General features: G+C 37.9%; 5 protein-coding genes across 11 annotated transcripts in view; 1 reads left to right on the top strand and 4 right to left on the bottom strand.

Moving 5' to 3' along the window:
* Positions 1-7205, bottom strand: part of apip (APAF1 interacting protein) — a 12159-nt gene extending 4954 nt beyond the window's left edge. The window contains exons 1-4 of the mRNA XM_051378946.1: positions 7118-7205; positions 3874-3942; positions 2778-2878; positions 110-158 (exon numbers count right to left, since the gene is read on the bottom strand). Of these exons, the coding sequence (XP_051234906.1) occupies positions 110-158; positions 2778-2878; positions 3874-3939 (216 nt within the window). The 5' untranslated portion in view covers positions 3940-3942; positions 7118-7205. The remainder of the gene's footprint in view (positions 1-109; positions 159-2777; positions 2879-3873; positions 3943-7117) is intronic.
* Positions 7206-15158: 7953 nt separating this feature from the next.
* LOC127351410 (uncharacterized) lies at positions 15159-19599 on the top strand. Of its 2 annotated transcripts, XM_051378930.1 has the most exons (6): positions 15159-15331; positions 17122-17731; positions 17897-18312; positions 18408-18467; positions 18576-18654; positions 18746-19599. In XM_051378930.1, exons 1-6 carry the CDS (start codon positions 15235-15237, stop codon positions 18921-18923), a joined length of 1440 nt encoding a protein of 479 aa, XP_051234890.1. In that variant the 5' UTR covers positions 15159-15234; the 3' UTR covers positions 18924-19599. The 2 variants fall into 2 exon arrangements, with proteins under 2 accessions (XP_051234890.1, XP_051234889.1); XM_051378929.1 differs by having other exon boundaries at positions 15160-15331; positions 17122-18312.
* A 1755-nt stretch (positions 19600-21354) lies between these two features.
* slc1a2a (solute carrier family 1 member 2a) lies at positions 21355-41198 on the bottom strand. 3 transcript variants are annotated; one of them, XM_051378921.1, is made up of 11 exons: positions 41005-41197; positions 30723-30862; positions 29697-29849; positions 27739-27989; positions 27534-27642; positions 26784-26910; positions 26338-26571; positions 25416-25610; positions 24860-24994; positions 23319-23529; positions 21355-22215 (listed from the first exon to the last, which is right to left on the bottom strand). In XM_051378921.1, the coding sequence occupies exons 1-11, from the start codon at positions 41019-41021 to the stop codon at positions 22144-22146; spliced, it is 1644 nt and encodes a 547-aa protein (XP_051234881.1). In that variant the 5' UTR covers positions 41022-41197; the 3' UTR covers positions 21355-22143. The 3 variants fall into 3 exon arrangements, with proteins under 3 accessions (XP_051234881.1, XP_051234879.1, XP_051234880.1); XM_051378919.1 differs by having other exon boundaries at positions 27534-27989; positions 41005-41198; XM_051378920.1 differs by lacking the exon at positions 41005-41197 and adding an exon at positions 33047-33300 and having other exon boundaries at positions 27534-27989.
* Positions 41199-42521: 1323 nt separating this feature from the next.
* Positions 42522-52737, bottom strand: pamr1a (peptidase domain containing associated with muscle regeneration 1a). 2 transcript variants are annotated; one of them, XM_051378912.1, is made up of 11 exons: positions 52322-52737; positions 51414-51575; positions 50916-51041; positions 49526-49640; positions 48570-48787; positions 46955-47152; positions 46658-46852; positions 46236-46302; positions 45831-46093; positions 44427-44767; positions 42522-43448 (listed from the first exon to the last, which is right to left on the bottom strand). In XM_051378912.1, the coding sequence occupies exons 1-11, from the start codon at positions 52425-52427 to the stop codon at positions 42876-42878; spliced, it is 2364 nt and encodes a 787-aa protein (XP_051234872.1). In that variant the 5' UTR covers positions 52428-52737; the 3' UTR covers positions 42522-42875. The 2 variants fall into 2 exon arrangements, with proteins under 2 accessions (XP_051234872.1, XP_051234873.1); XM_051378913.1 differs by having other exon boundaries at positions 42522-43445; positions 52322-52735.
* Positions 52738-56125: 3388 nt separating this feature from the next.
* slc35c1 (solute carrier family 35 member C1) lies at positions 56126-64117 on the bottom strand. Of its 3 annotated transcripts, none has more exons than XM_051378939.1 (3): positions 64049-64117; positions 59018-59529; positions 56126-57749 (listed from the first exon to the last, which is right to left on the bottom strand). In XM_051378939.1, exons 2-3 carry the CDS (start codon positions 59496-59498, stop codon positions 57169-57171), a joined length of 1062 nt encoding a protein of 353 aa, XP_051234899.1. In that variant the 5' UTR covers positions 59499-59529; positions 64049-64117; the 3' UTR covers positions 56126-57168. The 3 variants fall into 3 exon arrangements, with proteins under 3 accessions (XP_051234899.1, XP_051234900.1, XP_051234898.1); XM_051378940.1 differs by lacking the exon at positions 64049-64117 and adding an exon at positions 61034-61102; XM_051378938.1 differs by lacking the exon at positions 64049-64117 and having other exon boundaries at positions 59018-59912.
* Between the last annotated feature and the right edge of the window lie 7406 nt (positions 64118-71523).

Below are 71523 nucleotides of genomic sequence, written 5' to 3'. Positions count from 1 at the left end.
TGTTCTCAAACTTAACACACTAATCCTTAACTGAATACAACTCAATCACAACTCTGATTATTTGTTCTGAGGAGAACAATATTTCACACTATGGTTGGAACCTGCTCACCTGTATTCTCTCTTTCTGGACGCCCGATGGCGCAATGTAGATCTGCTCTCTATGAATTATAAAACAAACCACACATTAATATAATATCAAGGAGGAGGACAAAGACAGTAAAGTAGTTCTAGATCCCAGGAGTTAGTCTGTCATACCATAATGGAGCACCATGGCCTTGCCCGGCATATAAATAGCTGAACTCTTCTTCTTTATTGTCTTATCTCAAAGGAAATGTTATGAAAATGTACTGAAGTTAAACTTTATGGCTACAACAAAATATTAGACAAACACTAAAGCTGTTCTAGCCCTCCATAAAGAACACAATTTCCACAGCAGTTACTGTATGTCACCCTTATTCTTTTGCAAACGGTTTTCCACAGACTTATTGTAGTTATCGCTAAAGTCATCATTTTCTTAATCTAAAAATCTTTTTGTCTTAGTCTTCATTGTTCCAATGCACTTTGAACTGCAAACATGCAATATAAATAACGATTCAATGATTACCTGATGTGTCAACACATCACATTTTCCTGAATGAGAAATGACCATTGTCATCACTGCCATTGTTGGAAACGGAAAATTCTACAGCCTTGACTAAAAGACCCAATGGGGAAAAAGAAGGCTGAGATCAAAAGTAAAGACATCGCACAGCCTCAGTTGATTCCCTCAAAATCTTTGCAATGATCATATTTTTGTTTAAATGTTGAGAGCCTTAACGTTTCCCCATAGAATGTGGAGGCTAAAGCCATTGTACGCTTCTTTATCTTAAAACAAACACAGCAGATAAAGGAGTGGCCTATTGATTTTTTTCGTGCAAGGTTTGGCGAGACCGCCTCAGGCTCTGAGTCATTTCTGAGTCAAACCAAAGCAACTGTGAAAAAAAAAAAAAGGCTAAAAAACTTAAAATTCAGACCTGCACTTACAGAAAATAGAAATTCACTCATTAGAATCTTTGTGTAGAACTGTGCAGTAGTCTAACAACACTACTGTCTATTCCGAATGCTTCCGGTATTACCATAGGTGGCGCTAGGGTATCAGACATGGGGAAGCAAAATTATTATGATGATATTATTATGTCTACCGTGGGTGGGGGGAACGGGGCTGTCTACCCAGACCATAACAGCTTTAAGAGTCAGAGCACAACAGCAGAGGGTAACACAAAACGCGACAAAGTCAGCAAACTGTCCAAATCAACCAGATTATTCAAAATAGATTTAAACTCATACCGGACGTTGTCAAAGCAGCACAACCTGCTGGTTGTCGTTCAACTGAGGACGTTTGAAAACATCCATAATTTCCCAATTTTATGAACTAATTCAGCTTACTAATTTTACACTGCCAAAAATAACCGTAACAGTGAGCTCACGTAGTGAAGTAGCAACGTAAAGTTCGACAGAGACGCTTTCCCACTGATCTCAGGACAGTGACAGCCCAGTTAGCCTATGCTAGATAGATAGATAGATAGATAGATAGATAGATAGATAGATAGATAGATAGACAGACAGACAGACAGACAGACAGACAGACAGACAGACAGACAGACAGACAGATACTTTATTTATCCTGAGGGAAATTCAAATATAAATACCGGTGCGTGGGTACTGAACGGTAGATCTGCTACTGAACTCAGATCAGTGTGATGCTGACATTATAGCTACTTGAGGTAGGTGGTGAAGTGACTTATTTATTTCAGAGATCATTTTGCTAAGCTTCCCCTAGCTTCTTAATAGTGGCTATTAAATATTCTCATCTGCTTTCTTTAGCTTAAGTCAATAAGTGCTCAAGGCTTTGTTAATAAAACCGCTTTAAGGTTCCTGAGCTGAGCAATTAAGGCCCTGATTTAAAATGTTGAACAAACAGGCTTGTTGATACATTTAGTAGACCATGTAGACAATGTTGGGGCCACAGAGAAGGTCTGATTTTTAACTTGATTTAAAAAAAAAACATCATCCATCCATCATCCATCAACCAACCGTCATTTCTGCTATTTTGAGGAGTAACACCCTGGAAAGCTGAAGTATTGCAATGGAGCTTAATTGCTTATTTTCTATCTGAATGTAAAGATATAATAATTTAACAAGATGAAAAGAAATTCTCCTGTGAATCATTTAAGAGTTACAATGTTTTTCTGTCTGAATGAAATACCAGCACACATGGAGCCCGAGTCAGAAAATCTTATTTGGTTTCATCTGAGGTTTCATCAACTTCCCCTGTTGGCTCAAATAAATGTCTGCCATTCCCCATTTCAGGCAGGGATTTGCTAATGGGGGGTGCTTTCTTTGTAGCTGCCATCGAAAACAACACAGTTCAAAGATGTTTGTAATAACCTGTCAAAGCCTTCAGCTTGAATTCTGTTTCATTATGGCAAAACTGTGGCCTTCTGTCTTCACCCTAGATTTGCACACATTGTCAAAACCGATATAACTGACCTCACATCAGCCTCCCTACACTTTTGTCAGCACATAAATGTTCTAAATAAATCTCCACAACAGAATAAAACTTTTGGTATGATTGTCGAAGACATGCAAACAGAAAAGTCGGTGACGGTGAATTAGTGAATTCAGTTGGAGCAGCATTTAAGCTGGGACTGATAGTCGCAGTTAAGTGATTGAGAATGCAAAATTTCCAATTTCTGATCTTTCACAATATTCTGAAAGAAATTAATCTACATACGAACCCTCGTCTCAGACTAATCCCTCCGCCTGTCCCCGTCACCCATCCCAGCTGATAGAAGAGTCGGCAAAGCTCAGGGATGAGTACACGAGGATGCTCCTTCTCCTGTAACAAACACAGAATAGTTAACCAAGTTATCATAGCTCAAGCGTAATACCCTTTATGCAAATCAGTGTGAATAAAAGTTATTAAACTTTAAATGCACCTGCTTAAATGTATAATCACTGTTGGATATTGCTGTACTAGTACTGTGCCACTGCAATGGAAACAGCTAAATGTTATGTGATAGTCCGTGTGTTTCTTATTGTCAACAAATCCCATTAACAGATCCAAACCAACTATAAATTGATTTACTAACAAGTAATGCCTGTACAAAGTCTGATCATTCATCTGTGCCATAGAGCCCTATTGTTGTCCAAAAAGCTATTAAAAACACATCGATGGTGACGTATTCCTTAATTACAATGAACACACACGCTGTAGCTTATTTTGGCTGAGTCCCAAATATACCGAGACACCACCCTCCTCCCTTAAATACTCACTAAAGCACCAAATGTGCATTAATCCACAGATTAAAATAGTCCCCAACAAAAACACCAGTAACGTCTGTGTTTGCCAAGTGTTTTAGGAAACTGAGCTGTACAAAAATTAAACTATATATTTGGGACCTATTTTTAAAGATTTATGTCTTTATTAGGAACTAATGGGCTTGAGGCTGTGTGCCAAAGACAGGGTAGGGGATTCAGAAAGTACTGAGAGACTGACTAATGCATTGATGACTTTGGCTTTTCATGAGATTTGTTGACAATGAGAAAAATACAGATTCAATTCTTAAAATGTGTTTATGCACTGTCCTTTTAATCTCTCCCCAATTATGTTTTGAGTCATGCTGAACCAGGACGGCGTCACAATAAAGGAAACATCACATTATTATGCGATGTAACCATTCATTACTGCTACTGAAAAATGAGTTAAAGGCTTCTGAAAGGCTCATAAAATATACTTCATAGCTTCTCAGTTTGGCAGACAGTTTGGGGTATTTCTACTGCATCATTTCCTGCAAATGCAGTTCAAAGTGTTCACTGTCATGTTATGCTTGCCTGTTTCTCTGTGGCCTCTTGACCTGCATCTTCACAGCCATTGCTGGTGCCACAGAAAGATGACATCTCCTGTGAGAACAAAACCATTGACCACATTTAGAGACAATTCACAATGCCAAGAGAAGATGTCTGGGAAATGGTTGCAATGACATTGATTATGGTGTCATAAGAGACAGGCTTAGTGCTCTTAAGTCATAATCAAACTGCACAATGTCAGCGTCTGACTTCCTTATTTTGATTTACTCGCTGCTGAAATGGGATACTGTTGGGAAAACACAGGCGAAAAAATAAGCCAGAACTGACTCGTAGTTCTTACTAATTCCTCTCCTTCCTTCTCCTCCCACGCGTCAGTTAGGGAGAAGGCACACGTTCCTTAGATCTAAGGGCACATATGCAGCGCTGCTCCAAAATCTCAAATGCCACTACTGATTTAAATTTCTATTTTTTACCAACAGTTACAAAATGGAAAACCCTTAGATTTGTAAGTTAAAGTAATAACATGTTTTACCATTAAGATACTAGTAAATGCAAAAGTGTAACTATTTGGAAATGAAGTAACAAAGTTGTTTTTCATTTTGTTGTGATTAGGGTGTCAGTTTAAACAGGATAGAGCTAATTAATCTACAGAAGATTTAAAAGGACTAAATAAAAACAGTGAAAAAAATTACACATTATTATATGTATATTCTCTTTAAGTATGCATTAACTCTCTTCGACCAATATTCTACCAGCACTAAACAGCTTTAGCTTTTAGACTCTTAGTCAAACAAACAAACAATTGAAGAAGTCACTTTTGGCTTTAGAAAACTGTTTTTTACTATTTTCTGACATTTTATAGACCAAACAATTAATTAAGAAAATAATCAGCAGATTAATTGATGATAAAAAGAGTAAGTTGTAGCACTAAAAACCATTAAAAAGAACTATATAATAAGATAAACTGTACGATGATGAATACTTAGAATGACTTCTCATCAACAAAGTTTGCATTTCACCTCAAACATGTAATATTCAATATTATATCATATACACAGACCCACATATAAAGGAGCACAGCTCTGATGAGCAACCACTTTCTACTTTTTGGTCATGACTTGTTGAGGGTATTTTACCGCATGTTGAGCAAGCCTGCTAATATCTCTGGAAATAATGTATATGCCAGCACTCACAGTACTTAACTGAGTATTACTAAGTCATTGAAAATATGAGAATACAATTTTTTATTCCAACAAAAGACTATGTCGGGTCTTTCCTCCTTTCTGTTTCAAGTGGCATGCCTTAGCTGTGATGTGTTCTGCTGTAGTCTTGGTGCTGGGTTGGAATGAAAACCAACCAATCAGTTGCATAACAAAGTGACATAGTAAATGTGGCATCTGTGTTTGGATGCAAGATCAGACAAGACACTGCACTCAGTTCAATAAACTGGAGACTTTCGGAAAATTTGACACTTAACTTTTAAAAATGTGATGTTGTGTTATGTTTATCTTCTTATTGTTTAGACTAATGCCATATGGTACATGTAGCAAACACATAGGCATTCACAATAAATGCATTGTTTAGTAAAAAGAAGAAGAAAAAAAAGCCAAAAACAGATGTTAGACCCTACTGAAATATAACCTGTATTAGACAGTTAGAAACTAATAAAGTTAAATCTTACTTATCAACAAAAAAGGCAGCTTGGGCTTAAGGACACAGGCATTTTTCTGACATTTGATTAATTGAGATCAAATAATTTATTTAGAAAATAATAGGTAGATTAGGTGATAATAAAAAAAGACTTTTGCAGCCTGAAAAACTAATGAAAAAGAATAATATGATACGAACTATAAGATATGTTTAAAATCACTTTTATCATTCACTCTTGGTGGACAAAGTCAGCATTTTATATCAATAATATAAAGATGTACTATCAAAATGATGGGTTTGAGAAGCATTGCTCTAATGAAAAGCTTTTTACTTTTTGGTTTTGACTTGTTGAGGATGTTTACAGCACTATTTATATATATATAAACATGTCAGCACGCATAATACTTGGATGAGCAATCCTGTCAGTGCAGACCAAGTATGCAATTTTGTATCGCAATGAAAGACTACATCAGGTCATTTTATTTCATCAAGTGGCTCTCTGTTTCATGTTGTGTGCTTGTCAGTGAAATAATCTGCTGTAGTCTCGGTGCCGGGCAGGAAAGAAATCTTAAGCTTACACAACAACAACAACAACTGCTCAGTTTGATAGGTAGCTGCTTTCACATCACCCCCTGCCAGCTGTTTACCTCAAATCCAGTGTAAGATCACAGTAAGAGCATCATATGTAACATAATTAATTCCTCTTTCCAAACAACCTCGACTTATCAACACACTGCATCTCTTCCCGTTGAGATCATCACAGCATCGTTGCCAAGAATACTGACACATATAAGGAAGTTTTCTTCTTCTTCTTCATCGTCTTCGTGTCTGCAGCTCTCAGGATAGTATACATATACACAGTGCACATTTAGGATGCAGAGGAACTAAGATATGCAGAAGCAGCATAGAGCATGAACACAACATAACAATATGACACAGCACAACTGGCACGTAGGATGCTCCATTCACTTCAACAGGTCACTTTAAACGTCTTACTTTACCAGAAATATTCACCATACCATATCCACTGTGCAATCTATTGCCCATGTGCAACTGCTGCTACTATTTGTGTCATCTGTTGTTGTTGATTCTTACCTTGTACATATATAGTGTTTTTATTATTTCCCCACTCTTACTGTTTTTTATACTGTTTTTTTCTCTATCCACTTTGCTGCTGTAACAGTGGAATTTCCCCATTATGGCCCAAATAAAGGAATATCTCTATCGATCTATCTATCTATCTATCTGTCTACTTTGCAGACAGTTGCCATGTGGTACATGGGGCGATACACACTGGCAATGGGTGCAAATGCTGCGGTCGTTTAAACCGAACAAAGCTCCGGTAACGGATGCGTTGGCAGGTTTTTGGCCATGCATGTTGCAGCAGATGTTGCAGCAGATGTGTCAGATGTGTCAGCTGTGTTGTTCCCTGGTTACAGATTATTAAATACAGGTCGCTGCTAACCGCTTTAGCTGCGGCGGCTAACCGACAGCAGGTACACCAACGTTGAAAATGGCTTCGTTTAGATGGCAGACTCATTGTGGTGCAGCGTGACTGCGGTAGTTAGACGTCCACTCGTGAAACACACACACACACACACAGGTTGTAACCACTTACCGTACTTATGGTGTTAAATCAGTCTGTGGTTAAAACTACACGATGTTAAAAAGAGCGAGCTGCTCACATGTACACACACAACGTCATCACTGTGCGACACAGCCTGCAACTTTCAGATTACTTACAGATACTGTTTACTTTACTATTTGTTACTTGATATTTATTTATATTTATTTATTAACTCCTTTTTTTTTTTTACTTACTTGTATGTACATTATAGGTAAATATTTATGTTTACCTGTTTTGGGTCATGTTAGTTGTGCTTGATCTGAGCTGTGTGTAACACTGAGACCTTGTATGTGCACACATATGTGGCCGATTCAGATTCAGATGTACTGCTGCTTACTGTGTGCAATGATAGTGAATTCAAATCTTCGTCTTCCTCTGAGATGTCTCCTCCAGCACCACGCCACCGTCGGCATATCAAAGCTGTATTTTGGATAACGTCCATACTATCTTCAGTGTTCAACATTTTATCTGTGTGACCTGTTAAAGCCCCCACTGCTCTGTTGGAAAACTTGCTGATCGGAGGGTCTTTCAACATCACCCCCTGCCAGCTGTTTACCTCAAATCCACTTCCGGCAGCATATATAACGGAATTAAGAATCCCCCTTTCCAAACAACTTTGAATGTTTTATGAACGTACTGCATCTCTTTCCATTGAAATCATACAATCAGAAGTATGTTGACGCATACACGGAAATTTAGGTTGGTTGTATAAAGCTCTTAATATACATATATGCAGTGTAATACAATTCAAATCAAGATATGCAGATAAACGAGATGCAACATATTAAAGCAGAATAGCATAAATATAGCTATTGAATACAGGCAAACATAAATCACACAGGTCACATTGTTACAGTATAGTAAGCTGTGGTAGGTACAAGTAGTGCAAGAGTGTAGTGTAGTGTTGCTTTATGTAATCTCTGCCTTCAAATTTGATTTGATTTGATTTGATTTGATTTGTTTCAACTTTATTGTCATTGTAAGTACAGGTTCAAACAACAAAATACAGTTAGCATCAACCAGGAGTGCAAAGTAGTAAAGTGCAATTTGATATGAATATGCTGGCAAGATATTAACATTATGAACAGATTAACAGAATAAATATAACGGCAATAAATTAAGATATTTACAGTATGAGTTCAGTGGGAGTTCAAAGGGGGTGGGGGGTCTCCTCGACCCAGAGTTTAGCAGGCTGACAGCTGATGGAAAAAAGCTGTTCTTGAGCCGGCTAGTTCGGGAACGGAGAGACCTGTAGCGCCTCCCAGAGGGGTGGAGGGCAAACAGTTTGTGTCTTGGGTGGTAGGTGTCCCTAGCAATGCTGCGTGCCTTCCACGGACAGCCTCAATGGTGGGGAGTGGTGAACCGGTGATTCTCAGGGCAGTTTTCACTATCCTCTGCAGATTTCTCCGGTCCAAGGCCGAGCAGTTTCAGTACCAGACTGTGATGCAGTTGGTAAGGATGCTCTCGATGGTGCAACGGTAAAAGAAGAAGAGACGCTGCTGAGCCTTTTTAATCAGAGTTGAGGTGTTCAGGGTCCAAGAGAGGTCCTCAGAGATGTGGACACCCAGAAACTTGAAGTTGGGGACACGCTCAACCTCGGTTCCGTTAATACGGATGGGGGTGTGTGTGCCGCCATTCTTTTTTCTGAAGTCCACAATGATCTCGCTGGTCTTCTTGGAGTTGATGGTCAGGTTGTTGATGGCGCACCAAGTCACCAGGTGCCGGACCTCCTCCCTGTAGTCCGACTCATCGTTGTCAGTGATGAGGCCAATCACCGCTGTGTTGTCCGCAAACTTAATGATGGTGTTGGAACCATGTACAGGTGGGCAGTCGTAGGTGAAGAGGGAGTAGATACTAGTAAATACTGTAAATGCCCCCTGTTCCCCTTCTTTTCCTCCTAAATCCACCTCAATGTTCAGCCCATACAGACATTTTATATAAAAGCATGCTTTTTATGTCATGACAACGCACACACTGCACATTGCAACCCATGTATGCAAATATCATGCGGGTTTACTCAAAGCAAGTCATAAATTTAAAAGATGTTTATTTCATGAGATCTTGCGCACCTAGTCTGGACACGCTGTGTGTTTCCTTGGAGATTTATCTGGGATTTCTTTGTTGACTGTTGAATAGACTCCAAGTTGTAGCTGTTGTAGCCTACATGGGAAAGGTTTACTGCAAAGAACACAGTGAGTGCTATGTGGAAGTCCCCTTTCTGACCCAACTTTAGTCCGGTCAATGAGTGTCTGCCTCTCATCAGAGTGAGAGAGTGAAAACTCAAATGTGTCAAATCCTCCAGCTGCACATTTGGCAAAAACTCAGACTAAGAAGTTGAAACAGGCCCACAATCTTTAATATTACTTCAGTATTTTTTATTATATTATTTGATGCAGTTCAGCTTTGATTGTATAGCTCTTTTCCAAACAATTTGTGGTTCTCAGATTTATGACTTTGGTTACTTCTAATCTAGGGCTATAGGTTTATTTTTAAGTTTATTTGTTCATATCTTGACAACAACTCGATAGAGGTCCATGAAATGTTGAATTAATTATAAAAGAAAACAGAGAGCAGAGACTATATAATTTAAATAACAGCAAACATAAAAAGAGATTCTACAAAATCACACACTTTAGAACAAACTATTAATCAATCAAGCAGTTTAGAATGGCAAAAATGAACATGATCTAATAAGATAGCTTTCATTGATAAGTTTCAGAGCCTGGTATCTGCATTTCTCTTTACCAACCAGGAAAAGAAACTTGGACTGAGAATTACAGTTACATTTAAACACAAGAGGAAAGTGATGTACCTTTTTCAAGTCGTTCATGTTCATGTTTTTTTTTTTTTTTTTTTGATTTTCACAGAAAAACCAATAGATTTATGAGCCAGTTTGAAGATTTTTATATTTCTATTTGCAACAGTTGTGACATGTTACATCACTTTAAATAGGCCCGTCCAAGGTTTCAGACTTCCTTAACCTGTGGGGCATAATTAACTAAGGAGTGGCACCTTTTGAACTAGTTGGCTGTCATGGTTTCATAACTTACCAAATCAAGTCAGTCAAGTCAGAAACTGATAAGTCTGGCCAAGTCAGGTTTGGGGAAGAGACGTTTGTCTTTTGCTCTCATTCTCCATCACTTAAACAGTGAGCACCATGGAGATACAAAAGTTAGGTGTGTCTCAGAGTGGTTTCCAGTTGAGTAGGTAGTTCTTCTTCTATACACCAAACAATACCCCCCTTTTATCGAAACAAATTGCCAACAAGAACAAAGTACCACAGGTTGCCTTCCAACAGCAACAGTACATCAAACCTAATGACTTTGCCAGTCTTGCAACATTCATGAATTCAAACCTTGGTTTTAATGATGGTTACATATGTTCTATTTTTTTTTTTCACAGATTTTCTGTTGTCAACACCTCTGTACAACTCTCCTTAAGTTACACTACCTACTGCTGTTTGATAACTTAACATAATATCTGCCACCTGCTTTCCTCTTGCTGTTATGCAATGAGCGGCAAGCTATGAGGTTCCATAGCTATGCAGATAGTGTTACAGCAAAGTGAACACAAGTTCTGCTTATATTATGAAGGTTTAACTTTGATTTAGTGGTGACAGTTTACAAGCCATGACTACAATGTTATTGTCAGTGCTAACTCATAGCTGACCTAAATCAGTTAATTGCAGCTGTGTCGTCCGTGCATTCTACCACAACTCCCTTGAAAGCAGCAGGTGAAGTGTACATTATTCACATTTTTTATTATTACTATTTGTTTTACAGTTCAGTTGTTTTGCGGGTCATTGGCTCACCAGTGTCCCAGTGTGCTAGAATTCAATTCAATGCACAGTGATTCACCACCTACTGACCAGGGAACTGATTTCAGACAAAACTGTTGATTTAGGTTCCAGAAGAAAGATGGCAGGGGAGAGGAGAGGCTCATTACTACACTTTTGGAAAGCCTCTCTGTTTGTCTGACTGATATGAAAGAGGCATGCTCATGTAAAAGGTTTTTTTCATTTAATTTCAAACTTTGACTTTGAATGCTGTCTTTAGCCTATTCGCATCCTCCCCTGCAGTGCCTGAAATTTGCCAGTGCTCATTTGGCTCAGTACCATTAATTGTGATTTTTGTCCACATGAATACCCTTGTTGAACTCTGTCTGTACCATAACGTTTTAATTGTGCAAAGAAAGTATAATCATTTCAGTGACTTGACATAACAATGTGCTTTAACACGATTTGTTTTAATTGCGATTAGACTGGGTAGTCATGTAGAAACTTGTGGTGACCATCTCTGAAACTGAAGAATACATATATTCAGGATAATTTAAAGTTCAGCTTCTTTTATTTGTCATAACAAACACAATTACGGGCACTCGGAGAGCTCAGACTTTCTGCCAAGGCCAGTAGTCTGGTCTTGATATGCAAATCTGCAAGCTCAGCTACAACAAAAGCAAGTAATTATTTTTGTAACCACTCCTTGATTCTGATCTGCTCCAAAATGTAGTCTCTTTGGCCCGTGCTACAAATTTCCACCAAGTTTCATGAAAATTTGGCCAGTACTTTTCCCGTCCCGCTGACAGAGAAACAAACGTCAAAGAAAACATCCTTGTAATAGGATAATACCTGCTTGGCAGAAGTAATGACGCATCAACTTTAAAGACTTCCATTGAATGTAATATTTCCATTTCAGTTGAAACTTTAGCTTCCTCCATGTTTGGGTTGGTATATCCTTCTCTTCATTTGGATCCACTTCAATTGGATAGCTGTCATGCAACCTAACCCTAACAACACAACTTTTCCTCCACAAAACTTAATTTCATGTGAGAGGCAGCATTAGATATACAGGCTATTATATTTATTTATTAATCAGACACTGAAATGTGCCAACTGAAGAGGTTATTTGTCCATGGTAAAATAGAGGTGATAAAGGTTATGACTAGTTTTAATTCATGGTGGTGATAGACGTGAGCACTGCAGTGCACAGGTCGCTGGGCTCAGTTGCTTTGGGATTTTGGAGATGGGAACAATGGTGGCTGCCATGAAACATGAGATAACAGCGGGGTGGAGGGAGGAAGCCTGTTACAGCAGCTGCTAATTGCCCTGCACATGCCCAGTGGACCTGCCCTTGAAAGACCCCATGTTCTGCTGCTTTTCAAGTGTTTATCCATTTATACATTTGACTGTACATGAACACAGAGAAAACCCTGTTTCATATTTTGGAGTTATACTGAGATGGATGTGTGTCTGGACGGTCCTGCAAAAACATATGAACACTAAAATTATGAACACTAAAGTGTATCACCATGTTTTGAAATTCAGGCTGTTTCGCTTTTCAAGATTTAAATGCACTTGTATTTTTGAAGAATAACCTGACAATACCCCAGGCCAAATGTTCACTGCTTCATATCAAGGCTTGCTTTTGAAAAATGAAAAATGTTCAACCAAAGTGAAATACTGCTACTAGTCCAAATATCTCAAAATGTAAAATAAAAGCTCAACCAAAATGAGAATTCAGTCATTATTGATTCACCCTCTTGTTAGCTGAAAAGCCATTGAAGTCTGCAGGATGATGAAACACATAGCCAGTTAGCCTTCATCATTACATCTCAGCCTTTTCTTGAACTACTGATGTTATTTTACTGCTCCAAAGTTTTATTACAACCCAAGTATTCAAAGGGCAATACTTTATAAGGAATTATAAGGTAAATGTTGGACCTATGTCATAATAATTTGACAAAACTCTTAATCTTTTATCAAAAGTGTCATTGACTTCCCCACATTTTGCCTCATAGAATTTAACTTGTCCCATAATATAACATGTAGACCCACTTCCGTTACCTACACAATCACTAGACAACCACACTGTGTGAATAATTTGAATAAGCTACTGAATCACTAGCAGTGTCTAGCCAGTGGGAGCTGACTACTGCAAGCTTGTGAAACCAAGATTTGTGCTTGAGCCTTGAGGGTATTCCTCTTATGCATCATTGCTAATGTATTGTAAGATTCCAGTGTTAAAAGTAACAGAAATGAACCTCTTTTGGGTGTGGAGTGCAAGCCTGGACAAGTGCTCACCCACACACACTGAGTAATTCATGACGGCCAACGACAAAGTCATGATCACGCCAGGTAGCCTGAGGCTAAAGCTCTGCAGTGACGCATCAATTTCCGTCAAATACGAGTGGCAACAGTTATTCTGTACAGTACACACTGCCTGCAGGGAGACCATACTGATCTGCGTTTGTGGCAAAATTTGTCGGGTAATTTTAAAAAAAAACTTTAAACTTTAAAAAAAAAGATTCTTGTGTTGAAATGCTTCTCCTGTGACATGGAGATGGAAGATAGAATGATAAGGAAGTACTGATGAAAAAGGGAGTGTTGTTTCATGCATCTCCAGAACCGCACATAATTCATCATGTCTCTAACTGAGCTGTTTCCAAGGCATTTCCCAACTGTCAGCCACATATTTTATACTTCCGTGAATGCTGTTTCACACATTGTGCATAATGCTTTCAATTTCTTGTCACAATTAAAGTGATGTTTGAACTTCATCATGGTCTGTTGCATTTGTTTATATATTTTGTGTGTCTCAAACCTGTCTTGCCTGACATGAAGACCTGCAATCTTATGCTTCTCTTCGTATTCTTCTTTTTTGAATATGACATATGTGAGTAAGTAACCTGTAAGTAACTTGATAGAACAGAAAATATTATTTAGTCAGAAATCACAATTTGACTGAGGGGGCTTTACAATTTGTACAATGTTCAAGATTTGTCCTTAGACCCTGGATTCAGTTCAGGAAAGTTCAGTTTTGTTTCTTCTATTTAACATTCCACTCCTTATATAATCTTTCAATTTCAATTTCATTTTGTTTCTGGAGGGCAACTGGTTTTTACAGGAAGGCATGGTCCAATACATAAAATAAAGACATACAATACAATAATAAGGAGGGGAGGAGCCCTGAATACAGTAAGTTAGAAGCCCAACAAATAGGGATGAGCGAGTACACCATTATTTGTATCTGTTCAACCAACTTAATTAAATGTATTCTAAACAGCACTGTGAATGGGCAGTGCTTAAACTGGGGCTAACTGGAAGTTGGCAATTTATGCCTGAAATGGGCTGATCAGAAGATGCTATGTGTAAAACTATTTACAAAAAGTAACACAACTATTAAAATAATTTTCTCTTATAAAAGTAACTACATTCACACATATTTACACACTTTACTCTGATGATACTCATAGTTATAAAAATAACATTATCTGTACTGGATACATGTTTAAGCTGAGTACTCGCTCAATCCTATGGTTAGCAATAACATCTGAAAATTACAAGGCGAATTAAATAGTGGCATATTATGATCATATAAATATGTAAGGTGGGAATAAAGTGCATAGTGATTACAGCCATGTTGATGATCAGCATCTCTGACATCAATACTCGCCATCATAAATGGCCTAGACATCATCATCATCATCAACATCAACATCAACATTATCATGATGTCATCACAACTACACTACACACTCACTGGGACTCACTCATTCAGAAGAGAAAGGGCTGTGGGGGTGAAAGAATGCTTGTACCTGTTACTCTTAACAAGTACAATTATTTGTAGTTTGTTTGTTTGAGTCTGGTCACTGGTATCAAAGGAAAACAACAGAAGAAGCTTTTTCTGGTATTTCTTTAAATGAATTTGCCTCATAAGTGTTTGTTATCATTTCATTTTGTATTGAATTGAACTGAAAGGGTAAATGGGGTCATTTAGCCACATCTGATCTGATTTATGTTGTCCATCCTCTTCCAGCAAGTATTTGAAAGCAAATCAACTTCCTTAACAATGGACTTTTTTTTCTTTTTGTCGCAAGTGTTTGTGTGCTGTCTCTGAGGAAGAAGGAAAAAAAACCGTGAGAAAGTGTGTGACGAAGAGGGTGTGCTCACAGGTGTGCCAGCCCTCCTCTGTGTGTGTGTCATTGTTATATTGATGTAAAACCTACCCTCCTGCTGTGTATAAAAGGCAACGACATGATTCATCTGCTTCAACTTGCCAGGTTAGTGTGCCAAATAGTTCCAGCTCGCCAACAGTTAACTACTTGAGTATATGGCTCCATCACAAGTTTCCAATATAAAGATGAAGAATCTTCTTTTTGGGGTTATTCTTGGGCTTCTTGCTGCTGTCCACTCAACACCTGTTAATAGTAAGTGAAAGTCCTTTTTCTTATTTTATCCTGTTTTTCACAGCTAATCACTCTTATACACTTTAATGAACACTTTCACTTTTAGCTGAGTATCTGTTTGATATGTGTTGTCTTTTAGGGTTAACTTTAAAATTATGATCCAAATTCTGGTAGATGTTCTTCTGCTTATAACCTTATGTAATATATTTATTGTTGGTTAATGGAATTCTTTGGGGAAATGATAGTCTTCCACCTCAGGACTGAGAAGACCATAGTCATGAGTTTTGCAGTCTGACAAATACTGCAATTCTTCTATACAGACCTCTGAAATTTCAATAATTCCCATGGTTTCCTTTTTCTTACCCTGTGAGTCAGCACTTCCCCCGCTGTCACCTAAGATGCTCTTTATGTTTCAGGTCTAACTCTTTCTGTAAGAATGCCAGAGTAGTATTTCATTGCCGGTGTACAGGTTTCACTGGCACCTCCAGATTACACACAGCGATCATTGTAAAATGTCCTGAGCTGCTCCAGGAGGTGCATTAATGCGTATTTCTTGTGTAAGGTGAAACCAAAGATCAGCATAGAGCTGTTACACAAGTTTGGGCAACCAGTAACTTCATAAGGAACAGTGGAGCTGAACATGACTGGGCAGAAATGAAGAGTGGACATTTTTTATTTTTTTTAACTAACTAACTAAATTAACTATTTTAACCCTTTTTTTACTTTATTGGGATTTACCTGATTTTTGTTTTGTATATTATCAGAAAAAAATCTATCTAAAGTTTCAAAAGTTAAAGCACTCATTTTGCCGAAAAATGGTCCCTATGACTGATATTATTATATGGAGGTGTAGCTAGTTTTAACAACTTTGCATACAGTTATCTAAGGCCAGTGGTTTTCGACCTAGGGGTCAGGTGCCTCCAAAAGGTCACATAAATCTAAAGGGTTATGAGATGATTAATAGGGTATAAAGAAGAAGAAAAACAAAAGTTATGCAATACAAATATGTCTTATTTTTTATATTCAAATAGACATTTAAGTGAAACCACCTGACAACTTCAGGGAAGTTTTGTAAGCGGTAACACGGTTTGAAACCACTGGTTTATTCTTCAACAAAGTTTGTATTTTGTAAGCATATAATTAAAAAGCTACAGATGTCAGGTAAATAGCACAAAATTTCCTACTGAAATGTAGTGTGGTAACATAAAGTAACATTCAATGGAAATAAATGCAAGATACTTCCTTTCCACCAATGGTTATGACAATATGCTATAAAATATGAATATAATTCACATTATTAAGCTAATAATACTAATAATAAGTATTATAATTATGCGGGGAGTTTAGATTTAAACAAGCAAAAAACGATGAATATTTTCATGAATTGATTATGCACATTCTCTCATTTGTCCTCTTGATCCTTCCTCCTAAATGGCACAAAAGCCTGATATGCCTTCCCTTCAACTAAAACAGAAAAAAGAACTGTCATGGTTTACACTGTTGTACTGGGTGTGTCAAAAGTGTGTTATGCTCTTACTAAACCTGATGCTTTGATGAGGCTGCCTCTCTTTTGTTAACCAACTCATGGATGATTAGTCACCCAGGTTAATCATTACTGTTTCTCACCACACCTCATCAAAGAAGACCACATCACAAGTTTATACAAGAATTTGGGGCGAAGCACATAAGCCCTGTGTGGTAATTTTGTAATACACCATAGAAGCTTGGAAACTTTCCCTTCTGCTCATGTCAGGGCTGGTAGGTAAACACTTATGGTGACCTGTGGATTTTTCCCTTTCTCTTTGTCCCAGCTGTGACCCATGATGATGTTTATCGAGAGGCTGTGACGGATGGGTTCCTCATTGCTAACCCTTCTCTAAGTTCACTCACAACTGAATCACCCAAAAGAAATGCAACTGTTCAAGCAACCCAGCAGCCATCCTCTGAGTCCAAAGAGAGTGACATTCCTGAGGGCAATGGAGACAGCAGTGACATGACCTCCATGTTCCTCCAGCATGGAGGTGAACAATATGCAACCACAGCTTCAAGTGTTTTACATGCTCAGAGCTCAATCGCCACAGTGTTGCCAAGGGACACTGACGACTCCAGTTCAGATTCATCTACCATCCAAAGTCCTCAGCCTGGTTTTATGTCTTCATCAGTGCCAAATGAAGTCAATCCCAAAGAAAGCGACATATGGGAGGGCAGTGGTTTGGGGGACACCAATGACAAGACCACAACCACAGTGTCGCCAAGGCACATGGAGGAATCCAGTTCAGATTCATCTACCATCCAAAGTCCTCAGCCTGGTTTTATGTCTTCATCAGTGCCAAATGAAGTCCAGTCCAAAGAGAGCGACATATGGGAGAGCAGTGGTTTGGGGGAAACCGATGACAAGACCACAACCACAGTATCACCAAGGCACATGGAGGAATCCAGTTCAGATTCATTGACCATCCAAAGTCCTCAGCCTGGTTTTATGTCTTCATCAGTGCCAAATGAAGTCAATCCCAAAGAAAGTGACATATGGGAGGGCAGTGGTTTGGGGGACACCAATGACAAGACCACAACCACAGTGTCGCCAAGGCACATGGAGGAATCCAGTTCAGATTCATCTACCATCCAAAGTCCTCAGCCTGGTTTTATGTCTTCATCAGTGCCAAATGAAGTCCAGCCCAAAGAGAGCGACATATGGGAGAGCAGTGGTTCTGGGGAAACCAGTAACAAGACCACAACCACAGTGTCGCCAAGGCACATGGAGGAATCCAGTTCAGATTCATCGACCATCCAAAGTCCTCAGCCTGGTTTTATGTCTTCATCAGTGCCAAATGAAGTCCAGCCCAAAGAGAGCGACATATGGGAGAGCAGTGGTTCTGGGGAAACCAGTGACAAGACCACAACCACAGTGTCGCCAAGGCACATGGAGAAATCCAGTTCAGATTCATCAACAGACATGAAACGCAGCCGCAGCTCTCGTCTTGATCTTTTACAACCCAATATTGGTAAATATTCTATACCTGCCCCGAAAGTTATGCCTACAATTGATTTTATTTGTCTTTATTATTTATTGTGATTTTCTGTTTCTGTTTTTTTCTAGACGTAGATAAATTGAATGTCGTTCCTACATCAGCCATGCATAAAGGACACACTACACCAGGTGAGTCTAGAAAAAAATGCATTTAACAATCCAGATGTTTGCATTATTGAACTCTGGCCTAAGACAGTCCATCCTAAATCATCAACTCCTACTCTCCCATATGTCCAGGTTGGATCATCATTGTTGGTTTTATTGTTGGTGTTGCGGCACTTGTAATGCTCTTCGTTGCCATCGCTACCCGAGACAAGTGAGTTAAATATCAGAAAAAATAAAACAATATTTTTGAATATATCTATTATGAGCATATAATTACATTTTCATCATTCCTTATTGTGCAGGTGGAATGCACCAAGCCAAGCACCCCAGCTAGAGACCAAAACTAACTCCGCAAACCAGCAGAGGGAGCTAGAGATGGAGACATTCCTGCATAAAGAAAAGCCCAGGGAGAATGGAAAGGCAGCAGAGTACACAGTCATCCCCGTGGATGAGCTTTCAGAGAAATATCCATCACACTGAGGTTCAGAAACAGACTCTCTGGAGTCTTGATATTCATTGTGGAACCACAAGACTGTGTTTGAAGCAGATGAATTTGATCAGAGGAACAAAACTGCCGGGGCTGTTGATCTAAAAGTTTCTGCGGACCTCTACAGCTCTGGGCCCAGTTTGAAAATGAATAATGGTCTGGTTTTTCCATCTGAATTTCAAAAACTCTTATCATAACTTTACTTACAGCAATATTTTGGTTGATGTATTTATTTCCATATCAGCTATTTTATTAACTGTAAAATTCAAAAGTTGCTGGGTAAAAAACACAAATGCTGTTTATTTCATACACAGCTGAAAACAGTGTTTCATTTTCTGTTTTCCTGTCATTGTAAATAATATTTGTAATAATACTCACAGTTCTGTTAGTGGACAGTCTGGTGAAAAGGTTCTATTTTAAGTGTCTTTGTTGTAATATTATTTCAAATCTCTATATAATAATATTATTGAAAACTTTGTTGTGGATTGTAACTTATATTAAGATGCTCTGTTTTCATCATTGTGAAAGCTCTGTACTGAATAGTGCTCACCCCACTACCTACACAGCACTTCGACATGCTGTTTCAACATGCACTTACTGAATGTTCATAATGCTGTATCATTCCCACCCTCCTCTGAGAAATAAACACAACAGCAGCTCATCAATAAACATTTATTTTTTTCCATTATATTTACACAGTATTAAAACATTTGCACACTTTCAGTCCATTTGCCTGACAAATATTGTGCACTGTTATAGTTTATTTAGTACAAGTTAATTTCAAATCTGCTTGCAGTCAGTCAAAGTCAAAATAAGTTTTGCATTGCAGTGAATGTCAGATGCAAGGAAAATGTTGAACACATTCAATATGTGCATAGAATCAAAAAGAACGATAGAAAATATATGTTTTATTATCTAAAGATTGTACATTTTCACATGTTCATAGAAAACACTTGCTACACTAGGCCAGCTGACTAAGAACATATTCTCATATAGATCAAGGCCCAATAAGAAATGAAATAGATGGAAAAGTGATGTAATTTATTAATAGATAAAGGGTTTTTGATATAAATCAGGATATTACTGAGGAAGACTCTCTTCCATTTTGGAGGAAGGCAGTGCTTGAGCCAAACACTAGATGGCTTGTGGAGGTCTCACAACATGTAGACATACTGTAGCTGCCAACACCAATATTCATCGCACAAAAATTGCCTTTATGTGCTCATAACTCTTAAAGAACATTCACTCATTAAACAAGTGAAACATATTGGGGTTTCTTCCCTGACAACCATTCGGAGCTCAGTAGATAAATTGAATGCATTGTTTGTAGATAAATAACCCTAAATTCACAACCCATTGAGACAACTAGTGGCCCATAATAAGAAAATTAACATTGTACTAACATTACTACATATACAGGATATAGTTATAGTCTTTAAAGCTTTAGCATAGCAAAAACTATTCTGATAGATTACATAAAATGCCAAATCCTATACATATGATTTATACACTTTATCTAGAGAGAGTATATACACAAAGTGCAAGGAGGCACTTTAAACATGAATATATAAGCCGTCGCTTATATAAAAGAGAATATATAATCCTGTTTTCACCTAAATTTGAACAGAGTTTCTATACAGAGTTGAACTCAAAAACATGTACATATTCAGCCAACATCCAATGACCTTGTTGTTACGGCTTCAGATTGTTGCGAGTGCTCGAGGCAGAATTTAGTGTGCACTTGCTAAACAGATGTGACCATGGCTAATTACCTCTACATGTAATTACGAAGCTTGTTATTTATATTCAAATCTGCTGTGTGAAAACTAAACTCTGCAAAGTCTAAGTGATATCTTGCGAGGAAGGCCCAGCCGTCCTCCACTCTGAGTGTAGTAAAGCTGTAAGGTCGAGAAGCTTTACTTCTACTAAAGTGTGAGTCCCAACATTTTATTGACATGAATCGTGGTAACGTTTATCCAGACATGTGTTAGTCATCACACTGACTGCACTCTGCAGTTGACATCGTCAAGGCAAGGTTGTCATATAGCAAAGAAATAAACAGTTTGAAATAAAACACAGAGCAATGCACTGGACTGCTGAGAGTTGGAGACACACTACGTCCACCCCACCCTTTTTTCTCTTGTTGATGTGCCAACTTTCTTTCCTTGTTAATCTTCCTCTCTTGCTCTCAGAAACACACATGAACACACATAAATTCCTGTACACAGGCATACATTTTAACTACAAACCAAAACTCAGTGCTTCACTCATAAAGAACACGTATACAAAAAACAAAATCAATAAATGAATAACTGGGAGGGCACCCTTTCACATACTCTATTTTCTGCTTTACAGCTCGCTGAAACACATCCTGTACTGTTTGTTGCCACATTTAGAGGGCACATGCTCTCCTCTTATGGTTTAAGTCCTAATCTTTGCTTCTTAGGCTTGACCATGTGTGCGACGCCAAAGTGTAATCCCATAAGCCAAACAGTCAAAGTGTTTAACCAACCTGTGCTTACATCATGATGCCACACATTAAACATTGTTTCATTCAAATTCAATAAATTCAGTTTGTATTATTTTTGAAACTGTGTTTATGAACATTTCTTAAGAAGACAGCGTTGATAGTGATTCGGTAATATCTGTCAAATTCTGATAAGCTGAATATGCTAATTTGTTTTGAGTTAATTTACACCAACTTTATTATCTCTGACTTGGTCCTTGTATTAAATTTAACCAGCAAGGCCATCATCCATCCATCAACCATCATCACTCTGCCCTTTAGCTACAAAAAAAATGCTTCAATACAAAAAAAAATGAGATGTTGCACAAGGTAGAAGAATTATTTTGTTGACAGAACAGGAAGCTTGCAGCAGCACCAAGTAAGGCCCTGAGTGTTGTCAACTTAATGATTTATTCTTCTGTGCAAAGTGCATGAAATGCACCAGTTCGTTACAGGTTGTGTCTAGTTAGTGCAAATGCAAGATCTAATACAAGTTGGTGAGTCAGCTGTTGTTTGCTCCAGTAGCTACCCGGATGGGTAACTGAAAGACTGGCCGACTGTTCTTGTGGTACGATTGACTCTGCTAACGCTCTCTTTTTTTTCTTCTTTTTGTATATAATTTTTTTGTTCGTTTATTTATAGATGTGTCGGCAGAAAGTAAAAGCTGTCAGAACTCAGGGTAAGGCGCAGCAGCATCTGGATCTGCTTTAGTCGCATTTCCATGGTCCCTCCTCAACAAGAGAGAACTCTGCAGTCTTGCCATTTTTGCCCATGGTGACCTGTAAGCAATTATCAACAACGTCTAACTATGAGGCCAAGGCACCATCATTTACAAACCGTCAGCGGTTGGGAGCAGAGAAACCATTGCTTCATTATATTCAGGCCATTGACCTTGGGGTGGAGTTAATGTGTTAATCCCCAACACTGAAATACATGTCATCTCTTACACTGATACAATAACACAGTGATGTCAGTGTTTTTGTCAGTAACAAGATTATATGAAAACCAGGATAATTATAGTTTTTCAGAGTTGGCCATGTATTTTATGGATTCTCTGCCCAACCGAATTACAATACTGAAACAACGAGAATGCAACTTTAGCATAAAAAAGTTGCATTACACAGACAATGAAATCAACAGAATTCTACTGCATTAGAGAAATTCTCTAAAAATAACAACAAATTTGCTCTTGTTTATTTAGAGAGCTAACTACAATATTGACAGGAAATGCTCTTTGATAGGCATTTCATGCATCACTTTGGATGAAACATGGTGAAACAGCAGTCTTTATGTATACCACTGGCTAGATTATTATTTCTTATTTTCTTCCAAAAGATGGCCAGTGATTGAAAACTGTAATTTGGTTAGGGCTGCCACAAATACATGTCCAATTAAGTAGACAAAAAATAACAGTTTCTCAGTAAAATCCAGACATACCACAATAAAATACAAGTCAAATATAATTGTCAACCAGACAACACATTTGGAATGGTTGTAAGAATGAACATCCATTTACTTTCATTTGGATTTCATGTGAGTTAAACATAGTTTTTGAGGATTAAAAAAAAAGTATATTATAAAAAAGAACAAACTTTGCTTTTGATGAACCTGGTATCACAAAAACTGCTTTTTCATATGATTAACAGGGGAATAAATAAATATAGAAATATTTATTTAGCTTTTTCACCCCTTTAAAAAAAAAAATCATTTTCTTCAATGAAAATATGACATTTACTATCCACATAGACACAAATACACTAATTTAAGAAGTCACATAGAAAAGAAACACAAACACAGACCAGAAAAGAAAGACAAACACAGACACAACGTTGGGGAGGATTCTCTACATACAAGTCTCTATGTCCGTTAATGTGAAATGTACCTTGCAGTCGTCTATCAAGATTGAGTTGTGGTGAGAGTATACATTCTGGTTGGTGTTATTTTCAAAGAACGATTGAGTCTTTGCCATCTCAAAGTCATCTATCCGGGCCTGTTGGGAGTCGAAGGAGTCCAGCTCATGTTTGGAAAGGTGGTACACGATACCTGCTCCATAGGAGTCCCCTACCACATTAACTGATGTGCGGAAACGATCCCTGCATGTTAAAAAGGAAAGTGGCATACAAGATACAGGAAAGTAATTAACAGGGACCAAGCAAAAGTCTTTTCTTTTGTTTCTCTTTGGAATTTTCTTTTTCTTTTTCATTTAGATTTTTAAGTTGTGAGTTGTAGAAAAGACAAAGAACCGTTTTTTGGTTTTTACTTATAAAAAAGCACAATTTAGAGAAGAGAATTTCACTGATTCAGCAGCAATACACAGCAGAATAAGTAGGACAAAGAAGAGGATTACCATGCTATGTGAATATGTTATTCACAGTTAATTAATTTGTTAAAATGTATAAAAGGCTTTCCACCTTTTATATGAATCATTTAGCCCAAGGGTTAACAAGACCACAAGCAGCTTATTCCCAGCTGAGTATTGTCAGCATTGTTGCCAACAGAGCAAAAAAAAAAAAAAAGCGCCAGCACTTTCTGTCTTTTTGCAAATGGATTATACAGTATACTGTTGTTATGTTAGTTATGTTTCTGAACTAACACAGAGATGTCAGTGAGTGGGCACAGCAAAACTCTACATTACAGAAAAGTTATCAAAGCCTGACAGCCAGAGTCGTTTACACCCCTGAAACGTATGTTAGAGAACATGCTCAATGCTCACTCTGTAATGAGACAAACTAGCAAAAACCTGTTCATTCAAATTAAAGTCAAGCATCTGTTTTGATTTGGCCACTACTGTTTAGCACTACACTGTAAAAAATAAATGACATGTCTGTGTATACATGTGCTGCTCTGACAAGAAACATACTGATAATTGCCAACAAACAGAAAATTGAATACATATATGTTTCATTAAAAAGTGACAAATGTTAATATGTAACAGACGATGTTGGGTTGAATCTGAATGCCATTTAAATCTTTAAGAGTGTAAATCAACAGAAAGCTGTTGCTGTACAACCAGGCAAGCAAGCTGTATGCAGCTTTATGGTAAATAAAAGGGAGATTTTCTGGCCAGATTCGACTGGATTGTTGGAAAAAATTTAAAATTCAGTGCGTGAAGCTCCCATGAATAACTGGGGGTATGGTAAAAACATTGACTACACAATCTTAACATTAGCTTGTAAAGTTGTACATTAAAAGTAGCACAGACGTAAATAATGAAAAAAATATATAATAAGAAGCTCAAAGGTTTTAGAATATAGCACTTTGGAATTCACCATTATGTAAAAATTATATCTTGAGAGATTATCTTTCATTGGTAACTTTTACAAACCTGGAGACAAGAAAACAAAACCAAAGTCCTTCCATCATGGTGTTGAATGTGTCTATATTTTATTTAAATAATAATATTTGTGTTGATGTTGAACTTACAGCAGCCAGTCGACAGCCACCAGGAGGCTGATGTCCTGAGTGGGCAGCCCCACTGCTGTGAGGATCAGAAGCATGGTCACAAGTCCAGCACTGGGGATACTGGCTGCTCCAACACTGGCCAGGGTAGCTGTCATACTAAATAGGAGACAATTTCCACTCTCAGCAGGAGGACAAACCACAGGCTCAACATACCACTGTCACTATACACTTTGAACATCCAGTTGCTATATTTCTAATAAAAATGGAATAGGGAAAAATTATATATTTGAAATGACTAATCAATTAAACAAGGAGATTAATGAGTCTACAGTGCCTAACTTTAATCAAGAAAACTCAGTATTATCTTTATTAAATTGATTGTGAGAATCCATGAGGTTTCATGTATTTAAACCATTTTACTGTATGATTGCATCACCACTAAATGTACCCCTGGGGAGAAATAGTAATTGTTTTTCTCAGGATGATTTAAAACCCAGTTGATAGAATGTGGCTAATTTATTGGCAAAATGGTACCTTACAAATGTGTTGTGATATCTTTCTGTAGTCACATTCTCACCTGACAGTAACAATCTGGCCCCAATCAAGGTCAATCCCATTCATCTGAGCGATGAAGATGGCAGCCACAGCCTCATAAAGCGCTGTGCCATCCATGTTGATGGTTGCACCCACTGGGAGGACAAAACGTGTTACTCTCTTGTCGATGCCCAGGTTCTCCTCCAAGCATCGGAACGTAACAGGCAAGGTACCGGCACTGTGGCAAATAGAACAGGAAGAAATGCTTTATTATTATAATCACAAAGAGCATGCAGTGATGTTCATTTTGCTAACCAAGCATCCCATTTGGCACTAAAAACTTGACAACTCTACAACAAATTATAGTCTGCTGAGAATTAATTTGACTGGGTCACACTTGATGTTGCAATAGTTTAAAATTAATTGCACTATTCTTCTATTCATGCTGAAATAAATCCAGTCTCAACTATGATAATTTATTAATTGTCACAAAAAATGACTTATATAGGATTTTCATGAGTTTGACTTCAATAAAGAAACCAAAACTTATCATTTGAATTCACTTTAAGAGTAAAACTCATGGAGAAAACATCAGCTGTGACTCAGCAGTTGTTTTGTTGGTTATGTCTCATAATTCCTATGCGTTTGTCTCGTAGATGGTGGAACAGTGAACAGGTCAGAACATGAGAGAGCTGAGGTCACATCAAGAGGGGAGAGAGTATGTCATTAATAAAACATCAAGGGAAGGAAAGGTATCCCACATGGAGGCAAAGTGAGATTACTTCATAGTTACCATATGAAATAAAGGATGAAAAGGGGAATCAGAGTATTCACAAAAACATGCAGCACACTGGAGAGGAAACCTGATTTAGAGACAGCCCTACTGTGCTCACCATGTTCAGACTGAAGTCTGAATCAGTCTGAATCCTAGAATATAAAACAGGAATGAAAGAAATCCCTCATACCTGGACGCTGTTCCAAGTGCTGTGACCCAAGCTTGGAATATCCCCATGAAGAACGTGAAGGGATTTTCTTTTACTATCACAAAATATATTAGCGGAAGGAAGATGCCTCCATGGATGATGAGACCCACTATCACAGTGACCATATACATCCCCAGCTGCCTCGCAACCACCTCCAAGTCAGCAATGGAGATGATCTTTCCACAGATGAGGCAGGCAATACCAACAGGGGAGTACCTGGAGACAGAAATAGGATGTGTTTATGCTTAGGAGTATTTTAATAGTATGTTATATATGTCTATGGGATATATTTAATATTTTAATATATTATGTATGTTAGCTGCTGGATCCTCTGCATAAGTATCATTTTTGTGGAGAGTAAAACCGAGGGAATTGGTTTGGCAATGTCACTGAATGTGGAGAGATGCCTGTAGTGGATAAGCACTTACCACATAATTGCGCCAACGAGCTTCATAACAATTTCATTCAGGACGTTGAAAAACTCCAACATCAGTTTGGCCTTTTCTCCCATTTTCCCCATGATGACTCCAAAAGCGACAAAGAATCCAATCAAACCTGTAAGACACAGAATACAGCAAAGTTAAATTAGTCTTGGAAAAACCTGTCTTACAGAAAATGGGTTTCCTACAATGAGGGATAATTACTCATTGAAAGCTATTGGACATGCACCTTTTTTGGTGTGTGGATGTGTTTGCAATAATACGAAAAAGTACTTTGACAATTTAGTTGGGCATCCTACATCAACCTCGGAGGTTTGGTTTTTGGCTCTGTCTTTTTGTTTGTCTATTAGCAGAATATCTCAAAAATAGAACAGCAGAATCCACTTTGGTGGGAAGTTAAACCATGAGTCAGGGAATAAGTGATTTGTTTTTGACATGGATACAGTCAGAACACTGCAGAATAGGTTATTTTTGAAATGCTGAACTTACTTGACTTAAACACCTGGCAAATGTATCCCATTACTGTCTGTCACTGCATACAATTTGACACAAATCTGGAGCCAGATTGCACATTTTTAGATTTTCTATTATTAAATCTGATCATGCATCATTGGGGGTGGTACGTGTTATCTGAGTGTTTCCTTGTTATTATGTAACTGAAAATGAAAAACAACTTGTGTTTTTCTTCAACAACTGCTATTTCTTTATGGTTTTGTAGTGGGTGTGTTTTTCACCTACCCAGGACATTCATCCCACTCTTGAACTGAAGCGACCTTTTGACAGTGAACTGTGGAGGTGCTTTGGTTCTGTTAGTGGGCACTGGTACTTTGGTGATTACTGTCTGGATCTGAACAAGAAGCAAAGAAAAGAACAAACAGTTGGAGCACCTGACATATGAATCAGACTTCTTAAGGTGGGTGAAAACCTCTGTTAAGACTCCTACCTGCTGAAAGCACGCCTGCACCAAGTTCTCTGGGAAAAGATTTCGGATGAGATCGAAGAAAGCATCCACGCTGGACACGTCGTCGTTCTTCTTTCCCTGTCCGAGACCAGCCCTCAACTTGGGGTTACCGGGATGGATGAGCAGCACCAGGACCACTCCCAGGACGGCTGCGATCACAGTCGTCGACATGTAGTACACCATAGCCCTGGTGCCTAGGCGACCACTGGATTTGGCATCCAAACCAGCCAGTCCTGTTGGCATAGTTTTACAGAAAGATATAATGAAGAACAAAGTGTCCAATATAGAAAAAATAGAGCCTAGAGTTATAGTTTTCTCTCCTTGACGAATAGTGGTAAAGTTACAAGTAGATTTAGTTTTGGGCCAATAGATTTAGATATGTGCATTCAGCTCTTCTTCAGGTAGTTAAAAAAAACATCACAATTAAGTTGATCAGCTCCCCTCCACCTGTCCAAACAGTTGCAAATGCCCTTCCAGTCAGACCAGCTCAAAGCATTTGAACTGTGAATACTCCACACATAAGGCCTACTTCATTGTGATAAGAGCTGGTATTGTGATTGTGACTAGTTATTCTGTGAGGACATATTGTGCATATATTGGAAAAACAAATTCTGCACCCAAAAATGTCATATGATTTGCTTCCAAAGTGAGATGACTCAGTCAGCAACTCAACTTAATTACACATGTTCAGTTAGCTAGACAGCTGGACTCGACTTTTGAGTTCAGTTTTTTATTATCCAGTGTAACAGCAAATGATTGAAACACTATTTGTTGACTTGTGGAGCCACTTGATGTCTTGACTCTTTGAAAAGCACATACTGAACAGCAGTCTTCAACACATGAATTGTTTACTGATGGTTTAGTTTGGTAAGGGATGCTTGCTAGAAGTTGTGTGCACTCTCAAGGTTTTCAAATTCTACTTTTCAATCAAGTTAGTCTTTTTCTTCAGGCATAAAGACTGGGCTACTCACAGGATGGCCAACAGCAAGATAAAAAATAAAGTTTTTAAAGCAAAGGAGAAATTTAAGGACAAACTGGAGCATGGATTTGGTACCATGAACACTAAATAAGGTTTTCTAGTTAATGAATACCCTGACTGGATGTGAACCCAAACACAGTCCAGCAACATCATCTGACACAGATCATTTCACCACTTAAACTGAGCTCATTTTTTTTTACTTGTTTAGACAGTCAGAGCTGAGAGCACTCCCTCCACTGGTTCCCAATGAGTTGGCTCCCTTTTTCATAGAAGAACATATGGCGCCATCTTAGCCGGCGTAAGCCAGGCAAGGCCCTGGACCGGACAGCATAGCGGCAAGGGTGCTCAAGATCTGTGTCCTGGAATGCTCTCGTATTCTCTTCTGCGAATCCTACCAGTCTACCACAATACACCTTCTGAAAAAACCCCAACAATAATCCCAGTCCCCCAAAAAACCCAGACTCACAGAACTCAATCATTAGCACCCCATTGCCCTGCTGATTCACACCATCCTGCCAATTTTTAACTAAAAACATGATCCCCTCCAATTTGCCTACAGGGGTAAGAGGGGCACAGACGATGTTGTGGGCTGCCTGCTACACCTCCTCCTCCGATAACTGGATTCCCTCTGTACCTTCGCCAGACACCTACTTCATCAACATGCTCTTTGTCTGTTTACTGTATATCAGTAGAATTTGTTGTCCTAGTTTTGTTTTTTTGAGCTAGAGGTTTATATTTTCACAAAAAATTGTTTTAATTTTAGAAAAACAATAACATCTGTTTACTTGCATCTGTATTGCTTGTCTATACAGATAATGCCTGAAAAACCTGCCCACTCTCTCATCTCTCCTGTTGCAGCTCAACTCCCAGGTAGCAACAACGTGCACCATGCAACCTCATTTCAGGGCAGTTGTTAACAAATTGAGCGGAACATTTGCAGCAACTACTGTACCTCACCCACCTGTGACCAGACTGGAAACAACAAGAGGCAAAATAAGCATCTTCAGCATCCTCATTAGGATCTCTCCAGGGAAAGCGATGATCATAATAACATCAGGAGGGAGAGGTGATATGTGCCGCAGTAGCATTCCAGAAATGGAACCCAGAAACACACCTGAGCCGGTGAGAAAACACAAATGAAACACAACATCAGGTTACTCTAAAGCATGACATATTAACCATAAACACTTAGTGTCTAAATGAGAAAATATCAACATCTGTGGGAAATAAATGATGTGGTAAATCTGACAGTTTGCTCATGAGAGTCTTAATTAATGTCACAACCTGTCATCTAAAAGTCACAGTGCCATGACAATACCTATACACTTCATAATGACAACAAGAAAATATGACATTGATTCAAATGTTTGCCCAAAGATGTAGAGTAGAAAAGAAGTGTTGAAAATACACCTTTTCCTTGTTTACCTCTGGTACATTCAACTGAAGTATTAACGTAGCGTCTCACTTCGCTGTATTACAGTATAGTTTAAATGCAAGACAGAATATCATGAAACTCCTCTTTTGAATTTTTGCTTTTTTAACATCAAGAAAGAAGCTGTGAACCATCTTCATATTTAAATGGCATGTAGTGAAATGTTTTGGCTTCACGCAGGGCAGCACCAGTGGCTCAATGGTTAGCACCATTGCCTCTCAGCAAGAAGGTCCTGTATTTGAAAGACTGGCGCCTTCCTGAGTGAAGTTTGTATATTATCCTCATGGGTGGATTTTTTCCTGATGTTCCAGCTCCCCAGTCCAAAGATATGTAAGGGACAAGTAAGGTTAATTGCCTGTTGGGGTAAATGTGTTTGTCTGCCTGTTGTGAGAGTGTGTTAGTGCAGTGATGGACAAACAACCTATCTAGAGTGTTCTTGTCACTGCTTTTTCAAAGCAGTCAAATGCATATTGGGTGACCTAAGACTGAACAGGATAAGCGGGAGTATATATAATGGCTGGATTGCAGATGGAAGTAGCAGGACCAAAAACTTACCGAGGATTGTGAGAGTGAGAACCATGTTGTTCATGATTTTATCACACACCCCGCCACATGCACTCTCAGGAGTTTCCACTCTGGGCTCCAGGTGGTTCTCATCCATCCTGACCTCCACTTGCTTCTGCATTTTGTTGGCACTGAAAGAAGTGAAGAAGGACAGACATTACTTACTATTTTTAAGTTGCACTATGATGAATTTCTGTGATAGATATTTTTTTGATTACATAGGGGAGGATATGCTTAGTAATCAAAATCAATAATTGAAGCTAAGAGAAAGCATATATAATAAATAATGTCAATGTTCATTTTATTTAGGAGGGACAATGTACATTAATAAACATGAGCACTTGAGTCCATGTGAATGTGCCAGATTTAGCCACACAGTTATAGTTACTGCAACAGGTGATTGCAAACTGGGGAGAAAATGGGTCAACAACTACCAAAAAGCAAAAATTGTGTTATGATGGCATTTTGTTAGAGTGCTATCTATAGTAGGCGATTACAAAAAATACCAATAGTGATTGAATACACAATATTGCATACAAGATTACTAGGTTTTAAAAAGTGTTCATTATTTCAAAAGTGTCATTAAGTAATTAATGAGGGCACATGCACACATGATTAGACTCAGTTAATTCTGCATACTCTGCATTTTTGATGCATGCAAATTTGTAAAAAGTTTGCAGATGGCCTTTCATAATTAGCGACTGACATTCCCTAACAATTAGCACAGAATTAATAAAGAGCCTGTTTATAATCTGCATTTTAAACAAATTATTCCACTTTTACTTGATACATTTGAGTAAACAGAACACCAGCTGTTACTCATATCCTCCCCTCTGCTGCTGCTGTTGCTTCTGTTGGATGTCTTTGCATAGTGATTTATGATAATTTGAGATATTCCATTTCAGTGTTGAATAAAATATAACTGCAAAAAAACCTGACTGTAAAGTTCTCTAATGGCAATTTTTATTTCTTCACAAGCAAATACTTTATATATACTCATATGTGTTTGTGTTATGTGGTCAGTGATTTGGCTTCATGTTTTTTGTGAGTCTCCTGGATGTAGGTAAGTTAATTGCTTAGAGATGTTAATTTCAGATAATGATCCTGTCCATCCTACGACCCATTCTTTCATCTTACTGCTTCATCATATCACTGAAGCAACAAGTATCTCAGGTTTGTTGTGGTCTGGCGTAAAGCCTCTTTGACTTAAAGATCAGCTCTCCCCTGTGCAGCCTTTAAATCCTCTGTAGAGCACAGACGTGCACAGTTACGTAACAGCAAATGCCCATGTCATTTGGACACACTCGACCTTCATGACTCGAACACCTGGAATATTAATGCTGGCAGCAAGTGCAACTGAAAAATACTAAAGCATCTCTCGGCAAAGGTTGTGGATTAAGTGAAAAGTTTCATCCATAAAAAGTAATTTACAGAACAGAGGGGAGACAAAGCTTCAATTATAGGCAGTATATAAATATAAAGCTATTCCACTATACTATTCTATAATAACATAATGGATAATTAAATTTTTGTATTACTTTCTGTTAAAGACATGAAAGGGAACAGAAAACATACAAGGTGAGGACAGAACAACTGCCAAGTCAATCACGACTGTCTAGCATAATTGAGACTTAAGCCTTTTAAAGAGGATAAAATTAGCACCTGCAGCACACAACTGATTGAGTTATGCAACAGAAAAGGGGCTTCCCAGGAAAAGTCAAGGTGTCATCACCACCCGCCTGACGGCTGTTATGCAGGAGATTACTAATTTGAACACCAAACTTTAAAGTTCAAACTAAAGTTCTGTCTACAGATAACCACTCCAAAAGCATGGAATAGATCATTTAAAACCAAAAACTCCTTATGAGTAAGAAACTTTACATTTCCTAAGGTGAGGGATTTCTTGTATGCTCTTAGCATTAAAACCACACATTATACACACTATGAAGATCTCTGATTGTGAAGCTGATGTAAAAGGATCAAACAGTACAGGATGTATGTGTTGTGCTAAAAGAGCAATGACAAAATACTGAACAGATACTGAAGAACATCATACTTCTCTATTATTGCATCTCCAACAGTACTACTGCAGATATAAAACTGTCATAGTTTACCCTTATAGCATAGTGTATTGTATAATAATAGACAATAGGCCACAACTATTTGTGCATCACTGATGCATTATTCAGCTATCAAGGGAATTCTGCACAGGAGCTGCTGAACATTGTTTTGATGGCACCTCTTCAATGTCATTGTTTTGATGACTCATTTCAAAAACTACTACCACACCACTACATGCTACTAATAATGCTTACCAGTCGTTTGTTATGTTGCTTGGAATTGAAATTGGACTTGTGGAGAGCTACTACACAGCCATCGGCGTCAGTGGAAAAAATAACAGATTCATGGCTTATGCATTATTAAATCCAGTCAGAACCTCCAAAAAGTATTTTATCCCTTCAGAAAGGTCTCTTTAGTCCTTAACAATCTGCAGATCACTTCTCGCTTAGCATTCGATGTATATCCACTCTCACAGATGCTTGCTCATTGAGTCGCAGGAGGTGCGTAAAGGTAAACTGACTAACCTGGAGGTCTGACAGGAGTCTGCCAGACACGAGGGGTGGAGTCAGCCTGCTAAGATTAGCAAGGAAGTGAAAATCCTTGTTGCTTTCCTTTTTTGTTTCTGTTTTGCTTAGTTTTGTTTGTTTACTTTTCCTTCCAGAGGGAAAGATTTACATTGCTTTAGATGTCCAGAGAGATCAAATCTCAGAAGGTCCTGAATGAGTTAAATAATAATGATAATGTTATTATAAAAAATGTTGAGTTAAATTCTGTAACTCAGTCTTGTGTCACTGAAAAAATTGTGCTGGGGTATTTCAAACAGCTTGTTAGATTTCATAAATCACAAAAGAATGAATGCATATTTATCTGGACAATTCTCCTCAGCCCTCACGCTGCACTTGTAGAACTGAAGTACACATGCATGGTTTGCAGAGCTTTTATTTTGTACAGCCCTTTCAAAAGGTGAGTTTTAAAATAACTTGGCTAAACACAGTCACTGGAGATGTTGTCAGTAGCTGCAGCCCATAATTAATTTCTAACGCAGACTGGTGTCATGATGGGATAAGTGTGAGATATTGTGCTACCAAGGGTGTGCTTGTTTTGGCTCTACTGACCAAATGTATAAATTTAGTGGCATTCAAGGGGAGAAAATAGAGACTTTCATATGATTTTCCTGTTATAATCTGTCTCAAGCAACACTTTATAATGGTTGATCAAATGCTCACTGTTCATTTGTGCCGCAATGTGGATTATTTAAAATAAACTGTGCATATATATCTATATGTGCAATCCACAAATGACAGGTCTTCAGGAGTTATTTTTTTTTATGTTAAATGGGTTGCACTTCGGTTTATTTGCATGCTTCATTTAATATATGAGCCAGTTAAGGGAAAGGCAAAAAATCTGCACCTTTCTCTTAACTGGCTCTCAATTAATCTTAAGCATGAAGTTCACAGTAAACAATAACTTCCAAATTAAGCTTCAAGGAGAACTCATTTAGCAGAATGGAATTTGATTATGAGAGCAAAAGAGCAAAACAGAAAAACTGATTGCAGCTGTTTCCGCTACACATTTTTGAGTATTTAATTAGACATAAATTATGGCTTATTTTTGGGTTAGATTTCTTATTTCTTGCCAATTTTAATAGAGTTTTTGGCATGCAAGCTGCTTCAGTCAGTTCTGTTCCTCAGCTTAAACCAACACTGGATTGCTTGAGATAACTTGATAATTTGGATGAAGGCAAATAAAAAGCTGTTCGAGGCAAATGTGAACGTTTCATGAGTATCCAAATTGTATGTTTGTTGTAATACAATAACATAACCCTGAATGTTTCTTCTGCTGCTCTGACAACACAAGATCTTGTTTGTGTTTCCAGATTGTTTGGCAAAAACTTTGCATAGCAACAACAGCAGCGAGATAGACCTTGATTTAAGGCATTTGTAGGGACGCAGCTGTTTAGTGCTGCTTAGTCATAAAGTGCGTGACCATGGCTTTTTTTACTTTCACAAAGTGACAGGGCCATTGTACATGTAGTCATTGTGATGCCATGGGAGCATTTATTCTTTAATGATCTGTTGGTAAGACTGGGTTTTTATGTGGACAACCAAATTACCAAGGTGTGTGTGATGTCATTGGAGCCATTTTAACATTTTGACAGTCATCATGCTGCTATTTGGTCTATCTGGTTATTATAGGTCAGTCATGATGCTGTGAAGCCTCTTACAATGGCATTGAGCCATATTAATTCTTATCTACAGTAAAATTTAGTCCTTATAATGCTGTTTTGACAGCTTGAGCATGTTACTGCTTTCTCCCTTGACGTGGGAATCAAATGATTGCTTGGTCAGAATTAAAGAGAGTCGAATTCCAGCTGTCTTAATGTAGCGTGATCAATTACTGAAATACCATTCATTTTAATTAAAAGGGGCCTCATTGGCACGGGAAACCGACATTTACATTGCCAATGCGAGTGTAAAATATATGTATTAGCACATAGCAGCTGTGGGAAATAGCGGTATTATCCCTGCAGTTTACAGAGTTACTGGGTGTAAGTGTGTTGAGTAGGTGACACTTTATATCTGTGAAGTATGTGTGAAGATTCCCATTACAGAGCTGCTCTCAGAGCTTGGACAGGGAGGAGGGAGACAATCTAAGAGCACATGGCAAAGCATTCGTCCATGCAATTCCACACCTGGCTCCACCTTCTTCCCCTCAGCATCAAGCCAACCTCATGCTGCAACACCTGACAACACACACCACGCTTAGATAGCAGGTGTCTATAATTAACTAATCTGTTCTGAGCCATCCTAATCCAGCACACATACACATTGAGATGGATCAGACGCACTCAGAGAACAAGTCTACAGCTGTGATATCCCAGAATATATTTCCGCAAATCAGAAAACAAACGCTGATCTTGATAGTGGTTCGCTCTGGCAGTCTAACAATAAATTAGTTTAACGATAACACTGAAAACACACAAGAAAGTCAGTAATGTCGATCTGTAATTCAGATCGTGAGATCTTCTTTATGAACCTTTTTCTCATGCTAAATTGTTGCTCACATCTTTGCATAAAAAAAAAGCCCCAAACACCCCAAATCTCTCTCACCGACTGTTTCTATTGATTTAATGAACAGGAAATTTGAAGACGGATATTTGTGAGTGCTTGCCCTACACATTCAGGAATTCAGCTGACTCTGGTAACACTCTAAAGGACCCTAAAAGATGAATACAAAGGCAATGTGTAAACACTTTTGCTGTTTTAAACTACTACTTAAACATCTCTTGATGCCCTAATATTAACCTACATCCACACACTAAGCATGAACAGACAAACATATTAGCAACAGCATGCAACATGCGTGCCTTACTGGTTTTCTGTTTTTGGTGTCTTCTGTCCTGTTTTGACCTGTTTGAAGGATGCTATGTGATGTTGTCCTGTTCTACATACTTGCATGGCATTCATATAAGAAGAACATGTAACATCAGGATCAGCTGTTGTCATCATTGTCACTGAATTGAGCTGTTTCTGGCAGAAATACATTTTTGATTGTCACCACTTTAAAATTAATAAAAATAGATTAAACCTTGAGTTTAAGCTGACAAAATAAAACCCTTTACTTTAATACAATACAATACAGCTTAAAAAACAATGGCTCTAGAGTAAATATCAATTTAGCGAAGCTGAATATTGAGTCTCCCAGAGGTTTTGGTGAACACAATGTTGAGTTCATTTTTGGGGACATTGTTTGTCTTTCCCCTTTCCTCATTTTATAATTTTACATTGTTTGCCTCTAATGCATAAGCATTAAGGTGTTATGGTGTCTAGAACTTTTTTTAAATATAAAAAGGTCTGACAATCACAGACTTTTTCTGTGAACTCAGTGTCCAGGGAGAGACAAAACAACTCCCAGAAAGTACAAAGTTGTCTGATATTTTATCAAATTTAAGGTATGTGGGTACAGTAGGCTTACATAATACATCTGCAGACATTTGTCCATTGGTACACCAAACGATGGAATCAGATGAAGCATTCTACTGATACCTAACAATTCAGAGACACATTATCAGTGGTCATTGTGACAAAACAGTTATAACCAATAACGTTATTCCATACTGCTATACTGGCTTCAGTTGAATAAATGAATGTAAACAATACAAAACAGAAATTATACCCCCCATTAACACATTTTAATTTTAAATTGGTAATAAAAGCAACCTCACTATAACAGCCCCCTTTGGTACAGTAAGAGTAAACTCTCACATGTACAGGTCATCTATCTTAACCTGGAGTTAAGCTAACCAACACGCCCAGAGGGACATAGCAGTAAGTGCATGTTGTCTGTTACTGAGAAACACCTAAGCCTCAAAGTTTTCTAAATGTAATAAACATTTTTTCTTATATCAAGTACAATGTATCTTAACGGTGGAATCAGGCCATCCAAAGAACTGTTTTCCATTGTACCTCACAGGTGTTTACAGCTTCAACATACTGTAAATACCAGTTAAAAACAATACAATTCCCAGCATGCTCTAACCCCTGTTACATAACATAGACACGCGGTTGCTCTGGCACAGAGATTTAGTCTAATGATACCACAACCCGGGACTCACTTGGTAAAATAGTGATAATTCAATGGGTCAGAAACAATGAGGATTAATGGGCTTTTCTGATGGTACTATGTGCCAAACCATCAAAGCTTTTAGGGATTTCATGCTTTCAGATCAATTAAATAGTATATGCTTCACTACAGCTTTAAAAAATCTCCATCTGCTGTAGAGGAAAAAAAGCATGTTTTAAAAAAATAGATAAATATTATCTGTAGACTGAAAAAAATTTCAGACAGTTATGAAGTTATGAAGCTTTAATACTAGTTTTCATTAATTCTCTGTGATTTATATCCAATTAAAGGATCCTGATTTTTAGGGTAAACATCAATTTGTAGTAGCAAGCACCCAATACAAGCCACACAGAGACATTTCAGTTTAGAAGGTCATAATTTGTGTAAATTTGAGTTTAAAGTTGTTTAAATTTCCATCGAAGCACTGTTGCATGAGACATCAGGTTTTTGAAATATAGAGTCTAATATACAAAATGTTTAAAGGACCAGTGTGTAGCATTTAGTTGCGTCTAGAAGTGAGGTTGCAGATGCCAGATTGCCAACTTACTATTGCTCACCTTCCAAGCGTTCGAGAGAAACTACTATGGCTGTCAGGTAATAAAAACATGAAAGGTCCAAGAGCCGATATTTGATTTGTCCGTACTGCAGAAACATGGCGGTTCAACCTGCTCCTTCGGTAGATACGAGGGGCTCCGAGTTTTATGAAGTAATTATAAACATTATGTTCAATTTCTGTCAATAAATGACCATAAATCATACACACTGGTCCTTTAAGATACAGTAAAATGTAGTCCCTTGACCATGAACCACAAGTCATCATCTGATCTCATATTTAGCAAACAAACAAATACCAAACTATAATCAGCCAAACTTTAAACTTTTTAGAGAATGTATGTGAGTGGGGAACCACATGAGATGGAAATGCAACAGTGCATAAACCGATGCAGTTTCGCCTGTGCCAAATTATAATCCACTCCAGTTTCATTAAAGGCTCAGAGTTGTGTGAACGAGGAGTTCTAGCAAGACAATAATCTTGAACATACAGTGAGTCTGTGTCTAACTTATCTGAGGTCCAAGGAAAAGCAACAAGGTTTTCCTTCTACACTCAGCAGACCTCAACCTCACTGAAACCCATGCCGCAGTAATCAGTCAATTAACCATCAATCAATCACTCACAAACACTCTCAGGGATATATGAAAGATAGCTGGAAAAATAAAAAAAATTCAACTGCAGGAAAAACTTTCACTAAATACTGTAATAACACTTTTAGCTTATATTTGAGAAATCAATCTTGTTTGAAATGTGTATTAGCTGTTAGTAAAAACGAAAATCCAAAAATGTTTTTGGTTGTCGGCTCAGACTTTTAAATCAGACTTTAAATGGAAATGTAGAATCTAAATAACAGGTGGGTTATCAGTCAAATATAAAATGTACATGTAAAAATGCAACACATATGAGGGTATATACAGTGAATGTTGTCACTAGCTAATAGCACCCCAGTTTTGCATCATAGAGGCATGATGCACGGCTGATGATCCTGTTTCAATGATGATTTTAATTACGTCTTCTTGTCTTGTAAGAGCGGGATTTCAGTTGGATCTGCGCCCGAGCTCAGCACCAGCTCCTGATTATGAGAGTTACTTATGCAGGAGATGTACAATTAAAAAATTTCAGATCGGATAAGCACCTCTTGACTTGCTCTGCCATCATACCCTCTACTTGAGAATGAAGTTGAGAAGGAAATGCTATTTCAACTCAGACTCATCTCATACAAAGTCTTCTTGTCCTTTCTCACACAGAGACAAATTAAAGTTAAATTATGCAGCTAGGATAATATGCTTCTTTGCTGTCTTAATGGGAGTTATGTGAGAAGATTGATATCAATTTCCATCTCTGTGCATTGGAGAGCTTGTTTCAGAAAGTGTTTAACCCAACTTAGCTGGAAGCAGTGGCAACCAGCAACCATTGACCCAAAAAGAACGACACATCTTTAACAGCTTCAAGATCTTGTTTACATGTTGTATCTTGTTAACTAGATATCCAATTTTTAGAGTTTGTAAAGTCTGGAAAGCTGGCAACTTCAGAATGAGGACAGGACCTCTGAGATGTGTGAAATGTGCACTGTTCAATTAGATTATTCAAGTGAACAATTCATCATTATATTTATGAAAACATGCAATTTATTGCAGAATAGGAACACAAGCCAAATGTGTAATATAAACTTTGAACCATTCATTGCTGTACAGTCTCATTTCAAGGCACAGAAAAAAAAAAAAAAAGAAAACAGTAATCATAAAACTGTTCTTGACATCTAACATAGCTGGAAGTAACTGCATCTCCACCTTCCTCTGCAATCCTGAGAAGTTAATGTAATTTTTCAATGTAAAGATCAGTACAAATACTGTATAGGAAAGACTCAAACGAGTTCCTATATTGGTTAAAATGGTTCTTGATGTGTGGACATCATGCCTAACAGGGACATGTCATTTCAGAGAAGGAACATGAATATATCTCCTCAAGGCCTCCAGCTAGCCCTCGGGGCCTGCTTTAAAGTTTCTTTGATGCACAAGTGATTATGAGGGGCCCTTTTTTCTTCAAAAATATTTTACAGGACTGCGTTCTGATTTTGTGAACTATGCATATTCTACTTAATGAAAATGTAATAGCAAAAAAAACATTTTTGATGCTACAGATGTCCAATATGTTCTCAAGAGATATACAATTGAACCCTTCTGTAAGAGTGTACATTGAAATGTGCAAAACACATTGTTTTATTTATACCACGTCGGAGGATGATGTGATTATGGCTATAGTCACGTTCCTTAACAAGATGCATAAAAAAGAAGAAACTGTCTGATGTGCAACCCATCTAGTTAATTTTTCTCAGAATTTACACTGTAACCCTTCAGGCTATTCTTTTGAACTTCATCCTTTTGCAGTCCTGTCTTGAGTTGCAGAGTGTGGTGGGAGTGAATCTCACAGAACACCGTATCTCTAATGATGCACATGTGGCCCAAGGCCAGTTGTTTTGCATTGCTTTAAGAAACTGTCACTTCCATAAAATGCATGGCCTGACTTGTTCCTGTCCTGAGACGTAAAGTCATACATTTTTTAATTCACTAACAGTGTATGTGTTTCTTGCATTTTAGCTGGATAACCCAGCTTATTTGAAGACTTTGTTCACTGATAGTTTTCACTAATAGGCATTTTGCCAGTATCCTAAATTGCCCTACAACAAGCCATTCACTCAGGAGTAGGAGTGGGAATACAAACAAGCACAGCAACAAGCATTACATTCAGGTATGCTTGGAATTGGGTCACATCACTAATGACATTGTAATTGTAAGCTACATATTATATGTCTAACCTAGCAACCATCTTCAGTACGAAGTGTGTCATGCAGCATCAATATACTGAATTACACTAAAGAAGATGAAGCTTGGGTCACCTTGAGACAAATCATTTGATCATCAGGCAGACTGATACATTTTAAATTACTGTTTTCCATTTACATACATCAGATGTTATAAAAATGAAGGGATAATGTAATTATTCGCCTCTAGCATCCTTAAAATGAAAAGTTCTCACCTGTGGAAGTCTTGCATCTTTTAAATCTTTGGGCTTTCTTGATTGGAGTAAATGCAAATTTACTTCAAGTTTGCGTAGTTAAAGCAGCATTTATATTTACAGAGTTCTTAGAGAGAAATCATACAGGTTTTGCAGCAGGTTCCTCCTCCTCTCCTACTCTCAGGTTTGTAAATCCTCGGACATCCCCCTTGAAACCTAAACAAACACCTTGTACATACACAGTGTGCACACTGATGCAGAGACAGAGGGATGGGGATTTGAGATGAGAGGTCAGTACCTCCTCTCAGGTGTGGGTGGGGTGTTCTCTCAGTTAAAGAGTAATAGATTAGCAGACTTTCACCCCATTTTTAGCATCATGACATCATACAGTAAGATAGTTCCCTTAGTTCAAAACATTAAGGCCCAAGCCCATAATGTCAACTTAAATGCAACAATTCTAAAAGGTCATGAATGCATCTGTATTTACATTGCATTACTAAATTTTTCATGTGTTTTACTCATGTGGTTCTGTGTATGATTTTTGGATGCGCAGTAGAGTCACTGATGTCATTTTGTTCATAGTTGAAATACAATCATCAGTTTCTTTTTTTTCTTGCCATTGAGTTTGCAAGCTGCAAAGACAGACTACTGAGCTACTCATTGTTTAATTGGCCGGGCTTAAAAGGTGTCCTGCACAAAGCCGCAGAGAGTCTGCGTCTCAGGAGTAAGAGCTAAGTTTAGCAAATCCTCTCAGTGTGTTTCTCAATGACAGCACATGTTGGAGAGTCTGCAGAGAAACTCACGAACGCATAACCTCACATGCAAACACACCACAGACACACAGGTACTGTGCATATTTACTGTAACAGATGAACATGCAGTCTGTACGCGGTGTACAGCCATGCACGTGCCCACAAGCATAGCTTGGAAAAGCATGCAAATAAGGGAAATGAATGTCTCATTGCATTATAAATGATAGGCTGTTTTAATGTTGGTGCTTCTTAATAGACAAATAAAATATGCACATTTGGAATTGGAAACTGTGCATGCAAGCTGAATAACAAATGTCCTGATATAAACTTTGCAGAAAATAAACATATGCACATTTGCACACGTGCCTTACGTTGCTGCTAACGACTTATCCTTCTTAGAAAATGTTTATCTCCAGTCAGAGATAGTCAGAGGTCAGAGACTTGGAGCTGGAGACAGGACCTCTAAAGCACCTTTTAGATTTGGCTTTGGAATGTATTTAAGTTTCTTATTATATTATTAGTTAGTTCATAATAGCAATAGTAGCTTAATATTCAAGCAAAAGTTACAAAGTGCTGTTACATGGAATGAAACACAGGAATAAAGCACAAACAATACAGCAGAAAATGAATGACAAAATAAAAACAAATCTGACCTGATGATGCTGGTAAACTCATTTTTGGTTTTAAGCGTGGGTCTGGAGACATCTAGAAGCACACAGTGCCTAAAGATGTCAGTAAATGTAAAAAAAGCTTGACACTACTGAGCATCAAAGACTCAAAATGGCATCTAGAGAAGAACCATTTTTATTTTCCAAATTTAATTCTAAAAAATGCATCTCACAAACACATGGTGACATTCAAACATCATTAGTATGTGGGTGTGTATCTCAACTAACTCACATTGAGTTGTTTGAAGTGGGGGTAGCCAAAATACAGAACAATAACATGCACACATAAAAGATACAGGTAGGGTGCCAACATATCTCACTTTATATGATATTGACACAAAATGATCACAGCAAATGTTGTGTTCTCTCTGTCTTCTCCATCTCCACCATTTCCACCAACTGTGAGATTTACAAAACTGGAAATAAATGACCATTTAAGAGAGTTAAGTTGAGGCATTTTGAGAAAGAAAATCTACATGTTTTTCTCTATCCAGTCTCGAAAGTTGGCTATTCGTATCTGAACTGTGTAAGTATGTTGGTGGCAATTATTTTCTTTATAGCTGAAACTCTCTAAACCAAGAAGCTCCCAGTGTGTGCTGGAGACTCCCTGAGTCCCTTCGTGTCCTGACAAGATACCACTTGTGGATGAAATCACAGCTGCCACGGTTGTGATGCCTGGAACAATGCTGGGACAAGGGCTTTGAAGACTGGACGGCTTCCTAATGACACACAGTGTATTGTCACCAATCAGTGTGGTGTGTGCTCCTCCTTGAGCAAATTCTCTTTCGCATTGCGAAACATCGTCCAACTCAACAAGTTTCGTCTGGCTTAAGGGAGTGTAGCGGCTCAGGTGGCTGTAATCGTTTGGTAAAATCCACCTCGCAGTGTAAGCCTCCTGCGCTGTCACCTCTCCTCCTTGCACTTTGGGTAGACACACTGGCAACACACTCTCACTAATCTTGGCCTTGTCTTTTAGCTTGAGTACAGCCACATCGGAGTCTGGTGCAAAGTAAAAGTTTGGATGGACTAAAATGTCTGAAACCTGCTGAGACAGAAAGAGAGAAAGAGTGAAATTAAATGACTTTAAGTTAGAATACCTGAGACAGCCTGATTCCACAAATAATGTGCCATGTTTTGTTGTTTTTGGAATATCTGTCAAGATCAGATAATATGCGCCAAGATGCGCAAATATTTCAAATCCAAGTCAAATATAGTTGTATCTGGGTAAAGCTTAAAATGCACATCAAAATGCCAAAGGATTTCTTCCAGTACCATTTACAAACAAGAACCTATCCAGAGGATTATATCTATTTAATGAAGATTCCTTGCTTAATACTTTATCATGCATCTGCTGTTTGGTATATTTTTCAGTCATGGGAAACTTTTGTGCGCTCTCTGACCTGAAAATGAAAAGATTTAAAACCATTGTAATACTATAATAAGCATGGTTTTGGTAGTTTTCATGTGAAAATAAATGTAAGCTTCTAGGATTAAAATAGGATAAAAAAGGTTAAAAAGCTTTGTATCTATCCAGCCAATTAGGGTTATTAGGGGAAACTGATACCATGGTATGAAAATTGACACTGACATGGTTAGCATACTGTGTAAATTTTCTTATTATTGTTCCTTTAAGGGTAATTGTAACTAATGATAATAATATGTGTGTAATACACCTTTCTGAGATGGCCATCTTACAATGAAAATCAAATGCCATTGCAACCCAACAACCAATGTTTTACCACCATTTAAATTAATATTTCAGTTAAAAAAATATGAAGTAATTTAAATTCTATTGACAAACCTCAAAATTTAAGAAAAGTTTAAGCCTTTAAACTTTTTTAACCTTAGTATCTTAATGCAAATTAATGTTAACAAGATGTCTAGATAGATTCATGCTTGCTGATAAATAATGTGACTTTACATGGTATTTTGTGTGGAAGACTACAAACTCATCTAACAAAAGCAAAACGATTAAGAAAATATAAAAAACCTGATGGACTCTGACTAATAAACTGTGTTGTACCCTGAGGTGGTGCAGGCTTTTTGGCCGATCCTTGGATGTCTGGTACCGCATGCCTATGACAACCTTCACTTGTGCTGGGTGAAGGGTCTGCTGCATGTCCTTGTCTACCACACACTGAGCTGGCACCAGGACACTATGCTGGGTGAGTAGAGCCCCGCTGCAGGCCAGGTACCAGAATGTGGACTCCTCTGAGGCCCCCTGCTGGATAGATGTGGTTAATCCACGGGGCCTTTGGGTGCTGGCAGTATGATCAGGAGGCGATCGGATATAGATGGCTGCATGCCACGGCCACTGAGTGTCTTTGAGGTTGTGTAGACTGAAAGTGTCGAATTTGCCACACACTGTGGGAAGATAACAGTCAGGGAGAGAGAGAGAGAGAGAAACAGCGTGTCAAAAAATATGATTTCATAAGAAACTGGCTCTAAAAAGAAGCCAACATGCACAATAGCAGACTCCTGCTTGACCCGAATGGACAATGGGGGTGTCGGGCATTTAAAGGAGTAGTTTGACCTATTGAAAAATCAGCCTTTTTGTTTTCTTGCAGAAAGTTTGATGAGAACACAAGTTTTGAAAAGAGAAAGGCTAGCTGTTTTCCCCTGTTTTCAGTCTTTATGCTAAGCTAAGCTAGTCGGCGGCTGGCTCTAGCTTCATATTTACCAAGCATATTTAAAGATTGAGAGTGAAATCAATCTTTTCATCTAACTCTCTGCAAGACAGAGAATGAGTGGATTTCCCAAAACTATTTCTTTAAAGTGAGCATATGTAAATGTTGCTGAACAACAGCCACTGTGGTCACAAGTGAGAGGTAGTACATGTAGAAAATAGAAAATAATCTGGTCTCAAAAGGTCCAGTCTGTATGATTTAGTGGCATCTAACAAAAAAATGCAAACGCCCCTATCTTGAGCCAGTGTTTGGTTTGTCCTTTCTGGCTACTGTAGAAACATGGTGGTTAAACATGGCTTACTACATAGAAGGAGACCTGTGGCGTCTGTAGATATTAATGTATCATTCTAAGGTAATGAAAACACAACAATTCCTATATTCAGGTGATTATACACTAATGAAAACATACCTATGAATATTACCATATATTCCATTTCTGCCAATAGAGCCTCCTGAATTTTACTGGACCAAGACATGTTGGTCAAACTTCTGTTCCCAAGGTCAAGAATGAACTTTAACACTCAAGAGTCATAAAATCAGCAATATAATGCTGCTTAACTTACCAAGCAAAATTTGTATAATATTTTTTACTCACATTTTCTAGCATAAGCCACCATAAGGTATTAGTAAAAACCAGACCAACTCATGCCTTTTTAGCAGCAATATTTAATTCAAATTCATCATTTGTTAGAATAAACATACATTTCTGTTGGCTGGGTGTACACTGCAGCTGCTCTCACCTGGTGAGCAGGAAACATGGCGTCCACTCCATCTGCCAGTCTTCAGACAGGTGCGTCGGGAGCTTCCTGTGTGGTGGTACAGCGGGGAGGCACACTTGTACTCAATGCTTGTGTAGACTGGATGAAAGCCACGAGGAAGCTCCACAAAGGCGGTGTCATCTTTGTTTGACTGTTTGTCGAATGTAAGTGGAATAAAACCAGCTGACAACAAATCGTGCATGTTGTACCTGGATGAGAATTGGAGTCTTTGGTCTGGATTCTCTCTGTTGAAATAAAAAAGTTTGTCGTTATAGTTTCTTATCCGCACTTGAATAACTTAATGAGGGAATACTGTTACCAATGTGAGCTACATCCACCACCAAAATAGCAAACATTAATCAATGCATATAGTGTCTTAGTGGCTACCTTGATATCAGATGTGGTTTCACAACACTTTGTCGCACAAGTCCTGACACTCTGGGCTCTCGACATGCTGTAGAGGAAAATTAAGAATCAGTAACATGAATAATCGTGAGCATGAGGGTAAGTTATTCAGTGTAAATAGGAAAAATTATGTGCAGAAAATAAAAGTAACACACATTTATTATAAAGAAACCATTCCTGATGCAAACTAATGACACACTGATCGCAGTGTTCTAATTGCTAAATTGTTACTTATTCACATGTTGTGTAGATTTCTGCATACATTAGTCAGAAAAACAAATAGCAAGACTAACTGTATGTTGGAAACATTTTTGCTGTCCTCACATAGTAATACAGTAGAAAAATATGCTACTTTGTGTGTAACAGTGTGTTCCCAACTTTAATCTGTTTTTGAAAACAGCTACCTCTCACACACTTGGGCAGCCTGCCACTCCAGGAGCCATTAGAGAAGCAGGTACTCTGGTGGTTTCCACTCAGCATGTAGGACTTTTTGCAGAAAAACTCGATTGTCTCTGCACCTCCAGCTCGGTCAGGAACAGATCTGTGGTAGCCATTGAGCAATTTGGGTGGAGGGGAGCACTGGACTCTGCTTGTTTGGCCTATATGAGTATGTATTTGAACAAGAAAACTCCTCAGATAAGAGTATTATATTGCTTTTATATTGTACAAACAACAGACATGAAGACCTGGTGAAAAGGTACCTTTTACACATTTGGGAACAGTGCCACTCCATGTGCCATTAGGCAGACAGTTCCTCTGCTGGGAGCCGATCAGTGTGAAAGTTGAATGGCACCGGTAGTTTACAGCTACAAGCTCCTCCTTTGGACCATGTACAGGCAGCAAATATCCATTCTCTGGTTGCTCTGGGAGTGAACACACTGGATTCTTGATGCCTGAAACTATTGAGAAATGTTCTGGTGATAAATGAAAGACAAACACCCACTGAACCAGCAGCTAAACTGAATAAAGATACCCAAGTGTTAAAATGTTACAGTTCATTAAATTTACAAACATGGTTGCTATGGTGTGCTATGTAAATATGTATTTTTGCTTTAAAAGTCATACATTAGATGAGTTACCTCTTGCTGCTGAATTATATCAATACCTGATGAGATTTAAACCATCATAGGATAAGCAACCAGGTGGTGCATTGTTTAAAGTTTTCTAGTGAGACCGAACTTAATTTTGATAATTATTTTAGATTTTAAAAAGGTTGTGGTGTGTGTGGGGAGGTAATGAGGCTTTTTTTTTGATACGCTGAGGGGAACTGGTCTACCAGAGGGGGCAGTATTGCCAAACACACACTAAAGCCCAACCCATGAGGTTTATCTATCTAGCGGGGCTGTTTTTGTGGCTAAGAATTGAGTTGACTTTTGACAAATTTAGCTTAGCATTTTATTTGTCATAGCCTCCAATGAAAGCAAAATACTTGAACCAAAATTACAGTCAAAACCGTCTTAACTAACAATCCTGGGCATTGTCTTACTTGAGCTCCAACAAAGGATGGCCTTTAATTTCCCTAAATGAGAGGCAGTTTTAAATACTTGCATCTCAATGGTCAACATATTTGTGACTGAAATTTTATCTTTGAGATGATACTTGTATTTGTCTGGATGAAGAAAGAGAGCACACAAGCTGCTTTTAAACCATTAGCATATGTAAAAATGACCCTAGGACAGTGCTCTTAGGGAACCCACAAGTTTTAGGTTTTTAGTAAAGAGAGAAAGACAGAGACTGAGATACACAGCAACAACAATAGCAAAAACTATACTAGTAGAAATTACTAATAATAATGATGATGATGATGACGATGTACCACTATATGTTCAGGAGCCAGGAAGATTTAATTTCCAGGAGAGAAAAGACTGGCTAAATGAGATGCAAGTTGGATGCATAACTTGCTTCAAAGAGGGCAAATGGAGAGGGATGAGTATGACAAATGTGTGTCGCTGACTGTCCGTCTTGCATTACTGCCCTGCATAGGAGACTGCACAACTACAGCAGAATAAAAGAAAAAGGTAAGGAACAAATAGAGTGCATGCAAACAGAGAGAGGTGAAGCATGTAGCAGAGTAGCAGCACAGAGTATCTTTCTTGTCATGTATTCATGATATATTTATCTGAACTAAATACATACAGCATATTGTGAATATATATTAAACTGATACATTATTAGTCATTTTATTTGGATTCCACCTCACACAATGCATCAGCTGAGCGTGTGAACCACAATGCATTATAATGTTATTGAGTCCAACAATGCTGCTATGGACTGAGGCAAAGCAGCATTCACATTAATAACAATGGTTGTACCTGCCTGAACTCTCCTGAAAAGTAAGAACAAAGCCATCAAAGTTGTTGTAGCCATCTGAGGTGAACAGGATGTGCAAGAAATTCCCAGAGCTTTTTATTGGAGGAGGCAGCTGGTCCCCACAAAACCGGCCAAACACAGGGGAGCTCAGACTGTGGCCATCACGCACCTCAACATAGTCATAACCGCAGTTATGGTCAGACTCCAGACTGAGCTGTGAAAACCTGCAGCATATCCAAAGAGAAGTTATGTTTAATTGATTTTTCAATCCAATTCAAAATCCTAATCTTCTAGGTGCTCATACAGGGCTATCCACTCTGCTTTCACCTCAACGTCAGCAGAGGTTTGCCAGTTGTGATGGTCCTATAACTTTAACGTTCACTTCTTCGTCACATTTCTTCACATATTGGAATAATTTCACTCTTTTTGCATCTGTCTCTTCCACTTTTTTATCACTGTGTAGACATTTTTTCTATGAGATAGAACTTTTGGCTATACACACGTGACACACATTTCTGACTAAATTTAAGAGTACAAACCTTTTCTCAACTGTTTGCTTCAACACCAGCTGACAGTGACAGAGTTGGTCTTCTATTTGGCAAATTGCAAATTGAGGTGAAGTATGCCTTAGGCTTGTTTCAAAAAGCAGATTTCTGAGTTAACTGCACTGAATAAAAGCTGTCACAGGTTGTCTTATACTGGTCACACTGATACAGCTAAATTTATCACTCTAGTAAACCTTGCCTTGACTTAATAAATCCTTACTCAATACTACTCTCAACCATTTTATTAATGATAACATAGGCAATAAACAATTGCTTTTCTCACAATTTATTACCTGAAGCCACTAAAATTATCACTTGTACCTTTACAAATAAAAACTGTCCTTTTTTTTGTTTCAGATATTGGCTACTTTCCATATTTGTTCCATGCACATGAAAGCTTTGAAATAAGTTACCCACCTCAGCTCGATCTTGCTGTCCCTCTCCACTTGAACTGTCCATTCACATCGGGCGTTTGTTGGGTAGCTCTCCAGGGCAATGTGACCCTGAGACCGCTGAATGACACCACCACATGCTACCCACGAGAGAACTGTGATTACTTTTACTTATTAAATTCACATTCTCATCAAATGTGTGTTTTCATGGTAGCACTGAACATTTATTACTGTTCTAAGCAGGACCAGTAATGTGGCATGCTGTGTAAGAGGGCAGATAATTAAAAAAAAAAAAATAGGAGATTACGCGATCCAATAAGCCACTTCAATAACCATGATTATAAACATCATGCTGGTAGTCATGCTGGCATGTGTTTTCTTCAGATGACTAAAAAAGCAAAAGGAGATATTTGAAATTCTACAAATTGATTTCTGTCAGTTCTTGCTACTAAAAGAGACCAGGATGAGGGCTGAAATTAGGGTTTGGGTTTTTCTATTTAATTGTTAAAGGTTTTAGGATTTTAGCATATTTTAAAATGAACAAAACCCTTTTGTATGCACTGCCTAGCAAAGCATTATAAAACCATGCAGCCTATTTAATTTGGCCATGTACACCTATACAGACTGAACAGGTTGTGTAGGACAACAGAAGTTGCATAATGGCTCAATGCCTTCCCTTGTGCATATCAAACTGACAGCACATGACAGAATGGCATCCAAGTGGCAATTTCCCCTGGGCCATGACAAATAATGAATGGAAAAATATAATGAGAGTGAATAACAGGAATGGCAAACAGGTAAAGTTCCTTTCTTTCCTCTATTAATAGTACAGTGTTGCTTTACCAGTACACATTTGATTTAAATGATATGGGTATGGTAACTGCTGTAGTACAGTGCTGACAATAATGATTTCAAAAGAAAAAGAAAAACAGGATCATATATCTGATCAATATTTCAATATTTACAGAAACTAAAACTAGATTATTAGCAGTTGACTGTAGTTGTACCTTGGCAGAAACCTAAACAAAAAGCGTTGTCGCCACCAAGTGTCCTTATGGTGTATTACAAACTTGGAACACAGTCTTGATCATGATAACACCCTAAATTCTTTGTTCCACAAATTAAATTAACATTTCCTTAACTTATAATGAGCTTATAATTTCTAAAAAATAAAAAATATATGCAATGTTTACAAATGCTGCAAATATTTACAAACAGTACCACTACATGAAATCAGGTTTTCAAGAGGAATTACTCATTCAGAAGTGGTTGTGGTAGTGAAATTTACTAGAACATTGTCAGACTAATCATATAATATGGTGACTAGCCAGGTAACACTATACTGGCGAATGTAAGAAGAAGAAAATGTCAGTGACAAAAAACTAAACAAAAGGGAGGCTCAAGGTCAAACTCACTTTTACAGTCCCCTCCACTCCAGCCTTGGCGACACTCTCTACAATACTTTCCATTGACAAAGAAGTCGTCATTGGCTTTCCATGTTCCATTGTGGCATGTTTTACAGTTCTCAAACAGACTGCAGCCTGACAAGGACAAAAGCAGAAATAAGTTCAACTTAATACTGAATAGTAATATCATATGATTAAATAATATGAACACCCTATCTAATAGCTTTTTTGTTTATTGTAGTACCCTTTAGTGTACTTGTAAAAGCAAAAAGAAAATATATATATGCAAAGATTATATGCAGTAAAATTGATTAAAAAAAAGATAAAAAAGATAAATCGACCGGAAATTAAGTATTTTGTGTCTCTGACAGCAGCAGATTCTTCTTTGGAATAAACAGAAGAAGAACTGGGTGGGTAGTGTGAGCAGCAATAACAGAACAGGAGACAAAATAAGCACCAGGCAGATTACGGACAAAATAATGTCTCTAAGCAACAATGAGAGTGTACCTGGATGAAAGATACAGGGGTCACACTGATCCAGAGCATTGCGGCAGCAGGGAACAGTGTAGCCTACCCTCGACCCTTCTGAGGGACACCGACACTGGATCAACTGGTACTCACAACATGGACGACACATGACGCTCCACTCAGAGCTTGGGCAGTTGTCCCCTGTCAGAGGTGTGGAACAAAAACAAAAGACATCAAACTTAATAGATAATTGTGTGATGATACAGATCCGACTTTTCTTGTACAACACACGCTCAACATTTCATGATGACTGGACAAACTTCTGAGGTGTGAAGTCTGTCTTGGCAGGTGATTTCGTGGCAGATGATGCTATCAAGCCAAGCTGGTCTGTATACTGTTTGTGAACCGTATCTGAGACCTTAAGCTGCCATACTATACCTTGTGAGCTTTCACCCACAATGATGCATCAGGTAGAAATATGTCCCAAAATCCAACTGAAGATGGCAGTTTTTGTTTTTTGTTTTCTTTCAAACATAATCAAAATAATATGGAGCAGTGAAAATGGACTCAGCCAATTGTCATCATCACATAATTCTACCCATCAATAGTTATGGATTTATGTGCTAAATGAAATGTAAAAGCCTCCCAGATATTGAAATCTCACTGATATGTCCAATATCTACACTAATTGGGAAGGGAAATGGCTCTATACCAGCAGAAGTTATGAGTTATTTCAGTGAGACACATACAGTCTGAAGGGACAAGTTTTAGCAGCAGAAGTGACTCATCGTCATGAATAGCTCCACAGTTAGTCAGCAGTAAGCCAACAGGCTTAGTTCTTGTTAAAAGTTAGCAACATTTTCACAAAGGATTGGCCACAGGATATAAAGATTCTCCAATATTCTGTCAACCGTCAATCAGATCAGCAAAGAATGCTTTTTACTTACCGTGAGGCCAAGCTGTTACACAAAACCAGAGATTTAAGAGGAGGTAGTAGAATATGGGGTCCAGAGAAGTGGGCATGGGCACTTTCCTTGTGAGGAAAGTGAGCATGTTGGCTGCTAAGTTCACAGCAATAAACTTCCAAAGAGGTTCCAAGAAAGTAGCACCAGCTCGGAGTTATCTACAGATCTTCCTGTCTGCTCAAAAATATGATGTAACGATGGATGATGAATTCTCCCATCTCAGCATAATGGACAGAGGTCCTTAACCCTTTCCTTCCATGATGTTTTCCTTTGTGAAAGCTTGCATTTGCTTTGAAATTAACCAGCTCAAATCAGTGTTAGGTCTGCAACTAGTTCCTGTTTTCCTGCTCTCGTGTCGAGTTGAGTCTTGAGTCTAGAATGAGTGCTGCACGCTGAGTAGTAACAGGGGGAAAATACTTACTGGCAAAGGGAGTGGAAAGTGCATTTGAGGGAATAAAGACATGCTAATGAGGAAAACAGTGAAGAAAGTCCAGAGAAAAAAATTCCATCTGAGAGAGGTTTCAAAGAATAGAGGTGAATTTCACCAAAACTGCAAGTTAGATATTCAAAATCATTCTTTTTTCCAAACACTTCAAAAGCCATGTAAAAAAAAAAAAAACATATCTGCAGGTGCATCAAGCCAAATGTGTTTACTGATGCTTCATCATACACCAGCTGTCTTGCCAGACAATTTAAAAACTTCTTGGAAGACAGATAACAGATGTCCTCCCCCCGACATGTTTATGATGTCAGTTGCCATAGATCTGCCTGGAGGAATGAGGCTGACAGGATCGTCACAGCCCATTTCATGACCAAGGTTGCTTTTCCATTACCTAAGCTTTTACTCTGGAGTTTCCATGTTTTGATACCTGTTCTCATTTCTTCTCCATTAAAGCAGGCTGTAAGCAGACAGATTGAGGCTTGCAATACTACATAACTTCAACTGTTGTTTGCTGTTTATACGGACTTTTGAATGTTACTTTGTGGGATATCTGATATTTTCATTATATGATATTACTAAGGATGAGATTGCAAAATGAATATTTAGCAGAGAGGATTGAGAGACTCTGGGATTTTTGGCTTACCAATACTCTTCTTTCTTTGTTTTGAGAATGTTGGTATACACATATATTAATAGTGATCTACATTACGTAAATTGTACATATCTTCATATCATATATATCATCAATGTCCTGATGAAAACCATCATGAAGGATTAATTGTTCCTTTATGATCCAATACATTTTTCCTACTTCTTCAGCTAAACCATTTACCGACTGGATTACCTACAAAATGTATTGTAGGGCTGCTTTAGCCCATTAATAGTTGGTACTTTGGAGATACATAGCTTCAGGAGAGTGACGATACGCCCAGGTGCTTGAATAATAACCAAAGTCTGCCCTTCTAAACTTTTCTTTTAAAGCTGCATTTATAGATTTTTAACCACTAGAGGGCAGAACATTTCCATAATAAGTTGACTGTGATACATCCTTGACATAATATTGCCTTACACATTAACAAATAATGGCCAGCAGATATGAAACAACAAAAAGTTCAATATTAACTCTCTTGGTTTGGTATCCACCAGTGAAAATCTATAAAGTATATGTATCTGATCTGAGCTTGCTAGGTATTTGACTTTTCTTCACAAGCTTGTTTTTATCTGTAGGTCATTTGGTGCTGGGCAGCCGGTGTGAAAATCTGTCCAGCTTGTGAGTGTGAGCAAATATGCTGGAGGAATGGGGAATAAATATGTGAAAATTGCAAATGTGTCAAATAAAGAAAGCTGTAATTAGTGCGAATGGCATTTATACAAAGCAGCAGACTTACGGTGGATATTATTATTTCAACCGGAATACGTTTTGAAATAATTATAATGTCCCACTTTCAAGCCCACAAGTCAACATCAATTAATTTGTTTTTACCCTGAATATACAGCAGGCATGGCTGACAAACTATGATCATATTTTGAATCACACTAAAAATACATATACATACATAAAAAAATAAAAAAGCAATTAATGCAGGTTTAAGATGCTTAATTATGAGGCTGAGGACGATAAACTACATGAAATAATATAACTAATATAAAGTATGCAACTCTCATTGCATGGGAAGAATGTGTGTCTACACACAACAACTGTAGTCATGATTTTAACTGAAAACATCCCAGCAGTAATTAACTCTAAGATCAACAAAGTGGCAACCACATTTTGACCACCACTTTGAGCTGACACATATAAAGAAACATGAGGGACTACTTATGATTCTTGCAGCCTTTGAACTGTCAATCATTGTTGAAGATTTTGCCTCCTCTTGTCATGTTAAACCTGACCTCACCAGACATGAGAGAGAAAGATGAGGGATGGGGGATTATGTATTTCACATGATGACACAGTTATAAAACTTTCATTGGTGTCACAAGGCCAACTTCGCTGTTGAAATGAGTTCTTGACATCAGAGACCAGTGTTTTTTGGTTCGTGTAATTACCCATGGTGCTCTGTCAGCTATTTTTAGCCCCCCTGTTGCTCTGAGAAATATTCCATTTGGAGCCCGGAGACTCTCATCCAGGCGAGCTCCAACATCCACTGACCTTCCTCACCTCCAACCATGCTGAAAACAACCAAGCACATTGGCAATAGTGACACACAGAGGAGACCTCTCACTGAAACACATCTTATCAGCCTAAATAAGCTCATAGAAGCGGCAAGTATTATGAAGACAGATATATATTAAGTTCTGCAGCAGTTGTAACGTGCACTTATCTGTGAGTGTCTTTGCCAGCAGGCATCTGGATTACTGCAAATCCAAAAGAGACTACAATGGTTTCCCAGTGTGTTAGGTTAATTATCTTGTCTGTGCCCTTGACCAAAGCACTGGCTTAGAACTAGAGTTGGTCCCTGAGCACTGCACAGTGGCTGCCCACTGCTCCTAATACTTAGGACGGGTTAAATGCAGAGAATGAATTGTCCTACAGGAATCTAGCACCGCTGTTTTAAAATAAATTCATATTTTCTAATGGTAAATCCTTAAAAGGAAGTTCCCTGTTAGATAGCCATAGCCATCTTCAACAATGTACTTGTTTGCTCCTGGTGCTACTGGTTACCTAAAATTTTGATTGGTTATATACAGTAACTTATATCAGTACAGATTTGTCAACAAAAATATTCATTTTGTGATACATTATGTATTTATGTCAGCAGGGCCAAGGATATTCACCTTTATTAATACAATAACGATGTTCTCACTTTACAGTCACTTTTATGTTCTTCTGTCTTCATATAAAACATAAACTTCTGATTACAATTACAATGTTCACCTCATCAGACAGCTCTCCATTTATGTGATATAGTGGTCTGTGTGGAGATTTGATGATTTTAGGCCTGCAGTAGATTCCTCAACATACCTTTTAGGGCCCCCAGTGTGTGAATGTCTCGCCTCAATGTGGCAAAAAAACACATGACCACGAGCTTCATTAACTTCTCACACACATCAGGCATGAGCAAAGACAAAAGCTGGTTTAATGGCTTAAATATTTTCTTCATAAGTATAAGATAATAGTGTCAAAGCTCAGACTATTTGTTTTGATTCTGTATCATCATGAAATTGTAAGATATAGCACAGTCTCTAAATTTAAAATGTATTTAGAGAATGTAGATTGACACAAAATATGTCTATAAACTGTATATATTTTATTTGACAAGAGTGCCAAAATATCAAACTCACAAATATAAATAACCAGTGAAAGCACAATCTTCCTTTATAACAGGAAAACCTGAAAACAGTTGAATTGTACACCATCTTTAATGCTCTTTTAAATAAGTGCCCTGTTTTTGTTCAGTTGATGTGTTACAATGGTTTAAAAGACATTTTAAAAAGCTGGTTTTGAATACAGACAATGGTTCACTTAAACATTTTCAGTCTGGTAAAGAGGTACCAGAGATGTTATACCATAAGTTAAGTATAAGTGTAAAAAAAGACTTCGCAGTTGTGGTGCAATTGTGCATTATTCTGTCATGTAAAGATATACACGTAAGAACAACACATGACACATGAGAGACATGTAAATAATTGAAACAGGGCTCTCTTTCAGTCTTTTGTTTTGAAACTCAAATATATTTTCATAGACCTTATGCCATTGCCTATGTTCACAATTTAAAATTTGACTCAGCTCAGAAACATGGTGTACTGTAGCAATAGTGCACAAGTTTGTGAATGCAACAGTATACTGAAGGAGTGTTTTCTTTGGAGATAAAAGCCTATTGTGTGTCAGTCCCACTGACACGAGGTTTCTGATTACCTTGCCTGTTGTATCCTCTATAAACTACAGGATATTACAGATCCGGCTGTCTTGGCTTTGTTCATATTTGAGAAAGCAGACATGTTCCTAGCCAGAGGCTATCATAAAAAAAATAACAAGATACTGACATACATTCATAGAAATGGCGTGTAGCTGTAAAAAAAAGTTTCTAGTTTGCTATGACGCCAATACCCTCAATCTGAGTCCCTGTGAATAAAAACAGCTTTTTTTTTTCCCCTTCACTTGTACACTAGACCATAAAAGACACATTATTATATTTCTCAGTCATTTCATTTTAAAAATAATTGTAAAAAGGCCCCAAATCAACATGAAATAAAATATATATATAGAAATAGAAATTCCTTCAAGCCTTAAGTCAAACTGTAAAAAACCACAAGACTAATAAACCCAATCAAAATCACTGATTCCATGTACGTATCACTTAAATCACTAACAGTCATATGTTACATTATTTCACATTCTCACGCAACATGGATAAAACAGGGTTTACCAGCTTAATTACAATGGCTAAACTCCCATGTTGCCTTTCTCCCCTGCCAGCAGTTTTTCCTTGGCGGAGTCCTGAGGGTCTCTGTATGGAATCTTCTTCATTTCTAGACTTTTGACCCAAGTGTAGGCTGATGAGCCACAAAGAACCATCATGTTACTGGTCCACCACAGCATGCTTTTACTGGAGGAGTTGTACACCACCGCAATAACAGTCTGTGCACAGGCCTTTGCCGTCCCTGAGACATTGTGCGTAAGTGGACTGGTATACTTGATCTGGAGGCCTGTGACGTATCCAATGGCGAAACCAAACACTCCTCCGAGTGTCATCATGCCCCAGAACCCGAGGTCAGTGAGGCGGCTGAAGCTAGAGAGATGGCCCAACTCTCCAAACATGAGAATGAATGGGAGGAAGAGGATGCAGGCATTAATGTTGTTGTAGTAAGACAGTTTCCAGATGTTACCGTCCACTGCTGGCATCACCTTCTTGGTGTAGATGGCATTCATGGAGACAAAAGCACTGGCAAGCACCCCAAAAAAGACGCCTGACCAGGAGAGGGACCCCGCCATTCCTTCCTGGTCCACACCAAGCCAGAATCCACCTGAGAAACACGGACACATGCAAGACTATAACATCACAGTACACTAAAGAGCATTTTTAAAATGGGAGCAGCCAAGCCGCAGTCAGCTGGATTCCAGCACTAAAATATCTCAATATGTTTCTTACCAGTATTTTCTAAGTCGTGGCACCGAATAATTGTTATATTTATTGACTTTTCAGCCAAGAATTAAAATACTGATTGAAAGTTTGGCTGCAAAAATATAGCTTTTTATTTCCAAAAACATGTTGAGTCTATGTCAGAAAAATGCCCTAAAGTCATATTCTCAAATTTCAAAACCCACATTATGTTCACATCATGGCAAATGAAACAATGCAATGAATCTGAGAAAAACAGCCAACTGTCACATTTAAGAAACTTAAGCCAGAGAATGTTTGCCATGTTTGGTTGAGAAATAACAATTGTTGTTGGAGGACAGATGTGATATCTCAACTTTGTAAAATATTCTCAAGTGGTATGAATTGACAATGGAAATGTCGTGAATGTATCAGGGTGCTCACGAAACACAAATGCAGGACTCCACAATCCATAAAAAAGTTTGGAAATGATACAACTCGTAACAGGTTTTGGGTTAGTTCTTGCCTGGTGTGAATTAGGTTTTAAATTACATGATAAATGAAATGTAAACGATATACCACATATGGCTGAAAGTAAGCAGACAACTCTGTCCACAAAGGTGTACTTTTGATTTTGGGCTGTTTTTTTATGATTAGGGCCATTTAGCTGAAAATAAGAAACATCTGTCTGCTACAGCACAAACAATGTTTTAGACAATAGCACGCTGCCAATTTTGCTTTTGCAATAGTTTGGGAAGGCCCTTTCCTATCTTTACACAATGTCCTCATGGACATTGCCAGTTCTATTAAAAAAAAAAAAACATGTTCTGAATTTGGTGTGGAAAATGCCAGGCCTTATCGCCCAACATCAGTATCCAACCTGAATGGGAATGCCTGCAGCCATGTTTCAGAGTTTTGGAGAAACTTCCCTTAACAGCATACTAATGTCCAAAGTTTTGAAATGAGGTGTTCAATGATCAATGGGTGCAATGTTCTGGTGTCCATATCATTTTGGCCTAAGGGCATGAGAACATAAGTAAAGATATACGTCTGGCTGTGTCGACTAAGTGCAGATTGTATTTTTAGCTGCTGACCTATTTACGACAATGTCAAAAACCCTGCTAGATGCAGAATCTGACTAACAGAGAAAATACTGCTCTATACTCCTCATAGGAAGAAATGAAGTTAACATACCTAATATAATGCCACAGCACATCAGGGCTTGGAATGATGTAGTTTGTTTCAGGATAACATAAGATAAGAGCACATTGAAAACTGTGCTGAGTGAACGACCGACCGTGTAGAAGGCCACTCCGACATATTTCAGGCACAGGTTGTTGAAGGTGATCATGCCAATGAACACAACGGACAGCGGCAGCACCTCCCGGGACGTCTTCACGTCGAATCTGACCGACGGGAAGTCGATGAGACCCGGGCACAATTTGGAGAGCAGCTGCATGACCCAGCACAGTCCGACAGTCACCAAACACTGGTAAAACGTGACAAATAACGGCGCGTCCAAGTCTTTGTTGTCCAGCAGGTAATTATTAAGGAACACCATTGTAATGGAAATAAACCAGTACAGTGCAACCACAGTGGCTATTCGAACCGCTCGGAGTATGAAAGTCTCTCCATAACCGTCCTGGTCCATCGTTTCCGAGCCGGCCAGAGCCATCCTCAAGATGCTGGACCGCTTCAGTTGTGTCCTGTTCATGGTTACAGAGGAAGAAGAACAACGTGGGTAGAAACTGGAGCATTTGCTTGAGCTAATATGTAGCTACAGACCAGCAGTGATACACATCCATGATACAAACATGATGGCGAAGTTCCGTCGACGGCAATAACAATACGACTTCCGGTATAGTTTTTGTTTCAAAATAAAAGCTTCCCAAATCTACCTCGCAGCTGAATGCAACTTTTTCAGTGTCCTCTGGAATTACTTATAACACACACCTTTTTATTTTAATTCTGTCATATCCGCTTTATAATTGTTATTATATTATATTGTTGTTGAGTTATTGTTTCATTGCAGTTATGAAAAGTTTTAATCCTGGTTCAATCATGTAAAGCACATTGTAACTTTGTTTTGAAAAGTATGAGTTAAGTGTATTATTATTATCATTATTATTCTTATTATTCTTATTATTATTATTATTATTGGAAACCAAACATAGCTTTGCATTTTGAGACTAAAATGGAAATCACAATCCTTTACTAATCAAATTTAAGAAGTCCTTTTTTTTAAATGATTGTCTCTTGTGCATTTTGTTAAAACTGTTTATATGCTGATATTATGGATTTTTTTAAAACTCAAACATCAGTATCCAAATGAACACATTCAGTACTGGTCAAGCAATAGTTTATAGGTGTAAAGTCTAATGCCCTCATAAAAAGGAAAGAAAGAAAGAAAGAAAGAAATGCAGGGAGGGACTTTTAATCCTTTCCTGAGGGTGAAGAAAGTTCACAGGATATCTCAACCAATCACGTTTATTGTGGGCGTCACTATTTAGCACCAGGTTCCATGTTTGGCTGCCTTTGAATAGTTTTAATGTCATGAGATATGAGATATGGTTTCACATTGCTTCACTTTAACTGTAAATTAAGCTTACATTCCTATTTGTGTTTGCTAATTGTCACCTGCAACACGCAAATGATTATATTAAGTTATTTGGCAAGCAGTAGCAGTAACAAGCTAGATTCACGTTTACCCAACCATTTGTCTGTTTTACACTGCTCCGATTGGCTAATTGCCAGTCTCCTGGCTGCTACAGGTAAAAGAGGACACACATTTCAATATCAGTTCATGATTCTTCTGACAACAGTTTGAATCATTTAGTTTTAAAATCCCTCACCTTTATTTTGAAGGTAGACGCATAAGGAAGAGCGTGACTACTTCCGTGTTTGAACCAACTTTTTATTTTTATTTAAAAAGATAGTGTCCCTGAATGAATGTATTCAGCCAGCAAAATATCGTCCATAGTTTTCCCGATTATATCATTCTAACTCATTCATCAAACTAGTTCACTTGGCCAGATGTCTCAGCTGGCAGCTGTGTTTTAACTGATGCATTTACCCTTTTATTTAGTAGGCTAACTATTCTACAGTATGGTGTATTTTTTTCCTCTACATCACCTGCAAAACATTTCTATTCATTTTTTTTTTTTTTTTTGTTTGGATACATGATGCATTGTTAAAAAGGAGGTTTCATACCTTAAGCTGTCAGAGATTGCTCTGTATTTGAGTGCAGCATGCAGAATGAATGTTTAAGGAAGTGTGAGGTATTTTTTACTCTTTGACTCACTCCTCCCATGAGAAAACAGGTTTTGACCTTCTATGTGTTATATATAGTTTGCCCTGGTAGAAGATGCATAGGAAGATAAGTATTGTCAGAAGATGCATAGGAAGATAAGTATTGCTAACCTGAGTTCTACGGGGGGTGTAAAATCATGAGGGCAATGAAATAATTCTGGCTTGATTATTGTTTGTTATTTGTTGTTAAGTTGATAAATCTGCTGGTATCTGAGGATCTCAGACTACACTCTGGCTCATTAAAGATAGCAACATCAAGGCCTTGCTTTACTCTGAACTTGATCAGAAAAATACAGAAACTCATTTTTAAAACTCACAGGCAGACGAAGGAAGGCGGAGAAAGCAAGAGCAATGCCATGTCTCATAGCACACAATAGATATTTGAACAGTGCATGTGTAGAACCAGAATAGGAGTGAATGACAGGAATGAAAACAAGAGTTTCTTTGTTAAGAAGTTGTGAAATAGCTGTTGGGAGGTTTGCCATGCCAGGTTTTCAGGTTTAGTAGTCATAGAACACTAAGGAAGATTTTCAGAATACAAATTTAAAAAACAGGTTGGATCAGTTATTTTAGTTTACACCTCCAGTTGTCTCAGGTTTTGATTTAATTTTAGTAACTAATAATAATCCAAACCCCAGCAATAAAGATGAAGCCTTATACTGTATGTGTTACTCCCAAAATATATTTTCAGTGACTGCCCTTCAACGTTAGGCTTTTATTTTGAAGAAGAGAAGGAGGTGTTAAAATGAGACTATGGTATGCATTAGGCATGACTGAAGTTTTAATTAGTTCAATAAAAACAAACTTCTAACAGTGAATGAAATCTACACTTAGAAGTAAACCTCAGTTTTGTTTGATTAGTTGACTATGTATTTTTGGGCCATGGAGGATGGTGCTTCTGAGGTACCATAACGTCCTGCTGCACCTTCTGTCATCATCATCTGTAATGAGATGTGTGCAAATAATCCCAATGACACCTTCACCAATTCTGTCTTCTCAAAAATCATTACTTTTCAAGATAATATCTATACTAAGTAGTATTTTTAATTATTATTATTATTTATTTTTTCTATTATCATATACTGTACATAAGCAGCAGCAGGCATTCACGGTTCACTAATATTACAGCCTCAAGACAGTAGGTGGCAGCAAATACTCAATGTTGATGATGTGGCTGGCTGCATGGGTATGTGCTTATGACCGACACCTTACTCATGCTAACACATTATGTAGTTTCATAGCACCAGTCAGCTCCCAGCAGCAATTCGTTTTTCAGCAAATTAAACAATACATAGTGCAAAATAGTATTCCCAAGAAAGAACAAAGTGAAACACCTCAAAAACACCACCACCCATCTATTCTCATCTACTCTACTGGATTGCCCTTTTCACACTCAGAAAAGCGTCCCTTTATCAACATGGTCAAAATGTGGCTGCTGGGCTGTTAGTTGAGGCTAAGCCTTAGTCTATAATACCATTCCTTGGATCACTGTAATGTCAATGCAACTGTCTGGGACGCTTAGAATATATTTATATATATATGTGGTTTTGCTTTACTGTTTTTATTTGACAATGAAGACAGACAGGAAATGTGGTGAGCACGGTGCATGACATGCAATAAAAGGTCCCCTTTCCTCACCAGTAATCCCTGAGGACACCCAAGTTTGGATTTCCTTAACCCTACAGAACCATCTCCACCCATTTATTATATCAGCTGCATCTGCTGACTGCCATAAGCACACAGTTTTTAAAGATTTCAGCTGCCTTGCTTGCTTTTATTCTTTCCCTGATGCTGTGTTTTATTTTTGTATACATATTTATTTTCACTTGTAATCTCTCATTTGTTTTCTCAATATTAAGACTAAACTTGCACTTCACTTTGCATTTTGAGACTAAAATGGAAATCACAATCCTTTACTAATCAAATTTAAGAAGTCCTTTTTTTTAAATGATTGTCTCTTGTGCATTTTGTTAAAACTGTTTATATGCTGATATTATGGATTTTTTTAAAACTCAAACATCAGTATCCAAATGAACACATTCAGTACTGGTCAAGCAATAGTTTATAGGTTTAAAGTCTAATGCCCTCATAAAAAGGAAAGAAAGAAAGAAAGAAATGCAGGGAGGGACTTTTAATCCTTTCCTGAGGGTGAAGAAAGTTCACAGGATATCTCACCCAATCACGTTTATTGTGGGCGTCACTATTTAGCACCAGGTTCCATGTTTGGCTGCCTTTGAATAGTTTTAATGTCATGAGATATGAGATATGGTTTCACATTGCTTCACTTTAACTGTAAATTAAGCTTACATTCCTATTTGTGTTTGCTAATTGTCACCTGCAACACGCAAATGATTATATTAAGTTATTTGGCAAGCAGTAGCAGTAACAAGCTAGATTCACGTTTACCCAACCATTTGTCTGTTTTACACTGCTCCGATTGGCTAATTGTCAGTCCCCTGGCTGCTACAGGTAAAAGAGGACACACATTTCAATATCAGTTCATGATTCTTCTGACAACAGTTTGAATCATTTAGTTTTAAAATCCCTCACCTTTATTTTGAAGGTAGACGCATAAGGAAGAGCGTGACTACTTCCGTGTTTGAACCAACTTTTTATTTTTATTTAAAAAGATAGTGTCCCTGAATGAATGTATTCAGCCAGAAAAATATCGTCCATAGTTTTCCCGATTATATCATTCTAACTCATTCATCAAACTAGTTCACTTGGCCAGATGTCTCAGCTGGCAGCTGTGTTTTAACTGATGCATTTACCCTTTTATTTAGTAGGCTAACTATTCTACAGTATGGTGTATTTTTTTCTCTATATCACCTGCAAAACATTTCTAATTTTTTTCTTTTTCTTTTTTTTTTTTTTTGTTTGGATACATGATGCATTGTTAAAAAGGAGGTTTCATACCTTAAGCTGTCAGAGATTGCTCTGTATTTGAGTGCAGCATGCAGAATGAATGTTTAAGGAAGTGTGAGGTATTTTTTACTGTTTGACTCACTCCTCCCATGAGAAAACAGGTTTTGACCTTCTATGTGTTATATATAGTTTGCCCTGGCAGAAGATGCATAGGAAGATAAGTATTGTCAGAAGATGCATAGGAAGATAAGTATTGCTAACCTGAGTTCTACGGGGGGGTGTAAAATCATGAGGGCAACGAAATAATTCTGGCTTGATTATTGTTTGTTATTTGTTGTTAAGTTGATAAATCTGCTGGTATCTGAGGATCTCAGACTACACTCTGGCTCATTAAAGATAGCAACATCAAGGCCTTGCTTTACTCTGAACTTGATCAGAAAAATACAGAAACTCATTTTTAAAACTCACAGGCAGACGAAGGAAGGCGGAGAAAGCAAGAGCAATGCCATGTCTCATAGCACACAATAGATATTTGAACAGTGCATGTGTAGAACCAGAATAGGAGTGAATGACAGGAATGAAAACAAGAGTTTCTTTGTTAAGAAGTTGTGAAATAGCTGTTGGGAGGTTTGCCATGCCAGGTTTTCAAGTTTAGTAGTCATAGAACACTAAGGAAGATTTTCAGAATACAAATTTAAAAAACAGGTTGGATCAGTTATTTTAGTTTACACCTCCAGTTGTCTCAGGTTTTGATTTAATTTTAGTAACTAATAATAATCCAAACCCCAGCAATAAAGATGAAGCCTTATACTGTATGTGTTACTCCCAAAATATATTTTCAGTGACTGCCCTTCAACGTTAGGCTTTTATTTTGAAGAAGAGAAGGAGGTGTTTGAAAATGAGACTATGGTATGCATTAGGCATGACTGAAGTTTTAATTAGTTCAATAAAAACAAACTTCTAACAGTGAATGAAATCTACACTTAGAAGTAAACCTCAGTTTTGTTTGATTAGTTGACTATGTATTTTTGGGCCATGGAGGATGGTGCTTCTGAGGTACCATAACGTCCTGCTGCACCTTCTGTCATCATCATCTGTAATGAGATGTGTGCAAATAATCCCAATGACACCTTCACCAATTCTGTCTTCTCAAAAATCATTACTTTTCAAGATAATATCTATACTAAGTAGTATTTTTTATTATTATTATTATTTATTTTTTCTATTATCATATACTGTACATAAGCAGCAGCAGGCATTCACGGTTCACTAATATTACAGCCTCAAGACAGTAGGTGGCAGCAAATACTCAATGTTGATGATGTGGCTGGCTGCATGGGTATGTGCTTATGACCGACACCTTACTCATGCTAACACATTATGTAGTTTCATAGCACCAGTCAGCTCCCAGCAGCAATTCGTTTTTCAGCAAATTAAACAATACATAGTGCAAAATAGTATTCCCAAGAAAGAACAAAGTGAAACACCTCAAAAACACCACCACCCATCTATTCTCATCTACTCTACTGGATTGCCCTTTTCACACTCAGAAAAGCGTCCCTTTATCAACATGGTCAAAATGTGGCTGCTGGGCTGTTAGTTGAGGCTAAGCCTTAGTCTATAATACCATTCCTTGGATCACTGTAATGTCAATGCAACTGTCTGGGACGCTTAGAATATATTTATATATATATGTGGTTTTGCTTTACTGTTTTTATTTGACAATGAAGACAGACAGGAAATGTGGTGAGCGCGGTGCATGACATGCAATAAAAGGTCCCCTTTCCTCACCAGTAATCCCTGAGGACACCCAAGTTTGGATTTCCTTAACCCTACAGAACCATCTCCACCCATTTATTATATCAGCTGCATCTGCTGACTGCCATAAGCACACAGTTTTTAAAGATTTCAGCTGCCTTGCTTGCTTTTATTCTTTCCCTGATGCTGTGTTTTATTTTTGTATACATATTTATTTTCACTTGTAATCTCTCATGTGTTTTCTCAATATTAAGACTAAACTTGCACTTCACTTTCAGACCTTGTGTCAAACGCTGTGTCTTCCTGCTGTCATCGTTCTCCTGCAACGCAGCTGAAAGCTTGCTCAGTTGCTGGAAAATTGCTGTAAGTGAATGTTGTCTGTTGGTGTTAAATTTTCTGCTACAGTACACAGCAAGTCACTTTGCTGGTGTACCAGTATTAGCCACTGAGTTGGTAAGCTATGCCCATGGACTCATATGTGCTCTCAGCAAGGATGTAAAACCCCATTTTCCTCTAGGAACACAGAGGCAGTATTTGTGCAGCCTGACTCAGCCTATACAACACATCCATCAGGGGTGTCTGACCCCTCAATGTGCTCCCTTTTGCTCACACTTTGGAAGGGGAGAAATGCCGTGCTGGAGCCAAGTTTGCCATTCACAAGACGGTCTGACTCCCTGACCCCTGTCAGCTAGGGAGATTTCCACACTTTATTAGCAAGCACAAAAATGGAGGGAAGATGCTGCTTGTGCTATTTTGGCTTGTGGATGCTCACACTGTATTTCCACCAAACATTCCAGTGAAATGCTCATGCCAAATAGGAAATAAATGTCAAATAGGGAACACACCGTTGTCCAACTCAAAACTGAAAACAAAGATGAACAGAATAGTTACATTGCACTGGATACAACACATGTTTAAAATATGCTGGGTTACATATGCCCAGAAGCTTGTCTCAATTATCTTACAATGAGAATATGAAAACATTGCTGTTGTCCTTTGTTACACTGGACCGTTTTTATGCTTAAATCCAATATGTCTCTCCTTTCTCTATCAACAACATCATAATGTACCTCATTTGCTTTGTCATAAAGACTATTGGATAGACATACATAAAAAGACAGAACTGCATTCACACTGAATACTATAAACTATTACAATGAAATGTTTCATCTAAATAATTTTCAGGAAATGTGACTTGGTGTGGCTACATGCTGTATTACAGTTTTGTCAGACGTTTGGATATGATGCAACAAGGCTTTCGTAACAATGGGACTTCCTTTCCTATGAACCTCTGTCCATCAGTAGCCTACAGTATTTCACATATCCTCCAGGTGGCATATTTTACTAAACCAGTGCTTGCATTAATCTTCCAAATATAGAACTTTTTCTTTTCTGAAAACATTACTGTTTAATCTGTCTCCCATTATGACTACAAGACATGTGTCACATATCATCATCACAGAAACAAATGTGACTTTTATAAAATTTCAATATTTTTTAAAACATACTAGATTTTGTATAACTTAAATCAGCTACTGGATGATGATGCAATTACTCAAGCATCAAGGGTATAAGTTACAGACGTATCTCTCAACCTTACTCAATAGAGTGTAAATACAGTAGACGTTGTTTGGCACTGGAAAAGTTTGGAAGGCATAATTAGCAATACAACAACTCCAGGCTCAAGAACGCGCAGAATAACAAGTAGTTTAAATAAAAAAAGGTAACGGTAAATCTAACAAAACAAACGCACAGCTTCACAGCAAGCTGACACTTTTTATCCCCCTTCAAACCAGTGACAGGCATTGGCGTCTTCTCAGCCTCCCCTATACCGTCTGGAACATACCATCTGTTCGGAAAAACGCAGGGGTGAGTTAAACAGGTGTAAACATGCCAAAACCAGAAAAGGCTATTTAAGATACTGTTTTACATATGAGTACTCAAGGCTACCAAAACAACTTGAATAGAATGTCATCAACTGTCAAACAATTTCACATATCCTTCAACCACTTAACAGTGGCCAGTCTGCAATGACAAAACATCTGTTTCCACGACCACTGAACTGGATGAAATATAATAATGTAAAAAAAAAAAAACATATAGGCCATTATGTGGATTATGAGCATTGCACTACACAACTGAAACAAGCTTTTTTTATATTATTTGTTAAACTTGGCTGATGATTAATTGAAGTGGTGCAGGGCCAAGAGCAAAACAAGTCAAGAAAGCAGCCTTTTCTCAGACCAAAGAAAGAGAGACCTCCTTTATGCTAGAACAGTGTGTTTTTTATTAATGACACCACGATCATTAAATGAGGCTGTTGTGACTACACTTTCAGTAAGACTGCAAGGCTAACCCAATGCTGGTGTCATGCTGGTCTATAGGTAATTGCTGTTTATAATGAATCTTCCAGCAAGTGGTGAATAGATATCAAGTCAGTGAGGGTGAGCTGTGTGGTACAGTCCACAGGGCAGCTTAATTTCAAACACATATAATCCTCCCTTGTGGACGAAAGCTGGTTTCCCAGCTATACTGCTTTTACTACTTTGATCTCCCTGTGGTTGTAACAACCTATGCTTTCTCGCTGTCTGGAGAGAAGAAAGAGCAGGAGGTCCTTCTTAAGAATGTTTTCCTTGCAATTCGAGTGTTATAATAAGCTTAAAAGAAAGAAGAAGAAAAAAAAACAGGTTGATGGACAAATCATAGAAATGTAACACTGAGTTATAAACTGTCCAGTCATGTGTGTATGGGATTGACTTGAGGTTTTGAATAGCTGCTGTTAGTACACTACAGTATACAGTAGTGCATCTGTGTCCTAGATTTAATTTACAATACATAAGTATATGTAACTGATGATGATGAACTAATGAATTACCATAGACCTAATATAGCTAATTGAATATTACATAATGTATCACTGATAAAGATAAGAACCAACAAGAACCTTTAACATTAGCAAAACCATTGTTCCTTTGTTTTGATCAGTTGGCATTCATGCTGTTAAAGATGAACATATATTTTCAGAAGGATAACACCGCCCATAACTTTGAGTAAGAGGAGACTGATATTGTTTATCCCCAAGTCATATTTTATATTTACAACACAAATAAAAGTAACCCCAACCATTTCAACTGGCTCTCTTATGGCTATCAAGCTTTGCAGAAACAATTTGTCCTAGTTAGATGAATGGAAGTAAATGATGAAAACCTCTACAATTGGCAAAGCAAAGCAGTTCATTCATGTTCCTGTGACACTGACTAAATATCAAGGTTGGCTTTTCTTCCCTTTTTCACAATATATCAACATATTCATTGTGAACTGTACAATTCCCTAATGCATGTTTGAGTTGTTTAGGTGTTTAGGTTGCTGAAGTTGGCAAAGATTTCTTCACCACAGTTGGACTATTTCTTTTCAGTGTGTCTAAGGCCACTCCCTGTGGTGAGAATTGAAGTAAAAGGCATTTAATTGAGGGGACACTTCTTTGGCCATCATGGCACATAAAACATCCCATCCTCGTAAGACTTTTAGAGCCAGGAAAGGAGGACACCATCCTGAAGAACTAAGACCATAAAACATGAATGAGCTATCCTCTCAGAATTAAATAGCACCATAGAGCTATTAAGAATCCCTTTAACAATTCAGTATAAGATGACAATCGTCCTCTTAGCTCTGCAACATGAAATACAGCTGCAGTATATATGCAGATGTCCTATTTGTCACTGTCAGACTGACATGTTTGGCTTTGTTCAATCGGCTGGCAGACTCCAAACTCCTGTCATCAGAGACCAAGACGAGTCTGATGACTCATCCTCATTCTTGTCATACTGTGGACTGGACCAGCAGATGACAATGGAGCTACCATTTTGTTCAGCAAGGCTTTAAATCCCTCCATTCTCTCATTTACTCCAGCTCATTCAGGGAGAGGGCAGGAGTCTACTCAGCGTGAGGTCAGGAAAAGAGAAACAGCCCAGAGAGGTCACTAGTCAAACAACATAACGAAGACTCATTAACACCTAAAAGCAATTTACAGTTTCGCTTTCACCTGGACTGTGTGTCCTTGGAGCGAGGTAGGAGAGTGAAGCAAAGTCACATGAACAAAGTCGGAACATGGGAAATCCACACAGAAATGCCTCGATTGGGTTTCAGCTGAGAACCTTTATTTTCTCTCTGCTGTCTATAGTGCGTGATGTGCGCCTTTGCTGTGAGGTGGCTATAATCAATATATTTTATTAACAATGGATCATATAGCGTAATGTATATTAAAAACAGGATGTTTAATAGTGATAAGTCTGACTCTGCATTTCCCCAAAGCTCTACAGAGCCTTTTGTGTATTTTAGCTCATTGTTTTGGGTTTTCTGGCCTGCTGCTTTACTCTTTTGGTTCACTCTCAACCCACCCAACATCAAATTGCAGACAGAAAAACAACTACTGTATATTTAGGTGGACCATTTAGCAACTACATCCAGATCCGTTCTCAGTAGCTGGCAGAGAGTGCAAACAAAGCTAAAGGTAAGGTGATTTTGGACCTACACTCATGAATATAGAGAAAGAGTGATTATTCTTCTGTGTAAATAAATAGCTGTTAGCTAAGTTCACCATATCAACTTAAATGGGTGATGAAGCAGTATGTCAGTGTTGTGCTTGCAGCTTGTTCCCTATGCCCTCCATTGGTTAAAGAAATCAGCTATTACAGGTTTAAAGTCATTATAGATAACTCCTGAGTTGAATAAAGTACAAAGTTTTCTTCCAGCTTTTGAAATCGTGTATAGCTCTACAACGGTTGTATAGAAGGACTTTATCTTCCTGGACCAAAAATATGTTGGCTTTGGGGAAAATATTAATCCCTCATTATGAGTTATTCATGTCAGTGACAACTGAGCAGAAATGTTATGTATTTCTCTTCATGATCCCCATCTTAAGGTGGAGCTGAAAAACACAACAACAACAACTATGTTCTAGGTATTTTTCATTCTCAGTTTTCTGGTTCATCTGACAATCGTTTCTAATGAATTAGGTTAAACCAGTTCCTGTGAATTGAACACAGCACATAATGTGCATATGACTGCACAACAAAAGTCACCAGCAGACTACCACACCGAGTGAGTCACTGGCTACATCACTGCTAATGAAGCTAAAGTGGTTGTGTACTGCACGCTTGTGTTTCCACTCCTCTGCACTGCTGCCCAAGGGCTTGGTTAATTATCTACTTTGTTTAAAATTGTTCTCACACCAGCTTAGAATGTGCTGTTAGTTGGGTGAATGAGCGGGTTGCGCTTGATCAATAACAGGACTCCTGTGTAACAGGAAAAAAATCCAACTTTATCTTTTCATGTGTTTTTTCTTTTCTTATTCTATCCTTGACCTCCTTTGTTGTTTATTTCCTATGAAAAAAAAAAAAAAAATAATTCCAAGTTCAAGTGATACCACATTTACAATGCTACTTTTACTTGACATAATAGAAGGGAAACAATTATTCTATAGATTTATATCAATATACTGGCATTGTTTTCTTTCAGTGTTATTAAGAAACTGAAGGGCACCGTCTGTGGTGTCTTTAGCTGTCTGCTGTCTGAGGTGAAGTGCAATATTGGGAGGTTTGTTATTATTAGTGCTTCATAACCACATTTATGAGTCTTGAGGAGAGTGTGGGTGGTAGAAAGCAAGTACAATACCATAAAACACTGCATGGTAAATTAATCCAATGGTGACCAAATTTCCAAGCCACGGTACAATTGTAATTGTAATAAATAAATAAATAAATCTATTT

Source organism: Dicentrarchus labrax, unplaced genomic scaffold (genome assembly GCF_905237075.1).
Source record: "Dicentrarchus labrax unplaced genomic scaffold, dlabrax2021, whole genome shotgun sequence".
Classification (NCBI taxonomy): Eukaryota; Metazoa; Chordata; class Actinopteri; family Moronidae; genus Dicentrarchus; species Dicentrarchus labrax.
Note: the sequence above shows the minus strand (reverse complement) of the source record. Positions and strands in the feature narration are given on the sequence as shown.

Bases quoted from the DNA above. Each gene is read 5' to 3' on its own strand.
- LOC127351410 (XM_051378929.1), top strand. From the start codon at position 15,235: ATGGCTCCATCACAAGTTTCCAATATAAAGATGAAGAATCTTCTTTTT. The intron at 15,332-17,121 runs GTAAGTGAAAGT...TCTTTGTCCCAG, and splicing joins CCACTCAACACCTGTTAATA to CTGTGACCCATGATGATGTT. The intron at 18,655-18,745 runs GTGAGTTAAATA...CTTATTGTGCAG, and splicing joins GCCATCGCTACCCGAGACAA to GTGGAATGCACCAAGCCAAG.
- slc35c1 (XM_051378938.1), bottom strand. From the start codon at position 59,537: ATGAACAGGACACAACTGAAGCGGTCCAGCATCTTGAGGATGGCTCTG. The intron at 57,750-59,017 runs GTATGTTAACTT...CGTGTTTCTCAG, and splicing joins GTGCTGTGGCATTATATTAG to GTGGATTCTGGCTTGGTGTG.
- pamr1a (XM_051378912.1), bottom strand. From the start codon at position 52,427: ATGCTCACTTTCCTCACAAGGAAAGTGCCCATGCCCACTTCTCTGGAC. The intron at 51,576-52,321 runs GTAAGTAAAAAG...CACCTCTGACAG, and splicing joins TGTAACAGCTTGGCCTCACG to GGGACAACTGCCCAAGCTCT. The intron at 43,449-44,426 runs GTACAACACAGT...TTTCTGTCTCAG, and splicing joins AAAGCCTGCACCACCTCAGG to CAGGTTTCAGACATTTTAGT.
- slc1a2a (XM_051378919.1), bottom strand. The intron at 27,990-29,696 runs GTGGGTGAGGTA...CTATGCCAACAG, and splicing joins TGTTTCCAGTCTGGTCACAG to GACTGGCTGGTTTGGATGCC. The intron at 22,216-23,318 runs GTACATTTCACA...AATTGCTTACAG, and splicing joins TCTTGATAGACGACTGCAAG to GTCACCATGGGCAAAAATGG.